Genomic DNA, 72,089 nt, shown 5'->3' on the forward strand with positions numbered 1-72,089 from the left:
GGTGTTCTTATTTCTTTCCTGGGCGAGAAAGCCTGTCTCTCAAGACAATGTGTTGGTCAAGCAAAATTCATAAAACGTGCAATGGACAAAAACTTGAATCCTTGCGATGACTTTTATTCTTTTGTTTGTGATAACTACCCACTGTTTGGTACTTCAATTTTAGAAGAAATAGAAACAAACCAGTTGAAGCGTTTGGTGGATTACCTAGAGATAACTTCTGATTGGGAGGATGATGATAGGCTCGAGCACATTGGGAAAACGTTGTACCAAAATTGTGTAAACGACACGCAGCTCACGTTAGAAGGACTGAGACCTCTTCAGAGAGTGATTGCGAGAATAGGAGGAATACCTTTCCTGGATCCCTTTTGGGACTCGGAAAGATCATTTGAGTTTAACGTAATCGATAATGACTTGAAACACTTTTTCAACGGTTTCAATTCTATTTTCGTCTACAACAGAATAATAAGAATGAGAAAAGATCCCTCTTTGAAGCCAAAGAATGAAACCCAGGCAGAGATAAGACAATCTTTATACCAGACATTTTCAATCCCACCTCATTTTTACACTGCTGAGCCCTATGATCCTAAAAACTACCTGCAATATTGTATAGAGTTCAATGATTTGTATAGTACTAGTCTGTCGATTAATAAAACAATAACAGACGCTGAAAAAAAGGAAATAATCGAAGCTGCAAAATTTAAAATAAAATTGTTGAAGCTGGCTGACTTTAGCAGAAATTGTTCTGAACAACCTTTTAGTTTTGTGGAGTTACCTTATTATAAGACCTTAGGCAAACCAGATCCTAAAAAGGAATCATCGACTGTAAGGTTAAATGCGTACATAACTAGAAAAGCAGAACCTGGTATTACTGAACAAGATTATGGGTTGGTGACACCGAATTTTGAAATCTATATAGATCAACTCAATGAGCTCTTAGACACAGTATCTATCCGAGTTCTTGCCATCTACATGGGAGTAGAGGCTTTAGTTCAAATTACTCCTTTTCTTCCTCCTGAATATAAAGACATTTATGAGAAATATTTGGAAAATGAAAAAGATAAACAAAATATAGTGCTTAGCGACAAGCAACTTCACTGTGCGAAGCTTGTTAAAGACGCCATGACTACTGCAATCACTGCTCAGTACCTTAAAGATAATCCAAAGAATGTCAATGAACTTGGAATATTAAATCAATTAGTTCATCCATTGTTAAGAGAAGTAAGAGGGGTGTTAAAAAAAATTAAATGGGCTAGTCGCGAAGATCATTTGAAAATGGTACGCTTGGCAAACAGAATTAAAATTGTTTCTCCTTTACCACCGCGTGTATATGAAAAGATGATGAACAAAACGGCCTTTGACTTATTTTATCTAATAATGTGTTCCAATGACGAGAGTACCTTGGAGACGTATTTGTCTGTGAAAACTGTAAAATATATTAGAAACGCTCAATTGCTAAATATTAAAAGTGACACTAGTAGTGAGCCTTACGATTATACAATTTTTCACGACGATTACGACATATTTGAAACAGAAATATATTTTCAACGAGATTACAACATGATCGTTGTGCCAATGGCATACTTGTTCTATCCATCCCTCGATAGCTTGTGGCCCAAGTACTTGAGCTATGGAGGTTTAGCGATATGGATTGCTCATAAGGTGATCCAAACAGTGGGCTATAGCAACGTCCTTTATCCAGAAATTAAACCAGAAGCAGCAATTACTCAAAGTTGGTGGAAAGAAGACACAATTTTGGGCTATAAAACTAGAAGGGAATGCGCTTTTCAAGAATACAATGAATATCTCAAACCATTCAATATACAGAGCAATGATCCCAACTGTTTGGACTACACTTTATACACTGCTGCAGCAGTTCAAGCTGCATACTTTGCATACAAAGAAGATACAAGAATGCGGTTTTTTGTTGAACCAAGAATTCCTTACCTAGCGGGATACACAGTGGATCAAATATTCTTTATCAAATTTGCATCCTCGTTCTGTCGGTTTTATGGAGGAAAAAATGTATGGTACACAAAAGAAACTGACAGTTCAAGAGTTTCTCCAAACTTCACTGTTTTATACAGCCTGAGAAACTTTCAACATTTTAGTGAAGCTTTTGAGTGTGAGAAAAAAGAAAAAATGAGGAAAGCGGAGCCATGTGAAATGTGGACACCTGTGATCAAATCAACTGAATAAATTGTTTTGTGACACATTTTTATCCAATTGCATTTTGCAGCTTTTGCAAGATATGTAATTTTTATAATTTTACTATTATAAGTTTTGTATTGTATTTACTTTATTTTATAATTTAAAAAATGTTTACCAGTACTTAATATTTTTGCTGTATACAGTATTTCTTTTTAATTGAAGTATCCTATATGTATATTGGATTTATCATCTTTAAGTGGATTCAATCATAATACTAATTTTCCCCTGTTAAGATTAAATTTGTGTCTTAGAGCTTGAAGTTTTGGCTATCCACATCTAACTTACAGTTTCCCAGTCTAAAAAAAGATACCTATATTAATCTATATATTAATACGCAAGCAGTTTTCTTTTCACAGTCATAACTCAATAACGGCTTGATTGATTTTAAAGTTTGAGGTGTCAAATTAAAGGTACTAGTGTACCTGTTGCTCGAATTCGAGAAATTGCGAAGCATTACAGGTGACTCACAAAGATTATGGAAATACTCACGATCTACACAACAGTTAGATATAATCAAAATCTTCTGTAAATATCTTATCTTTTCTCAAAAAGCTGATCTTGTTTTTTAGTGTTTCTAAAAGTTTTCCCTCTCATAGCCGCATTGGGTTGTCTATAATATAACTATTATAAATGAAAAAAAAATATTTCTTTTCTTCTACTTGGTTGTGTTCTATGACTTTTTCTATGTTTCCATTGTTTGCAAATCGGTTATTTCAATGATTGCTCAAGAAATGTAGCATATTGTTAATTCAGTTTTATTTTTAGCCTATATCAAATTGTCCAGGATTTATCGCTTTTTTCCATTGTAATAATTTCACCAACCCAAGTTTCGTCTACAGATACAATACGCCAAAGAATATCACCTACGTACAATCTCCAAGAAGTGGTAAAAAAGGCAGAAACCAAGCCATACAATAGATATAAGTTAACTCCTTAAGAAATAATTTTAAGAGTTACTGTGATATTAGGATTTTCCACTGATTTGGTAATAGAACATTACAAAACATGACAGAATAAAATCTATTTTAAAATCAGAAAAACCCATTGCAAATACTGTACTTCATTTGGAAAAATTCAATAAATCACAATTTAAATATTAACAGCTGTTTCATTAAATAGTAGTGTAGAATTATGCATATGGTAAACAAATTTGAAGAGGCAACTTTAAAGGCTTCTGGGGCAGAGCCCCAAGGGAATTTACCTCGTTCCTCTTTTGATGGCTCATCTATAGACCAAGACCTTTCTTTAGAGACCCCTACCAAGTTTCTACGCCCAGCCGTTCTCTCAATTTAGCTATGACAAAGAAAAAACAGTTTCAAATTAATATATAGATTTTCTCTATATATTAATACGCAAGCAGTTTTCTTTTCACAGTCATAACTCAATAACGGCTTGATGGATTTTAAAGTTTGCGGTGTCAAATTAAAGGTATTTTCACATAGATGTGCAAATACGTCTCAGAATATTTAGAAAGGGCACCACTTAAGTACACTTAAGGGCTAAAGTTTGGAAGGCGGTGATATCTGTTGACATTTGATCAAACTCATTTCCCTTTGTTTACAAATAACATATGGACGTAGTTTAAAATAGTTTTTAAGGTTAACCACAGACTGCAGACGCCTTGAGACTGCAGGACTTAAAACTTCCAGAGCAAAGCTGGAATTTAAATTTTGTTTCAATCTGTTAACTAAGTCTGGTTCATAATGAAGAGTTTCCTATCAATACTAGACAACAAAGTGTTTAAGAATAAATATTTAATTCTTTTTGTCTATGATTAAATCACGAATACTAAAAAAATACCGGTATGGATAATAAACAATAACAAATGACGTTGTTGGCCTGAATCCTATACTAAAAGCATTGAACATATATGTTTTGGCAGTTCCATTTAAGCAATGTTAAATAATGTTTATTTTAGGACCAAAAACGTCATTTGTTTATGTTTATGATCCATACCGGTATTTTTCTAGTATTCGTGGGTTAAATTGATTTACCTTACATCGTATTTTACTGATTATCATGTAGATACAGTTCGATGTGATGAAGTGAATGTTTAAAAGTGATTATTCACAGGACAGTTAGCCGTTACATTACCATATTATCATGTAATTTACAATGTGTATCAAAATTCCAATTCCTTTATAGTGTTTTCTGTTGTTTGTTTAACTTTCTTATTTCATTTTAATTTCAAATCAAATGCCGCCAGTACGACGAAGAACTGTGAGTGGCTGGAGGGATCGCGAACATGACCGCTTGCATCAACCTCTCAATTGAACATTTGATGGGTTCATAGTGGTAGTACCACCGTTGGGATAGTCCAATCTCGGACAAATGAACGTTAAATGTTTACATTGTAGTGGCTTACATATTTTTAAGAAAGAAAAGACTGGCCGAGACTGTTCAGTTTGTACTCATAAATGAAAGGTTCGTTTACCTCATTTGTGCAATTCACCACAATAAACTTCGGGTTCTTATTGGAAACTCACAATCTGAAAATAGGACTGTGAGACTTATATCCAGAAATTATTTGGATTAAGTTCGTCAATTCAGTTCTGCCTTTACCATGGTCAGCTCCAAAGCTCATTAAGATGAGAAAGTTCCACAGGGGATCTACAATTTTAAGATCCGTGACACGTTTTACCACCGAGTGGGTCCTCTAATTCCTCAAGAATGTGATGATCCTGAATACGCACAGATATATATATATAAGTAAGTAAGACAATGTTACTATAACCCAAAGGACCAGGCACAATTGTGTGTAAGCACAATTAAAAAAAATTCAATGAAAAAATATACGGGAAATAGGGTCACAATACCAACCCATTTGCAAATCTTTGAAGACTGTGGCAGACATTATGTAGGGACGAGAGCTCCGAGGAGTCAAGTGAGATTCTTATGTACATAATAAGAGACAGAAGAAGTGTCTTCCCTCGCTACAATGGTGCTACCTGTGTAGATTTCGCAGCAATTTTTAAAGCTGAAAACAAAGCACCACCTGGTCAAATAAATCGTACTAGGTGAACCTGTGCGAATTCGCACGAATAATAAATAAGGAAGGATGTTATAGCAACGTCGTTAGAAGTTGCGTCGTTGTATCGACGTTGGTTTTGAGCTCGATCGTTGACTATATGCATTCTAAGTTCTTTTTGCTGTTCAGTAGGGGTATTTTGCAGGACGAAGCTCATCATGTAGAAAACTTGCGCGTATGGATTAATATCAAGTTGAGTCAGTGCTGCAAGAGCCATTAGCTTTGTTTAGCATTCTTTCTTGAACAGTGGTTTCGACGTCCGTAGGTATAAATTTGGGCATATGTGGGATGCTCCCCTTCTGACGGTTGAAAGGTGACAATTGGGTGATAAACTGTGTCTTGCACCTTATACATGAAAGGCCCTCCACCGTTATGTTCTTCAATTTTAGCTCGAGTGCTGACCATTGCGAGCGCAGAGTTGTACGATCTAATGTTCTCTTTGTAGTTTCTGCTCAAATGATTTGCTCCATTAAGTAGGCTCTTAATATAATAGATTTCTTGGTATGGTGGTAGATTCACTTTTCCTTTATGGCAGCAGGATGAAAATCCTTCGCCTCGTCCTCTTTGTTCTTCTTTAAAATGTAGCGCACCACATTTCTGACATTTTAATGCCATCTCGCCAAGTGAATGCTGCTGAATTCTTGTTCTTGTCAGTGTAATTTTGTAAATACACGATTCCACTAACTGTTCCAGCTCTTCGTCTGGGCTCCTACGTTTTGCATTGCTTGCCGTATGTTGACTCGCCGTGTCCGACCGGCAATATTTCTTTGTCGTCGGGTCCTTGGCATGTTTAAACAAAAATATAATGTAAAACTTTTCTCCCGTCGTGTCCTATAGGTAACATTTCTTTGCCGGGTTTCTAATTATTTTTAAAAACATGCAAACTGTTTACATTTCAAAACCAAACAAAACAGCTGGGATTTAACTTATTTTAAAATATTGTATTGACATCTGTTTCAGAATATAATAACATTCAAATCAATCACAATGTTATCCTTATGGAAGGAACTTTAAGGGCAGCTCACGCCCTTAAAAATATATGTTACGAAAATCTAAAGCCAGTTTGCACATCTACACACCTAGGCGAACATTTTGGTATATAATATGTGGGGTTAAATCTTAAAATAAAAAAGCCTTATTGTTCACAAAGTTTCATGTCGCGTATTAAATATATAGATAGTTTTTTTCCAACACTAATAATGTTAAACGCGTATCCATTATAGATCTGTCGTTAGATCCACTTGCTTACCCTCTTATGTTCCCAACCGGAGACTTGGGTTGGGGCCCCTAATTTAAACACGCCTAAAACAGAACACATCAAAGAAATCATTTAACAATGCTGGAATTAAGAGTAGCGATGGTCGGCGTCAAGAGAGGAATTGAGCTACATTAGGTCAAAAGCTCACTTTACCGGTACAGTGTGTGGTTGACATCTACGTGCTCATAGAGTGTACCCGCGTACTATACATAAGAGATAACCAAAGCAATATGAGAGTGAATGTAAATTTCAATATTGTAGATTGCTTTTATATTTTTTTTAAAAGTTGTAAAAAGCCTTAAAATATTATTCTTGGCAGCCTAAACACTGGGTTTATCTTTACAAAACATTAAAACAAACTTAGGCCAATTTGTCGCTACATTTTCAAAACCTTACAAATTATAGTGAATTTTAAATCTAGTTTTTCTCAGGGGGGCCCATGCTGGACAACCCTTCAGATGTCATATAGTTAACATTTACTAAGACAATGACAGAAAGCTACAGCTACAGCTGACATGAACCATAGCTGTAGCTTACTTGTGGGGGATGACATTTGTATATGTGTCATTGTCATAGCAAGGCTAACCACTGTCCCACTATACAGACACCTTTAGTCCGCTAGGCTATGGTTTGTGTTATCTAGAATGACTTTCCAAATAAAAATTATAAATCATGGATTTATAACTAGTATTTGCTTATGAATTAAAAAAGTATTAAGTATTAATTATACTATGAATATTATTATGTGAGTTGTTTTAATATGTTGAAAAGTTATTCTATAGATTTAGTTATTAATAACTTTTGTATATATTTGTTTTTTGCAATTTATTTAAAGAAACAACATGGTTACTTCTTTTACTAATACGGAGAGACATAGGAAGGGGACGGGGGGGGGACGATCTTAGTCACAATAACCAAATTTTACACCAGGGATTTTTTTTAAATTTTAAGACTCACAAGAAAAAACATTTAAATTATTACAAATTATTTATTTTTAAATTTATTTACGTACGGATAAAAAAATAATCTATTTTATTATCATTTTATATATTATATTTTTATTTTTTTATACCCTTGCATGGACTTAAATGTATTTTTCCTGTACTTGAAAAAATAATACAACTAAAAAAAAACTATATTTTATGTGTGTTTTAGTGCCTTAAAACATCAAACAAGCTAACACTTTAATTCTTGACTAGTTGCTCTACCCGTGCTTCGCTACGGGGTGAGAATACAGAAAAGAATAATTCGGTTTTACTTTGAGATACTATAATATACTATAAGAAACAGTTACAACACACTTACCAGGAAACATATAGACAAAGGCTCAATCCTGCTTATTGATTATTCAAATGAAGATCTCTCAATGTATTACAATACTATCATTTTATATAGTGTATAGCATTTAAAATATATATGCTAAAGTATAATTCATTAACCACATGGCACCAAGAAACAATTCCCCTTGTAAACAAAATTAAATTAAATAACAGAACAGCATTTCTGACAACAGCTGGAGTTTCATAACAATGTTTGTTTCCAATGTTAATCTTATGGAGAAATATGAAACTTTATAAAGGGCCCCAGGGCCTAATTCTTTAATTATTTCCCTAAAAGAAAGTTTCCTGCACAACTTCATGTTACGCTCTTTCCAAAGACACCAAAATCATGTCAATCGGTTCAGTAGTTTCGGAGGAGTAATTGTCACAAAAAACTTGCTTGCGTATTAAATAAGTATAGATTTTGTCAGGAAGAAAAATATAAAAAAAACACTATACACTCTTAGCTAGACATGTTAGTTTGTTAAACATGAGATTGCAAAGATTATTAAAAGACTAATCTGACACATACGTTCTCTCATTAGCTTGTCAACAACCCTTATTTCATGGGTAAAATCACAAAAGCTATAATAACTCTTGAACCATACTTTTTACAGCGAGGGGGGTTGTACAGTTTTGTTTTGAGTTGAAAGGACTATAAAATTTAAAAAAATATATCAACATTTTTACGGCCTATTTGAGAACATTTGACTTAGATTGTAATAGGTTTTATTAGAAAATCACCTTAAAAATGTTAAAAAAAAAAACTCTTGGAGATGCCATGGATTTGTACTAATTTGCAAAATTTAATAAAAATGCTCTGTACACATAGACAAACACAGACATAACTTCAAAAACCAATTTTTTGGGGTTCAGGGGGACCCAAAATGAATACATCCACCCACAACTCAAATTCCAAAAATTTGACGAAAACAATACTTTCTCCATAAGGGCCTCCTATGTATAGGAGGAGAAAGTAATAGACTAGTAAGTAATAATGAAACAAAATATGTACTATTTTTAGGTAGACATGTATGTACCTGATCCGTGCTTCCCTGATACCCAAGTGACTTCATGCGTTATTCTCCGGGCATTTCTTTACTGAGTTTTTCCGCGTACATTGAGCGTTATTCCCCTGAACTAAATGCACGAGGTGAAAAGACAGCTTATGTTTATTCCATACGTATATTTATCTCAATTTAGATTCTTTGACTTAATTTGAAATCATGTATTATACTTTCAGTACTTTTTATCAAGCTGAATCTTAAAGAGTCGTTCTCAGAGCAACAGACAAGCATAAAATACTAGGTATGTGTGCATGATTGATACAGCTTGGCTTTTGTTTGAATAAGTAGGCCAATAAAAATATCTAGTACAATTTTTTTCCCATCTAGCTCTAGGGCGCCTATATTTTAGAGTTTGGAAAAGTGTCTAATGCAAAGCTTTGCCAACGTTGAGGATATTTATGTTATGATGCCAACATGGATTTGTTGTTGCAGTTTTAAACACTTAGGTCTGTAATACTTCAACCTTTTGTAATTACAACAATCTATATCTATATCTATATCTATATCTATACTATTATATAAAAATCTAATGGTGTCTGTCTGTATGTGTGTTACTAATAGGTGCAAAAACTACTGAACAAACTGGGCTAAAATTTTACAAAAATATAGTTACCATACCAAGGACCATTATAGGACTATTCACGTTTCGATACTGACCGTAGGCTTTGTCCCTTTGGCTTTAAAGGTCGTGAGGTGAAGATTTTAAAAGTAAATATTGATTGGTCTCCATGGCTGCGATAAGATCACTAACAACGTTTGTTTACATTTGCTTTGACATTTAAATGTAAACAAGAAGAACTGCTAAACTGCAAATTTCACTATTTCAGACAGCTGATACAAAGAAATTAAATATAATATTTTCCATAACTTTGAGGTAGGTTTATTTTAATCTAACCTTTTATCATGGATTATTTATTCTAAAACTATGTCAATGATTATATAATAAATATTATATAATGATGATTATATAATGATTCTATAACCGTTGCTGTATTAACTCCGGCTCTGTTTTGGATTTTTTTTAACGTCTAAGTTATGAAAATAATGTTATTAATAATATGATTTCATGGAAACAGTATGAAAACTACAATGTATAGATATTTTATATGAATTTGGAGGCTACTTTAAATAAATTCTAACTCCTTAACATGTGTTAGATTAACTTAACATAACTTGCACATCACATTGTTTTTTATATGTATATTTAGGTAAATTAAGTTATTGTGTTTTGCTAAACCTATGCATGAATTAAACTAAAGAATATCATCAATAACTAAATTGTACTGTACGTCGTTGATTTTTGTTTATTTTTTTATCTGTTGTATATGTGTAACCATAATTAATTATCAAATGGTAATACAAAATACTCTTATTTTATCTTAACATAGCTTTCAGTTCACATTTACTTTATTTGATTTTGATTATTTGTGTTTTGCCACACCACTGATTAAATTAAACCAAGGAAAATATCACAAAACTAAGCAGTACACAGTGTTCTTTTGTTTCTAAAATCAATGAAATATCTGTTACTAGACTTTATGGTAAGTGTGAAAATGTAAAGCCAATGGACGATGGAACTGATTAAAAGAACTGGTTTGTATATTAGGTTGTTTGTTGATATTTTTGTAGAGTAGAATCAGAGATGCAATGAAACATATACTGTATTTGCTGTTAAATTGTTTAGTCCTTGATGATTTGATAATCATATTAGTTTCGTCTGCTGTCTTAATGCTAAATTATTTGTTTGAAATTTTTTATAGTACCTATAGATATAGTTTCTTTAATATTTCAAAAGACTATATTTTGAAAAGGCATAGCAATATTTCTAAAGTTTATAACAGCTGACTTAGTTTTGCTAATGATTTATTGTGAGTGAAGAAACTGAAGATGGAAGGATTTGTGATTTAATATGTATAAAGAAGAGTGAAATAAAAAAAATGTTCATTTAAATTTAATAATTAGTAGTAACTTCAAAATTGAAATTTAAAATGTCAATAATAAATAAAAAGATATGTTATTAAGGGAGATGAAATGGTGGTATCCACTACTTACCAGATTTAAAAGTCATAACTTAAACGTTTCTATTAAGGCCATAAAAGTTGAATTTTGTTTCTAAAAGCGTTGGGGGATGTGTAACTACTATATGCAACAGATGTAAAAATTAAAATGTTTCTATTTCGTGTCCTCTTCCCGTTGCAAAGCACGGGTACAACAGCTAGTACAGTTTAAATTTAGTAAACATTTCTGCTTTTTATTCTGAACATTCAGTGATACTAACGTAGACTTCCAGTTAAATTGAAAAAAGCATTCGTTACACCTTTATATAAAAAGAATGATAGATATAATCCAAGTAATTATAGACCAATAGCCCTCTTACCAATTTTCTCAAAAATACTCAAAAAATAGTAAAAGTTAGGTTGGTAATTTTTTTTACTAAGCATCAATTCTTTAGAAAAAAGCAATTTGGATTCCAAAGCAAATTAAACACTTGTTCTGATCTTATTGAGTATATGTCGGATATTTACACAAATGTTAATAATGGTAAAGTCTGTGGAGGTATATTCGTAGACCTGATGAAGGCATTCGATATGGTAGACCATGGAATCCTGTTGGAAAGGATGTATCATCAATTATCAATTATCAATTATCAATTATCAATTATTTAAGATGGGGACGCCACTATGTGCGTATTTTAACCCAAATATGAGTGAAGGATGAGTGTAGGATGAGTGGCGCGATCTTGTTATTATTACTATTTTACCATGCTATAGTATATAGGTAGTCTTAGAATAGAATAGAAAAAATCTTTATTGCTCAATGTACAATTCCTATCTCATGCTGGAATAAGGGGAGTTGCTCTAAAATGGTTCCGTTCCTACCTGTCAGGACGAAGCCAAACCACAAGGGCAAATAATTGTGTTAGTGAGGAAGGTCGGGTAAAACTTGGCATACCACAGGGCTCAGTATTATCCGGTCCCTTGTTTCTGATATTTATCAATGACCTTTGTAACGGCAAATTTAAAGGTAATTTAGTTGCTTTCGCTGACGATACAGCTCTATCATATGAAGCAAACTCATTATGTGAGTTAAATACTAAAATGCAACATGACGTAAATGCTCTGAGGTGGTACATCAAATTTAATGGTCATGAGCCCAAAAACCAAATATATCATATTCAACCTAACAAAACATACTTCGCAAAATACCTGAAATATCACAACGTAACATGCCCTGCAAGTTTTAACATTTGTAACTGTCAAGACCTTGAGCAAGTAGGAAGCATAAAGTATTTAGGCTTATACGTGGACAGCCAACTTAATTGGAAAGAACATATTTCATACTTAAAACTAAAATTAGTAAAATACATCCGTATATTCTACATGCTCAGAAGCGTATGTTATATACAGCTTCTTAGATTAATTTATTCCGCATTCATAAATTCAAAAATTGAATATGGAATAGAAATCTGGGGTGGGGCATATTTTACCACATTAAAACCAATAATCACCCTACAAAAAGCCTTCGTCAGAATAATACTAAACGAAACAAAAACCAAACCTTCTCTACCTCTTTTTCAAAGTTTAAATATTTTGCCCTTTAGAAACTTATACTTTTTTAAGGTTTTAAGAATTTTTTTAATAGATGTGATACAAACAGAATGAACCAGGGCAATATCACATTAAGGAACGTGGGTAAAATGTATGTTTCGCGACCCAATTTATCCCATTTCAAAAAATATTTTTTGTACTTAGCACCAAAGTTTTATAATCTACTTCCAAACTATATTAAAGAGTGTAAAAACAAGAACAAATTCAATAAAATGATACGTAACTACTTACTTAACCATAATGACATTAATCAATTTTTTACTACTCTAATATATAGGCCATAGGGGTTTCCTTTGATAGTTATAGTCTTAGTTATAGTTTGTTAAACAATGCCTAGTACTTTAATGAGGCGTAAGAATTAAGGAAGTTAATATTGTTTCATGTGAAGAAGCCACGTTTATGTTATTTTTAAATATTGTGTAGTATAACTGTGGTACTGATCCGGCCAGGCACTCTCTACCCTACTATACTGAGTTTGTGTAAGATTCAAATATTAGATCCCGCACAGGTTTATAACCTCAGGGCTTTATTGCTCTATGATCCTCTTTATTATATTTCCATGTTTTATAAACAGTTAAGGTTTAAACAAATGTGTAAGTTCATAGGCATATTTGTATAAATACTACAACCAGAATTGTGTTCAATACTATTGTGATTGTTTACAACAACTGTATATTATGTACATTGAGCAATAATAGTATATTACGTTACTAGTCCTGAAAATAAGTGTTTACCGGACGAGTGTGGTCGTTCCCGTGCGAGACGAAGTCGAGTACGGGATTACCATACGAGTCCGGTACACACATTTTGGACGAGTTACGTACGATAGTTTACGCCATACTACTTAATCCGTACAAATCCTTATATATTTCCACCAACTAAAGGACTAAAAATCACTAGTCATGAGAGGTTATGTTTTTGTTTATAACCACTAATTTCCACGAAAATACAGTATAATCAGCTGATTGGTGTCCGGTAAAACTCATTGCAGAACAGTATTACGCAATGAAACCCCATTTGAATAAGCTGGCGGCAAACAGCTGTTTTCTGGACTAAATCCTTGCGTGGAAAGTTCATCAAAATAATGTAGTGTGGCGTAATAGTATATTACGTTACTAGTCCTGAAAATAAGTGTTTACCGGACGAGTGTGGTCGTTCCCGTGCGAGACGAAGTCGAGTATGGGATTACCATACGAGTCCGGTACACACATTTTGGACGAGTTACGTACGATAGTTTACGCCATACTAATAAATCTGTACAAATCTTTATATATTTCCACCAACTAAAGGACTAAGAATCACTAGTCATAACCTCTCTTAGAGGTTATGTTTTTGTTTATAACCATTCATTGCCACCTAAATACAGTATAATCAGCTGATTGGTGTCCGGTAAAACTCATTACAGTACAGTAGTACGCAATGAACCCCCATTTGAATAAGCTGGCGGCAAACAGCTGTTTTCTGGACTAAATCGTTGCGTGGGAAGTTCGTCAAAATAGTGTAGTGTGGCGTAAAGATTTTTTCTATTCTATTCTAAGACTACCTATATACTATAGCATGGTAAAATAGTAATAATAAGCAAGGTGCTGCAGACGGACCTGACCTAGGTTTGCTGCGAAGTGGGGAGGGGGCGTGAACCGAAGCACGGGCCGTGTAGTCGATCATGGTGGCAGTGGTACGCGAGATTCCGTTGCCGCTCGACGATCAAGACAGCTGTGAATTTGAGGTTATGATTGTTGTGATTTGTGTTTACATTCGCTTCGGATAGCTGTGTGACAACAAAAGTGTCATTTGTTAATTTATTTTGTGTATTATAACTTTACTTTACTGTGTAACTTATTTATTCTTAGTTGACAATTTTCCGATGTGAATTTTAATTATTATGTTTTTGCATTTTACGGTGAATTTACCGCTTTTTTCGCTTCCGGGTTTTATAAAAGTGTGCTAGTAGGCCTAAACATAACAATCTATTTCTTCCCTTTAAAAAAAAAACGCCTTATAATAAATCCGATAACTGCAAAAAAGTGTAAACTTGTTTTTATTGACGATGACGGTTTTAGTTTGCATTTAGCATTATATCTGATTACCTATCTAGTGATCTTGGATATTAGTGTTAGTGCAGTGTTAGTGTTAGTGGCTGTACGGAAATGCTCGGAGGTCGCCTCAGATGGAATACCACTGCCTTGGACCAGTTTAAGGTTAGTGCCACTCCACTTATGCTACTGAACTTTGTGGTGAAAGTAAATCCCACCTTGAACAACATATCTGTTTGTTGCTCTAAATAAGATCCAAATTGTGTTGTCGATTGCATCGAACTGAAATTTTGTTCATTGCAAAACAGATCCCTGTTTGTTCCTTTGAATTTCATTCAATTGCGCTTTTGTGAGCAACGAACCGAGATTTTGTACCTGAATAATATCCATATCCACTGTTCTGTTTGATTTCCTCGATCAATTCCAATTGCATTGTTGATTAGTTAGATTTCATTAAGTTTAGTAGGTAGTGGTCTTCCCAACACGAGCTGAGATTTGGTACATTGAACAACATAAATCACTACATAATATTTTGTTCGTTGCTCTATAAGTTGTTTATTGATTTGCAGTGATTGCATTCAGTAAATTACTGTATCTTAATTTTAGCTGAGACACCCGGTTCTGTTCCTGCAATAGAGGTTCTAAACGAGTAAGTTAACGCAGGATGCATTGCATACCGAGAGTAACTTTGAACAAATATTAACATTTTTCTACACCATTGTATCGTTAAATATGAAGACTGTAAAAGTAGACTCTGTAAAATATAATTGTTTTGGCGTGTGTTTAGCCAGCTTGAAGAATTCTGGTACTGGTACTGCCGCTTTTAGTGCGTTGTATATGTGAATTTTACTAGTGTGTTCAATCCTTTAAAGTTATAGACCTAATACCGGAGGACAAGCTGTAACTTATAAATTCTAAACATAGTTTTATTTGCCGTAAAACATGAACGTTGGGTGGGAATGTTTATGATGAGCAAAGCTTGGCCGCCAATAGTAATCACGTGTAACGCCATACTAAATGTCCCCGTAAGAATCTTTGATTAAGTAGCCAACAGTCGTATTCTGTGTTGGTATATATGTAGTGTTTATGGTAAATACATAGTAGTTATCTCGGCTACAGGAAGCAAGATCGAGTTGTTGTGGTTGTCAACTCGTCAGCCACAAAGGTTAGGCTCAGAGCTCAGGTCAGTCGATTTCTAGGAAGATTGTTCTCTAATGTCGAGTCAATAGCCCGAGATAACTACGGAGGACCTGAGGTAACAAAGGCACGGTCACAGCTGGCCCTACTACCACCTACCACAGGTGCCTATAGACCTGGGTGCTGGCTGTGTTCACGCCGAGCCAATTATGGGTAAAACATATTATCTTCTTTAGGATGGAACCGCTAAGGATTCAGTAGCAGGTCTAAGGCAACAGAAATGTCAAACTTCCTCCCATATCACAGAAAAAAGAGAAGCCAGACAAGAGCCATGAAGTGTAGCTAGCGTACCTACTTACTTTTTATATTCTGTGTCTGCAAGGAACAGTTTTTCCGGTATCTGATCTAACCATATAAAGATTGTAATTTATTATCAGGGATTAGCAACTAACCCAAGTAAAAAATTAACGTTTTCCATTACTGTAGTTGTGGCAGTCATTGATAATCATAAATTTAAAATCAGCCTAACTTAATATTTTCGTAAAATTTGAAATGTTTTTATGCAGAAGATAATTTAGCGATGCTTATGTCCGGTAGCGTTAATGTCCTTATGAAAAGTTTTTACATAACTCACCTAGGTGTTAAGCCAGGGTTGGAGGGGGGAAAGAGGGGGGTAAAGGCACGCATTTTGGGGTTTTTGATTATATCTCGAAAACTATATCAACTTTTTGTATACTATACTAAATTATAAAATTGAAGAAGATTAACTAGGCCTACCTACAAGAAAAGTAAATACCTACCTAATGTGTTTATTTTGGTTAAACAAATTACGAGTTATTACTTATTTAATTAATATCTTATTAAAATACTCCTTCCATAAGAAATACATGTAAATTAGTACAGTATGCGAAATGGGGCGAATCCTATCCACCCCAATTTAGGGAATGATTTTATCTAAAACTATTACAAACCAATAGAAGATATACCTAGCCTATTTAAAAAAAAATGTTTGGTCCTTAATTATCCGCTCGGGCGTAACAGTACCATTATTAATTTAGGCGAATATGAGTACAGTATAAGGATGCCAACAATATTACCGAATACAGTTAGGTAAATATTATTGTTAGATTTAGTTTTATCGACCGTTAAACATAATTCCCAATCTACAGGATTAGAAGTGAACGAAATAAAAGAAAATTATACACTACCTATACCACTATACACTAAAAAACTCAAAACACAAAACTATACACGCCTAAAAGAATCAGAATAGTAAAGAAGATCATAAATAATAAACACTTGGCCGATAATTACAGAGAGATTTGATCCTTTGCATAATTCAACATCGAAATCATAGGCTTGTTAAATGCTTAATGATAGACTCAATAAACACTCGAATTGTGATCAAGAGAGGTTTTAATAACCAGGAATAACCAAATAAAAATTAGATAAGCTACACCTTTTTTGCAGCATGAGTAAAGAAGTTGGGTAGGGCCTACTCATAATTGAAATCTTATTTTCATCAAGAAAATCAAAACGCAATAGTGAAACGTCAACAATTGTATTATTATAATGTAGGCTATAGGCCTACGAGCAAAAAGTGCAATACAAAAGGCAGGCATTCCAAAAAGGATTCAATAAAACAAGAAAAACACTCGCCTACAAAAACTGGAAACATGGAGAAAGGGCAAACAAAACAAGGGCAAAGCCCTTGCACAAATCGACAAGTTCTGAATTTGATAGATGATGGCCCTGTCCTGTTATTGATTAAGATCGACCGTTTCTTTAGATATAATTATTTATCAAACACTGTCTACGTTCTTAGTAACTTATTGAGTACCTAACCCTTTTGATGACAAATTTTAGCCCATTTGCATTGTAAATTGAATTATCTCGTCCTTTGCTACTCAAATAGGAAAGTAGGTACGAGGTAATTCCATATACAATACAAGGGCAAACATTTTTCATCAAAAAGGTTCAAAAGTTAGGCTACATATATTTTAATTAATGTTTCTTATAGCCTACCTTATAATTTCTGTATCAACATAATTTGGAAGTAAGGTAATTATACCTTACTTCTCTGTGGTGAGATAAACTACTGTTTCTGCCAAATACGCCAACATTTTAGCATGTTTTATGACTCACCGACTATCACAGTAACGTAAACTTGCAGTAGACTTTTTGACTAGCACCATTGAATATATTTCGTTATATATTCAATGCTAGCACGAGCACACTCCACAAGATATGCCTTTCAACTAGTAATACTCAATCTTAAAAAAAGTGCAGCTGGTCCATGCATATGGATGACTCCAGTCACGGAGCTAAATAAATACAACAACTGGTGGTAGCTCTGAACATGGACTAAGGAGAATGAAAAGCTTTTATTCTCCTTAGTCTTATGCTCTGACACGGCAACTATGCTACAAAATCGAGACGATGTAATTTTATTAGGCTGGTACCAACCAGGGGAATCAGCTCATTGGCTTATACTTCGTTACTTATTTTAAATGCTCGATTTTTTTCATTCTTGACCAACAAAACCTCGATGTATTGCATTATAATACATTAATACTTTAAGACCATGGCTTCATGTATGTACAATCCCATAATCCCCTAATTCCAATGTACAATTTATCTTTTAGTACAAATGGCAGCCAATGTCTCGTAATTCTCTCATTCAGTGCTACTTTCAATTGTATCTCTAGCTTAATACTTTAATTCTTTTCATTAGCTCAGTGACTTCAGTATGGTATCCAAACGTTAATAGGTAAACTTGATGGCAAGACACAACAATGAAACTATATTATAAACAACTTTATTCTAGAAGAGTTTAAAATCAGCACAGAGAGACCAAATAACTTCATGAAATAAACTCGAAGACTAATGTGTTTTAAGAGATTTGGTAGTGAGTTTTGTCTGATAATGAACTGGTCTTCACTCTTCAGTCGTACAACTGAAGGTCGTCAACCCGGTAAACATGGGATTTGTAAACACTATTGTCAGCTGTTCAACGCCTGAGTGACACCTCCACAGTTCCTAGAGCCGACTATTAGCGATGAAGCTATGTCGAAATAATAGCTAACATCAATTGACTACGCGATGTTCAAAGTCCTGTGTGTGACCTTAAAAAATTTTACTATGAAAGTTGTAAGTGGTTATGTGTAAACAACTTATTTCCGTCATATTAAATCTGCAGAATCATAGTTTACAAAAGAAAAACAACAAACTGAACATTGTTGTATGCATAGGTCGACTAAATGCTTCTATCATATTTTAAGTAAAATATACTTTCCTTATCGTAATAATACCATAGGAGAGGAAGTCGTTCACAAATTGATAATTTTGTCCTAACAATAAATTTAAAGTCAATAGAATAACTTAGGCATGAAGCGAAACATAAACACATATCTAAACATTAAATTGCAGACATTTTTGGACACTTGATACTTACTTAAACGGCCAAAACATTTCCTAAAATAGCTTTAAACCGATTCAAAAAGTTCATAAATCTTTAAAAGAGTATATTTTGTCCAATCACAGAGAAAAGAACCTGCGTAACCTGTTTATTTATTTTCTCCATTGCTTGATTTATGATCGAATTCAACATTTGTGGGAACAGTTTGAAGTCACTGATCCTGCTGTCATCTTGGAATGTCAGCATTCCTGCCAACTATGTAAATGCAATTCCCCGCCTACTTAACGGGACCCATCGTCGTGGACAGACTTGCAATTTCTAATCCCCAACAACAGAATTGCTCTATCTGTATAAGATCGCCCTTCCTACAATGTAAAATAGTAAATCCGTTTAAAATAGCTACGCATTTGGCGGATAATCCTTAAGAGGGTTCCCTACCCCCGCCGAAAAACGTCAGAAAACCGCTTCGAGCGGTATCATATAGCGATTCTAGTTTTAACATTTAAATTGTGAACCAAACACCATTTTGTTCATAAAGAGTGGTTCTACTAAGTTTGCTTTTTAAAAAATGTCTATGCTTACGCAATCAAGGGCAACGACTTGTCAAAGTTAGTGAACTTTAACTGTAAAGTTTACTAACTTTGACAAGTCGTTGCCCTTGATTGCGTAAGCATAGACATTTTTTAAAAAGCAAACTTAGTAGAACCACTCTTTATGAACAAAATGGTGTTTGGTTCACAATTTAAATGTTAAAACTAGAATCGCTATATGATACCGCGCGAAGCGGTTTTCTGACGTTTTTCAGTGGGGGTAGGGAACCCTCTTAAAATACTTATGTTTCGATTCGATGTAAAATAATCTGCGTTTTTGCATTGTTGAGATTTTAGCAAAGAAATATAATAAAGTACCTATGTTCCAACAGTATTTGATGTATTTACACGGTTGCTGTATACAATATGGTAAACATATACATAAAATGGACGATTTATTATATATAATGTAGATAATGTAATACATACAGGTAGCTGAGCTCCGAATAGGAGCAGAAGCAGTGAGTGGTGCTAGTTGCCACAGTCATAGACTTGCGTGGACTTGGAATCGCAATTTGAAATATCAAATAGTTTGTTGTGCCTAATTAATTGCTTACAGTGTCCCTCCTTAACGTAGTTCGGGCATGCAATAATCTTATGCAGTGTATCTATACTAAAATTAAATTAAATTTTGGACTTAGGAATTCAATACAGTCCCAATCAAAAATAGACCTTGCAGATCAAATAGTACAGTATTAGTCAGTAGACCGTTGCACCATTCTAAGTTTAGGTCTATAATAGTCTGACTTAAGAATAGAATAGAAATTACCGTAAGGTTTAGGTGTCTTTCACCTCTGAAGTCTTATAATTGATAATGTATTTGTCATCTAATGAATCGATGAGCCAAAACAAGTAGACACGTGGTACGGTTGAATGTATGTAGAGCGCATTTTGATGTTAACTATGCAGATTAATTTCTTCAGGAAAATTAGTTAAACATAGAAAACAATTCATAAACTTTGCTTGTCCTCGGGAATTATTCCCCAAAGAAAAAAGCGCAATCTGTGAAACTATTATAAAATATAAAACCCTTCTAGTTAACATCAGATTTAAAAAAGTGTAAAAAACCAGACATGAAAACAGACTAACAAAACCTTCAGATTTTCAATGTGATGAGAAGTCTTGCCGTCTCCAAAGTTGATGATCGGTATTAATTATTCGGGTATGTTACGAATGTACAAAAACTGTATTCATTCGTGGGATTAATAATACCCAATCCGTGATATTTTTGAACCGGTGGGATAAAATTTTCACAATTGAATACTGAATAAGTTGAATCAGAATTGCACTGTTTCTGTTCGCTCTTATAGTCTTGAACCTGGATTGACTATATGAGGATTGAATTGTTCAATTTCGCTAAAACTTACATTTTTAAAACTCTCTCGTGAAATAGAGTTGTAAAATGGACTCGATTAGTCAGTATTATTATCGATTTGTTTGTAATCGGTGTGTATCGTTATTTAAAACATACGAGTTATTTAGTTATGAGCACTTTATTACAGTTGTTAGCACAATAACTACTCAATAAGTGAGAAAGGGGTCTATTAAAATTATCGAGTACGCCCAATACAAGAAATTTGATTCCCTTTTTACTAAAAGGCCCAGAGAAATAAGAGTAACCGATAGTAAGCAATAGAGTAGTAACTATATTGTCTGTGCTACAGGTGGTTTTCAGGTGAAATTAATGTTACCGTGCAAAGGTGGGAAGTTTTACATGTGTGGGATTTGAAGGTCTACAATTTTACTTAGGTGAAGGGGAATGACCGCATTTTACTGTATTACATTTGCTGTCATTGACCAAAAGAAATTCAATCAAAACTAAACTCCACAACCACCAAATTATCGGTCTCCATAATCCACATCACGTGATTGGGTGTCAAGGTTTTTGTTTCAAAACAACCTGAAAAGTTTTTCATCTGGTAGAAACTCGATAGATTACATGTATTTAACTGGATGCAGTTGGCTAACTTGTTCGAGTGTATTGAGCCTTTCTCTAACTTGCTATTAAAAACCGGTTGGTTTGGCTGAAAATCATGCTGGCCAGGTCGGATTGTGCAAGCGTCACCTGCAGGCCCGGTTAGTAACAGGCCTATGGCCAATACTCCAGACACTGACACACTGGATACACGGGTACTGTGATATCAAGATTACAATTTAGTCACCCAACCTACGACGTTCAATATGATAATTTCTCTGATTTTTATATTAGAGAATTTCCTATATAGGAAATAAGCTATGCATCTCACGGTAAGACCTAGACCTGGGAACAATTTACCTTTTCGTTTAGATGTTCCCATAGGCAAAAAATCCATCCTTTCAAATTCATATATTATATCAATTGATTTTCTCATTTCAGACCCTCAAAATCTGCAGACTTCTCTACAAATATTTTGTTGAGCTTAAAAAATCATTTAGAATCTTGAAATGCTTTTGTAGGGTTCAAAAAAATGAAAATGAAAATTCCCACGTTATTCTTATGGAGAATACGTGAACGTTTGTAGTTTGCTTATTTATGGATATATTTTGAACTAACTTAAATTTATAAATTTTATACTAAACTATTAAGATTTAATAAAAAAACACACTTTGTTACCCGTCCCTGTAGCAGCAAACCTAAGTACTCGTTAAAGATAATGTTTAAGTGAAAATCCAATCAGACAAATGGAAATTCGCTCATTCAGCAGATTTGCTGCTGCGGGGTTGTTTTCATTTGTGTTTTTCAGCGTCATGGGATGTTTAGGTTGTTTTTTGCAAGGTAACGGTCCACACCCTGGTCTTGTCAAGGATTCCGTCTCCCGACCGCCGCGTCTCTCCAGCGCCGAGCAGGCTATCTGGCATAATCTGACAGTTTTCACAGCCGAATTGGAATTAACAAAAGCAACGAAGTGCGGTTAAGTCGTGTGCCCAATTGAGCATTGTAGACGATCAGAACTGGAATGAAGTTAATTTTACATACATTTCATTGCAGAAATGATACGTCTTGCATTCTAAATCAACAGTTAATTAATATTTTGTAATTCATTACCGACTATCGTACTTTTGATATGCACGCACTTAATATTGAATGATTAACCTAACATAACTTTACCTAACCTAACTTAACCTAGCCTAACCTAACCTTTACTGCTTCACAGATTAAACGTTTCGTCACTTCTTCATCACTGAGCAGAACCTTCTTTGGTAATTTTTGGCCTCGGCGCTGGAGAGACTCGGCGCTCGGGAGACTCGGCGCTCGGGAGACGCTACGTTGTTGAATTATCTTACGCCTACCTTTTGTGAGATAACATTTGATACCTAATCACATATGGATTCAGAAATCAACCCCATTCTATCGTTATTTTCACGGAGGCCTTAAATCCCTTGTTGCAATGCAAGTTCCCTGTTCCTTCGGAGAAGATTCCTTACTCCTTAGGGAATTGGGACAGCACGGTGAAGTACAGTAGTATAAGCGAAAAACTTCAATCATAATGTGGCGAATTTTCATAAAAACCAATATGGAAATCCCCAAATAAATAACGAGTGTTTATAAACTAGGCAAATCTCTATCCCGGATACCGTACTAATACTTCTCACAAAGCATTTCCGTATAGAGATTTTCCTTCCTGAATCAGCAAAACTGCTTAATCACTATGGCTATTAAATCGTATATTTACACAAACAGTATTACACTAATACGCTTTGTACAATTTAATACTATTATTTATAGTTTAGCTTATGGCAAAACTGCCAAAACAGCCGCAGTTCCGTCTGTATTTTTGTGTGGTCGTTAAGCATTCATTATGGATCAAATTTACGTTTAGTCATCGTGTTATTCAATCTTCCTTGGAAATATCTGTTATTTGTTTTTATTAATTGATTTTCCTATATGATACTTGATTACTGAAATCCGTTGTCAGGTTTTTGAATCTGTGTAACTAAAATTCAACCTTCTCTTAATTTCTCTGGAAACTGAAGTGATTTTGAGTTATGATTGATTCCAATGGAGAATAAATAATAAGAAAATAATAACACTATTTCAATAATTAAGTTTGTTCGGACAATTAAAAATGCTATGTTACAACTCTATGCATGTACTTGTTCAATAAATCTATATCTATAAAAGAAGAAGTATGTATGTAATGTACCCTTTGGACTCCGAAACCACTCGACAGATTGCAATTAAACTTTCAGGCATTATTAAGCTTTAATCAAGGATGAATTGTGTGAAGTTTGGTGCATATCCGTCAAAAGGGCTCCGCCCCAGTGACTCTGAAGTTTCCCATGTTAACCTTATGATTACTCATATTTAAATTGAATTAAAGAATCTTAAAAAGTGTTTCAACTAAATAATTTGATTCTGTGATGTTCAATAGCATTAAAAAAGTTAAGTTAAGTTAAACATTTAAAAGTTATAAGGTTTACCAACAGGGCGCAGCCCTATTAATTGTTTAAATTGATGACGGCAGCTAATTTGAACCAAGAAGCAACAAAAAGCTGTGATACAAAAGGAGAACTGTCAAAGAAGAATTTTTGTCAGAGTTATGTTTATGTTTTTAATTTAATAAATAATTTTTTATATTGTAGGAATAAGGAGTTGAACTTTTAAGTGCATAGTTCATTAACATATTGACTTTATTTTTTCCTATTTGTTAACAAAAATCTTTTGTGTTTGTATTTTTTATTTCCCCAAAAATAATGTTTGGGAAACGGAGTAGCCAGTTAATACTTTTAGTGGATCACTAATAGTTTATCTACATACAGCATATCTATGGAACATAATTATTTTCTTTAGCGTTCTCTTCCCGTTGCAAAGCACGGGTATGACTGCTAGTACATTATAATGATTGTTCATCAAAACCTCCTTACAAGATGTTGTTTTTCCAATGTCCTCTCTGTTGCAACGAGGCCTTGTAGTTTTGTTTTTGCCTGACGCCTGAGGATTCACGGACCTTGCCGCTGGCAGCTCGTTGTTTTAACTAGGCCTACAATGTTCACGCGCAGAATGTTTGCGCGGTTTTAAAATAAATATAATTAATTGTTTTGATACTTATACTGGTATCTTTACCCATGTTTCACAATATGATGAGAATGCAAAAGATAATAGCCTAGTGTAGTTATTTAGGAAAACAACCATCAATTATTGAATTGAATTGTTCATTATACCAAATTATATTTTTGCATGATTTTCATGAGCTGTCAGAAATAGGCCACTTACAAATACAGTATATTGTAATAGTAGCCAGAATTCTAGTTGTTATTTTATTAGCCATGAAGATCAATCGGTATTTCCCCTATTCCCCCTAAGCATCACCTCAAAATTTGGAAAGGTCTTGAGAAAAAATATTATCTGCGATGATATATTAAATCCATCCCATATTATTATCGATACTCCATAAAGTGGCTATTTTGGTATGAATTTCCTCCAAAATTGATAGAGGATTGATAACTCATTTTTATAGCAGTTATAAAATTTTAGATTTAGGGCTACCCGCAAAAAACAGGGCGTGACAACGGTAAGTAAAGGTTAATATTTTGTTGAAGCTATTTAAAAACAGTTAAAATACCACTGATAAGGGTCTATAAAACAACACAGTTTCTCTAATCAATAGGGTCGCCAAACGAAAAATGGCTGCACAATTTGAACTTATAGATTCGTATGTAACATAAATATGGATTTTGTAGGTATAAATAATAGACCAACCACAGATGGAATTGCCGGTGTATTCGATGCAATCGAAAGCAACCTTCCAGCAAATTGACCAATTTATTTTAAGAAAGGATAGTAGAAACTTAATTTTCATTGTGGTCCAATGCTATTCGCTTTGTGGTATATCCTGATTACTGACATATAGATAATTTCTTTATTGGTTCTTTTGGTGTAGGCTAACTACATTACGACAGCAAAATTAGTTTTTTTTGAGGGGTTTTGGAGGATTTGCCCTTACAAGCCACTAGTTAATATTTACTTTGCAATTCATACCTCGGAAATTGAGAAGCCATGTTAGGCAGAGCTTTAGGTTTATTTAGAAATGTAAAAACCCCCATGTGATCATAGGTGCTACTTCATAGACGAACTTTGCGGAAAATATCAGCTAATTTGGTTTAGAAGTTTTCGCGTGATGAAATTCCAGACAAACAAGCATTACATTTTTATATAATAGTTTATATTTTAGTACAAGGTCGTATATTGGTTATACCGCGAAATATGATCACTTTCCTGTTTCACATTTCAGGAAAGCGTAATTTAGTAAGCAACTAGTAAAAGTAGATCGTTGTAATAACAGTCTTCAGCTTCGAACCTCTTTGCTGCTCGTTATAATTGAGGACAAATAGTAGTTTTCATACAGATTATTTTATTTAGGTTAATACATTTAAATTTTCTATCAAATCACTAGTTTGAGAAACGACTTAAGTTAAAAATACAACTTTCAGAATGGATGTAAAAAACAGCACAAATCTTTGGTTTGTACACAAAATGCAAGTACAAATTAAAATGTAATATGTATTGATGCTATGTGATTTATATCGGTTGAAAATGGCGTACGTCTCTTGGAACGAGTCTAAAAGCATTATAGGGGTCAATAGTATCGAGGAAGAGTTTGGCAGTGCTGTGTAAGTAGACTGGAAGTGTTTTAAATAATACTCTAGGTAGCACTGAAGTTAACACGCATTAGAAAATATATTGATGCAATTTAGTCACAAAATGACTCACGGTGTCTACCAAATAGCCTACTCAAAATAAATTTAGTATCCACTAGAAGCAAATAAAATATTCCAACTCTACCTATCGATGGTATATAGGCATACCTAAAAAAAATTTTCTCCGGATGATAAAAAACACAGTAAATTCCTGTAAGGAAAAGTACTAAATTTTGTCCCGAAACGGAAATAATTCCTCTACAAATGTTATTTTTCCGATTTTTCCATAGCAACCCCTCACTTAACTGTCATTTGATTGAGCTAGTCATTTAGAATATACTAGAGAAAATAACAAACATTTAAGTTTTTTTTAGCAAAATTTCCCCTGGTAAGAATCGTTTTTACCGAATTCTATTAAAGCTTGAATGAGAAGCAGTTAACTCTAGTTAACCAGTTGTTCAGTGAACAGTAGCACTCGCGTGGTAGCGTGGACCCGCCCCAGCCAAAGTACTATTTACGTACACGAGAAAGTGGTGATCTAGAAAGCCATGAGGCGACCTAGGGGACGGTAATAATACTTAACTATAGGAATACAAGTCAAGTTGGACTCTATTGCGTATGTGGTAGTTGTATGGTAATTAAATTAATTCAACAGACACCACGGAAACGTAATGATTTTTTCACCACACTATGATTTTTTTGGCTATATTACATACGTTAATTGGTGGCTGAAAGTTACGTTTTGCTGGCCATGCCAGCTGTAAAAACCTGCTCGGTCCCCAAATGACGATTTTGGGGACCGAGCAGGTTTTTACAGCCCTAGGGCCGCAAAATCAGCTGTCCGCTTAACTTTCTTAAAACATTAATGCTTGTTAAATACACAATCAGTATCCATAGCATTGCAATAGAATTGGTTTACTGTCACCGTTGCCTAGCAACTATTTATTATTAGTTTTGCTGATTCCTCATTATTATTCACATAACCTTAAAGTTGTAGTTGTGTTGACTATCAGTGTGCATTATTATTGTGGTGAATAGCTTCATATATATAATAGGTCATGCCATGGCTAGTATTGTAATAAGTGATGTTGTAAACAATTTAATGTAAAAAAATGGGAAAATAAATATCTTATTTCTTAAAAAAAAAAAATAAAATAGTGATAGGTTATAGTGTGGTGAAATAGTATATTTCGTACCTAGGGCCGAAAATTAGGTTTTGCCGGCTCGAGATAGTTTTTAAGTTCGAGACGAAGTCGAGAACTTAAATCGATCGAGAGCTGCAAAACCATTTCGGTCCGTGGTACGAACGCTATTTTTCACCACACTATACTCTCTATTACCACTATTCACCACCATAATAATGCACACTGATAGTCAACACAACTACATATTTAAGGTTATGTGAAGAAATAATTTGAGGAATCAGCAAAAATAAAAATAAATAGTTGCTAGGCAACGGTGACAATAACACAATTATATTGCAATGCTATGGATTTTGATTGTGTATTTAAAATGCATTCATGTTTTAATGTACTTAAAACGGACAGCTGATTTTGCGGCCCTGGCCTGTAAAAACCTGCTCGGTCCCCAAATTACGATGACAGCTGGCATGGCCAACAAAACGTAACTTTCAGCCACCAATTAACGTATGTAATACAGCCAAAAACATCATAGTGTGGTGAAAAATAGCGTTCGTACCACGGACCGAAATGGGTTTGCAGTTCTCGATCATTTTAAGCTATCTCGAGCCGGCAAAACCTCATTTTCGGCCCTAGGTACGAAATATACTATTTCGTCTGTGCTAAATAACGAGTTTAGATATACCTTGAGAGAACACTTGCTTAGAGTAATCAAATCCATAGAAAAAACAACCAACATTTAAGCATACCTATCTTATGGATAAGTTTTATGAAGTTATCTTTAGAATTTTGAAAAAAAAATTCATAACTAAGTAAAACAATTGAGATTCATCTCCACCCAACATTCTGTGACGGAACCTTTGGAAATTTGGCTGAAAACAGTTTTCATAAACGATTCTCAAACGAACCTTGCTAGCTATTTGGTCTGTCAGGCAATACATAGCAGAGTGTATAAAAGGAGGGGTTTCCTAGCTGACGAATGCAGCTGCTTTCTCGGCAGAGACTCTTCATACAAGGGCCAGGTACAGTTTTCCCAGCTTCCTTATTTGGCAGAAACTGTGTGGACCCAAAACACGCGCTCGCCATTCATAAGCCTGCAGCCGTAAGAAAACCAGCCTTTTTAAGGGTATTATAGCACACAGCAAAGCATGAATGGGCCGCTGTAAACTATGCTGCATGGCGTTTTTCACAGACTATAAATTATGTTTGCATAATAACTTTTCCATATCTGTACATTTTAATTACTAATTGATTAATTAATTAATTACTACATTTTAAGAAACGTGTGTAGGAAATTCTATCACATAAAGTTTATTATTCATAAGACTGTGAAGTCCTTAGACGCTACTAGTAATAAATGAGTGGGCTCTTCACATCAATCTATAATTGCAATCTGTATGAATTCTTACTGTTTGATATAGAGCAAGGAAAAATCATCGTGTGTGGTATACTGCAAATAGCGGAAAAGGAAGAACGAATAGGAAGAGAGTATTACCCTGAGTTAACCATGTACTAGCTTTTAATATGGCGAGTAATCATTATAGATGAAAAGTGCTAGGCTACTTATTCTGATAGGTTAATTACTAATTATTTCCCCAACATAAACATTATACACTGAAAATAACAACCAAATCTAAGGGAAATAAAGGTAATTTAATCTCGCTTCGATGTAAAAACCGGTGGTTTAGCTATTCGAGCCTTGAACATGATATTTTGTTCGTTTTATGTTCATTGCAACAAGATCCTGCCAATTGCAGAACTGGTCGACTTGTGGTGAAACCAGCGCCAAGGATTCTCTACCCATGCTCTATATAGTGCTTGGCATTTACTGGTATAAGTTATTTATTGATTCACATAATTGTAGTCAAATCATCTTTATTTACTTTCCGTAAATTCATCTTATTATCCAAGCTTAGTTAATCTATAGTGTGTGAACGTGAAAATTCCAATTGTTGATTTAACTAATTTAACTGATAAAAGTTTACATTTCCAAGAGAAAACAGAAAGTAGGTTTCAATCAATCATAATCTGTAAGTAAAAAAAAAAACAAAAAACAATTCAACAAGTAAACATAATCCACCTATCATAAACCATTATGTTTCCTAATCGTCTGAACATGCAGTTATAAAATACAGCAATCGTAATATAAGTTCTAAAAAAAAACTCTAATTTCTTAAACTTTCAGTATCCAACACATTTCATTTTAGGTAAGTCTGATCATTACTAGCAATGGAATTTAAATGGTTGAAATGGAATAAATGCATATACCCAACGCATTGGTCAATTATGATTTATGCCATAACTGTTGACATCTCCAAAGGCAATAACGAGAATTCTTCGGTGTAATATGTAATTTCCAGATTATGTTAGTTATTTATCTAGATCAGAAAGTTGAATTGTTCAAAATGGCTCTAACAGGAACTCCAAACACTGTGCATATACTACGAATATGATACATGTATCAAATATCACACTTCACACAATTCAACTTTTGAGTTTCGTTCAAATTTCGTTTGAACTAACTAATTTCATGTCCAAAGCCGCACGTACTTTCCGTTCCTGTCAGCAGAGGTGACAAGTGGAAGGCGGAGAAGGAAAAGAAAGTGACGACCTACAAACTGGACCTTGAGGGCGTGTACTGAGAGACACGTCACTTGGCTACTGGACCTGGAGAGGAAGTAGAGAGGAAGAGATCAACTGGACCTCGAGGGGAAGAGATCAACTGGACCTCGAGGGGAAGTAGAGGTGAAGAGATCAACTGGACCTCGAGAGGAAGTAGAGGTGAAGAGATCATTTGGACCTCGAGATGAAGTAGACAGGAAGAGATGAACTGGACCTCGAGAGGAAGTAGAAAGGAAGAGATCAACTGGACCTCGAGGGGAAATGGAGAGGAAGAGATCAACTGGACCTCGAGAGGAAGTAGAGAAGAGGATATATACTGGATTAGAAAGATGGATTAGAAATAGAGTGATGTACTGAAGAAAGAACATCTTGGACCTCGAGGAAAAAGTAGGGAGGTTAGAGATGAAATGATCAATTGGACCTAAAGAATTTGTACGGAGAAAACTGTATTTGCCTAGGTGTGGAATCACAGAGGAAAGAAGTAACTGGAAGTATAGTGAGGTATTGAAATAATCGCTACTCTACTTTGAGGATTTGTACACAGGAAAAGATTAACCTTAATTGGTAGTATAAAGGAATGAGTAACTGGAATTAAAGGGGTAATACAGAAGAAAGCAGCAGCTGGTTGTGTATGGGAAGTCCAAAACTTTCGAAACTGGGCGGGAAGAGGAAATACAGAGCAAAATAACAACTGACCTAGAGGGTATGGATTTGCGGATGCGTGACGTAAATTTAACACCTTGCAAATTGTTGAGACATGCTTGTCGGTGTACTGAATCATACCTGGGTAGTACTATACCAAACATAGCTGGATCGAAATAAGAGTAGTTAGGATATAATTAGTCGATAGGTCTAGTTAATCTTGGATCAAGGTCTAGTAATATTACACAAGTGGTAAAAGACAAATTCTCATAACACAGTGTATGAACAAAATCAAAGTAGCATTGCATTACTCTCACGTGCAGAAACAGAAATATCGGTCCTATCATTACTATGTTTCTTTGTCTTGGATATCACCTGGATTGTGGTTGTAAATAATAATAGTTCATTATATTGATCAATGGCTGAGTTTCACCTCAGTCACATGTCCGCATTTGGATTTTTCCGGAATTTCATCTACCCACTTCACTACAGAGGAATTGCTTGATACCTGCAGCTCTTTTTGGATCAGAGCTTAAGGACTTTTTCTGCTGATGAACCAATCTCGCGACTTTGCCAAGGTCATATTAATTTTCTCTGATGGTGGTCAGTTTTACAAAGGTGAATGCCGGGATTCATGTGGATTTCAATGTCTGGCGAAACGTCTGCAAGGTGCGCAAATCTATGACACACTGTAGAAGACTTCAGTGTCTTCAGTGTATTGCCTCTGTACGCATCTCAGGGGAAGACGGAAATATATGACTAAATAATGGGATTCAGGGAAGAAGAAAATCCATTGGTGCCATGTACTCTTTTCATTACCCTGTTGCAGTACCAAAGTACATCTTCACTCTTAAGTTGGCTCTGGTTAGCCAATTGTTTTAGTAACTTGCCAAGAACATCAAAGACAAATCTGTTTCAAGTTTGTTTCAAAAGTTAAATATGATAAAATACATTCCAAGATCTGCGAGAATAGACAGAATCTAGAACTGTCTAACAATTGTGACAATGTTCTACAGTTCTACAGATCGCATTTGATACTATTGTGAAAACAGATGTTCGCTTTGTAAACAGTTGCTGTAAACGGAGTGAGGTTTAATTTTCCATTATAACTTTAACGATTAGCTACCTGACGTGGTTAAATATAGAAAAGCACATGATAGAGATTGCATAATTTGTATTATATTTTAGTTAACTTTTAGTGTATAATTTTACGTGTCTGTATTTTTAATGTAAAATTCACAACAACCTGATTTTGGGAATGTACAAATAAATGTATCTCGACTGTATCTTAGTTATGTCATTAGTTTTACCAAAGATTACATGTAGCATATGTAATCTTTGGTTTTACATTTTACGTTAGTTTCACCGCAAGTTTTAAAGTTTAATCGTTAGCTAACTCAAATTGCACAGTTTGAAGTGCAAATAATTATTATAACACATAAGTTTACGCAAACATAAGTCCATCTCCGTACTATATAAGCAGATTTTGGAAGTGTAGCTGGATGAAGCTATTTTTATAAATTCTACGGCAATTATTTTAGAAATCTTAACACTCTGATCACGTTTTGGCTTAAATTAAACCTAAGTTAGTCAATGGTTATAATAAAGTAATGTACCATAATTAAATCAGTGGTTAATTTTATGACTATGATAGAAGAGAAATTTACTTTACAGACTTTCTATTACACACTTTATAATGATTACAGAGCAATTATCCTTTGATTTTCTCAAGTTTACAAATATGCAATTTTATCCGTGTTTCTTCCCTGAGAACAAATTCATCTCAAAAGTTTCGAATTTCAGGGTTCGGAAATAACTCTAAATATGGACAGCCACAATATCAAACCTCCTTTCACGCTCACGAAGCACCAGATGTGACTGCCTCTGACATTGATTAGATGATTATGTAATTGGTTATTAGATGGACTAATGGATAATAAGAGTCATATGGCGAGGGAATTATGTAGAATTTCAACCGTCCACTGACCCATTTGCCTAATGAAATCGGAATACAATTCAAATACCAAATACTAATTCAGTGTTGCAATACTTAAAGGGATTTTTAGAGGACATTTGTCATCTCAATATTGTGGACTTAATTTTCTTAAATTTCATTGACAAGTATTTAGGTCAAACTTGTTTATGATTAAGGAATTAGTACTGTGGACATGATCTATCACAAATTAAAACGATTTTTCAAAACAAAAATTAACCTTGGATTAATTTTTAGTTGTAATCTTCTGGCACAAAAAAGTAATTATAACGGTTCTTAGTTTTCAGAGTGGAGTACATTCTTCATAGAAGTAATTCCTAAATCATTAAACAATAACTTTACTTAACTCTGGTGGTAGTGTGATTAGAGTCCTTTTCTCGTGGTTTCAAATTTTCTTTCAGTGAAAAGATAAGTAACCGGATGGTTTCTAAAGATGGCCGGCACCATAAAACTCACCCAAAGCAAGTGAGGTTAGGTCAGGTCAGGTTAGGTTGTGTTACCATGGTAACGCCGGGTTCCATCACCTTCATCTGCACACGGAAAATGTTAATAGTGGCGTCCTTCTTTTTAAAAAGACCCAAGTAAACTATATACTTGAAGTACAAACCTTGTAAAAGCTTCCTTTGACATTAAGGTCAGTCTTGTGGTCGAGGGGACGAGCTCCTTATGTGTCGAGTGTCCCAGATGTCCAACAATGGACTGCTGTCAGCTGTTTATCAGCTGTTCTAAGTGCTGCAAACCTAACCCAATCTCCTCTCTAGGCTAGACAGGATCTTCCAATCGGATTAGAACAAATCAGATGTTCTGATTTTCTATACTTCCGATACGAATTTCATCTACATCCCGTTTACCAAGGGGGTCATATAGCCTACGCTCTAAAACTATCGGCTGGTGTAAACAAACAAAAAACTCGATGTTTACATTTTGTTTTTTTTTTCATTTCTTTAATGATAGGTATCTTAAACACTTTTAAACGTATAATTAAAATAATATTCCCGCTGCAACAAACCTGCCGATTAAGCGAATTTCCATTAGTCTGAATTGATTTTCAATTAAATCTAGATGTAATAGAATCTATCCTATTTCAATAACATTAGGTACAGTATAACGAGTACCTAGGTTTGCTGCTACAAGGAAACTAATAAAATTTGGTTTTTAGTAGAAGAGCTTAGTATAAAATAAAAAAGGGTACTCTTTCAGTGGTTCTTAAAACAAAGTCCATTTAGACAACTTTAACTTGGGGATTGAATAATAAGTTTGTCAATAGTCAATGGATGTTGTTGAGAGATAATTAAGGACAAAATACTTTATATTTGGTCAATATTTAAAAACCAGTATATTCGATGTTATACACGCACAAGACACCAGGAACTCTCTAATATCCACGCTACAATGAGTTCCATCATTGATTATGTAGTATATAGTCAATGATTTATGATTTAGTTAGTCCATCCGGCTAGCGTAACAGGTGTTGTTCCTGATTGTTAAACAGACCACTGTATACCTTACAAAATATTCAGGTCATGTTAACAAGTATAGAATTGCACGTTTCGAGTTTTTTAGTAGTTAGAAAGTAAAAAAATGAATAATTGGTTTATACGAGATAAACATCTATTTTGAGATAAACTCTAATGAAATATTGAAAATTTTCTCAAGTTCTTCTTGTTTGCAGCCGGCAGTTCCCTTTGTCCGGTTCCACTGAGGTGCGTTTACGCTACCGGAATTTGGACAAACCACTGTGTGCAGGAGAATGTAGGCCCAGACTCAAACACAATAAAGTATAAACTCACACTGGCACGATGTATTTATTTACAACAATACTTCAACTCATCAAATCTAATCAGAACTACCGGATTACGATTCTAACTGATAGCATCAATACCATTTTACCAACAATACCAGTTCTTATGTTTGGTGACAAACAGATACATCTAGTCGAGTAAATCCGTACGAGAACCCTAAAAAAATTGCTTTAAATTGTTTTATTGGTTTTTTTGACTTAGAATTATGTGTATTTTCCAGGGAAAAAAGTCTAATGAAATCGGAGTCTCGGAAGTCCAAAATTCAAGATGGCGTCCAAGATTTTGGTCAAATGTGTCCGTTAGCACAATAACTCAAGCAAAAATGATCCGAATTCGATGAAACTTGGTACAAACATGTAAACCTACATTTATTTGAACGAGTTCACGAACCAGCATTATCGGACCATGGGAACAGGGGTTTATGGGGGGTTTTATGGGGTAGAAATTGATTTTCCCCATTTTTGACCCTAAAAACGTAAAATTTTGCAATTTATTTCGAAACCATTTTAGGGCTCAGAAAAAAAAACAATTTAGTACGTTGAAGCGTTGTCATGGGCCTAATACCTAGTTATGGAGAAAATTCCAAAAAAATTTAAATTTAAAATTCCTATGTTATTCTTACGGAGAATAAGAAAACTGGTTGTAGTTAGCCTGTATATTAATATATTTTTACCAAATTTGGAAAGTGCATTTGTTTTATACTAAACTATTAAACATTTTACTAAAAACGCTTTTTTACCCTCCCTGTCACAGCAAACCGAAGTACTAATTAAAGTAGTGCTATTTAAATAGGGAAAAATGTGATTTTTTTAATGTGATATTTTAGTGTAGATTCAGGGAAATTGAAATCCGCTTAGGGTGCAGGTTTGCTGCGGCGGGGGTATTTTTTTTTTTATGACTATTTTTTGCTTGTAAAATCCAATAATAGGTCTTAAAATAAAGATCACAAGCTTGCTAAAATTCAACATACATATTTATTTACTTAAATAAATATCTATAAATTTTTAGCCCGAAAGGATTTTTTTGATAAGAATAGGTTTGTATTAATCGGGAATCTGAGCTATCATAAAGCCACATTTCAGCCCAATCCGACCAGTAGATAATGCGTGATTGAACTTCAAACAAACAAACTGTCACATTTATAATATTAGTAATAGTATAATATAGTCACACTTTCATGTGGTTAGTAGTAGAGCATTATACAAATAATAATTCATAATTTTCATCAAGTTGTACACTGTTATGATCACTTTACGAACTGTCACATTGTTCTCCAAGCTGGTAAAGTCCACAAGCTGTAGTACAAGGTAACCCATACTTTGTTGCAGGAGCATTGCAAATTCTTGCAGCCAGTAGAGTAGTTGCAGGGAACAAATCTTAAAAGAATCTCTGGAGTGGCACTTTGGGTCATCGAGTCGTTTTTATTGTTTATTTTTTCCAGCAGAGCATCTCAACATTATTTTTTTTACAATAATTGAAAAAAACTCTTCAAATGAATAATAGTTCTTTTCTTTTTTTGCAGTTGATTCACTAGATTTATGAAATAATTTTGGTTTATTTTACTTTTTAATTTGGTAGGAAAATGATTCAAAAATTTTTATCCCATGAAGGTTTCATTTTTTTAGATTTTTCATAGAAGCTAAAATTGATAAATTTATATAAATTTTATTTCTAGTTTCATTTGAATGGACATTTGTTCTAATTTCCAAATTTTGTTTTAAAATTCAGGGACAAATTCATAGATATATTTCTGACTTACTACCGCGAAATGGGGAGTTGCCTTCATAATAATTAATAATCATTTTAACCTTTACATACATGTTGTTCTCAAAATGGAAACTATAACAGAATTCGTAAGATTACAAAACAAATCTTAAATTTTAAACTAGAAAAGATGTGCAATGTTTGGCAGTATGATTTCAGCTCTGATTCGTCGTTCTCCGGGCTCAGGCCAAACCGTGTGCACGTTTTCATTTGTTATGTTGTGTTATTGATTTAATCATTATTTTACAATTGTATTTTATTGACCCATTAGAAGCAACTAATATACGACTCCAACGGAAGGAAGACCAAGATATAAAAAAAGAAACACTGTTAATTTTAAGTAACATAAGATTGATAATTTTAAAAACATATTTCGAATATTTGTCTTTTTATATATGGTTTTTTATTGTAGTCTAAATTAGGGGCTATGGCCCTTACAGGCCACTAGTTATAGTACATATTTATTGATCAGACAGTCAAAATGTGTAGTTTTGAAAATTGATCTTTTACAGTTATCGTTTGTCTAAGTATAGCATGATTCTTATCGCATTTTTAGAGTTTCAGAACTGTATCAAAATTTTTTGGGCGTTCCTCCATAGATTGCCAGACCATAAGACAAAATATTTTTATTGTAGAATGTCCAGGTTACATTAGTGACACTGTCCTAAAAACATATAACCCTGAAGTATTGTGATTTGTGTATATATAAGATTTGTCTAGGTTAAACCCAAAAATTGAGTATGCTTAAGATCTCCTATTTTTTACAGGGTAAAAGTGGGATTTTCCCATTTTTCACTGTAAAAAGTTGCAATTTATTTCCAAACTATTTTGAAGAGATCTTAAAAACAAATAATTTAGTATACAGAAGTGTTGTCGTATGCCTAACGGTTACGGAGAAAATAAAAAAGTGTACATTTAAAATGACCATGTTATTCTTATGGAGAATAAATAAAGTGTTAAAGCCTATAGGTTTGTTATGCGTGTCTATGGAAATATTTTAGTGAAATTTGGAAATTTTGGCCATATTGAAAAAAACCCCATCTCCGAGATTCAGATTTTATTAGACTTTTAGTATATTATTTCACATACTTATTGGAAATGTAAAGCATCAAAAATCTTTTAAAGCAATTTTTTAAGGTTCAGGGGTTTTATTTCATATCTTGACTAGACTAAATTTGATCTAAATAACTGTAAACATGAACAACAATACGATTGGAATCATATGAAGTCAAAAAACATCTGATAAACAGCAGTATTGCCAAAATAAACCTGTAAACATTATACATGTAATTATTTTTGTAATTAACAATTTGCGTTTTATTACTAAACTACAATTGAACGAGCGGAAGTGAATCCTGTGGAGTTTAAAAACAGCTGATTAACAACAGTATTACAAAAATATACCTGTTAACATTATACATTTAATTCTTTTTATAAACTACTTGTGAACTATTACAAAATAAAAGAATTGAATGATTGTTAAAAAAGTATTGAAACAAATTCTATTACTTGACTCAACACAGAATTCGCTTATGACAAATATGTGTGTGTTTGTATTTGTGGAGACGATACAGGCCACAATGAATTGTTATCCAAGCGTACCAATTAACAATTAAGATTTGGTAATTTTCAGAATTCCCATAAGAATTACATAGTTTTTTTTATAATTATCTCACCACCACTTAAGATAATTTAATGATTAAAAATACTATATTGCATATATTTTTTAAGGATTTACAACATGGGTATAGCACAGACTAGGGATAAAAAGTTTTGTTCCCTATTGTGACCAATATTGAAATAAGTTATTTACTACTAACAACTTAAGACCGATTTTTACCTATTTTCAACCCCATACAACACGTTTACTGTATATTATTTATCTTAAATCATGAATAGTTTATAGATAATACAGTTTCAAAGGTTTGTACCAAATTCGGTCTAAATTGGAGGTTCAGAAGAAAATTTACAGGGAAAATAGTAAGGTTTATTATTTTTTTCAAATTTTTGGACGCCAAAATTGGAAAAATCCAATTCCCGAGACTCCGATTTTATAAGACTTTTAGTATGTAATTTAACATACTTTTTGGAAATGAAAACCATCAAAAAACCTTTTAGAGCAATTTTTTTAAGGTTAAGGGGTTTTTTTCCATATCTTGACTAGACAAATCCCCAAGACTGGTGTTTGTTGACAGACGGTGAGACGGCAGACTAACAGATTAATTTCCGATCAGCTGTTGGCTGTTGGCTAGTATTTTAATTCGCCACAAGGAGCGTGGTAGACCGGGGGAAAAGTTTGTTTACGTTTATTCGTTTATCGACTACGAACGGCTCAACTTCACGTCTACGATTTACGCATCTAGTACGATCCACACGCCGTTCATCTATATAAATAAAATTAGAGTTTTGTCTGTACATTGCTTAGAATAATGAACTTTTTGGTTATTTTTACATTTCATAGGTCAGAGAAACCGAATCAAACCTTATCTCAATTTCTGTCTGTCTGTCTGTCTGTCTGTCTGTCTGTCTATCTGTCATTCTCTTGGTAACGCTAAAATACGCACTTTATTACAACTACTCCTCAATAACTATAGCACTGTCCCGCCTGAAACTTATTTTCCAAATACTATACATATATGAGATGGTTTTAGACGTATTTCATCGAATATGAGACAGTTAGATATTTAACAGTAAACCCTTGAAAATCAAGTTTTTGTCGATTTTTGACGTGGAATTTCTGGAAGCCCATGTTAACCTTATGAGAAATGAAATTATTGAATCTTAACAGCTGTTTCAATTAAACAAGTTGGTTCTGTTCTGTGATGTTCAATAGCATTAAAGTTACAAGGATTACCAACAGGGTGCAGCACTAGCACTATTATTTCTTTTACATTTATGACAACAGCTAATTTGCAACCTGGAGGCGAGTGAGCGTAGCGAACGAGCTAACCTGAAGGCAAGTGAGCGTAGCGAACGAGCTAACCTGAAGGAAAGTGAGCGCAGCGAACGAGCTCCAACATACAGGTGAGTGAGCGTAGCGAACGAACTTCAACCAGGACGTGATTGAGCCATGCAAACGAGATCAGATAGTAAAAATAAAAGTAAGCCTACCGTTATAGGATCGACCGGCAGACACAGAGGTAATTTAACCTTTTATTGATTGTCATACCGATCCGGAACAACAAAAAACAACATAAAATGAAGCTATGTATAATAGTTTGGCCAGCATATCTTAAAATATGCAAACCAACTGCTGTTCGTTATATAAGAAGGTTTCAACTGAATATTATAAGATCCCCGTGCGTAGAACGGGTACACAGCTAGTCGATAATACATTTCGAAGGTTAGGCTAGCTATATTTTGTTAATCCTATTTTCATGTTTAAGGTCCATCTTCGTTTGAAATGATTCTGACTAACGAAACAGCTGATCATAGTCAGTAACAAAGCTACACAGATCATCACACTGCATTCTACACTCATGCTCCATTTTTGGGTTAAAATACACACGTAGGTGGCGTCCCCGTCTCAATGATTGATAATTGATTAATCAACACACGCATCTTGGTGGAAAAACACCAATTGTTGTTGTTTTTTCTCTGATTCAAACTATCTAAATTATTATATAACGTAAATCTCGCCAACCGAGTTCTATACCCGCGAGTTCCTACCTGCCATTGACTGGCGTGACTGTAGTTTAGTTTGGTTTAAATTAGTTTGTTCGAATTATAACTGATACGTTTACCTAGAAAATCCGTACGTCCGTCACCTTGAATTTTTCTTGTCATTTAATCGTTTTAATACCCAGAGACTTGTCATCAGAGTTCTAAACCCCGTTGTTGCGGTTGATAGATAAAGTCTTGGGAGCATCCCGATTGGAACAACTACGAAAAATAGTGGCCTGAATTTATTTCAACCGTATCACGATAAATTCTTCGTTTGGAGATACCAATCAGGCCCCGAAGACTCTGTAGAAATTGTTTTATTGTGTTTTGGTCAGTAAATTATCCCACTTTTACCAGAACTCCTCGCTGGATTATTTAGAGTGTAAGACAAGTAGTTTTGATCAAATTGGTCAAGTAGAATACTTGTCAGCCGTACAGAGTCGTTCTAAAAGTTTGGCAAAATAAAAAAAACACTTTAACGAAGGCAAGGATGATATAGCTCAGAGATTAAAATAAAAATAATTAATGAGTGAAAACAGTGGAACTGCCTCCGTAGCGACCCCTGGATTTGATAGGCTCCTTCTGAGCACTCCGGGGAAGAAATTTGACTAGTTCCAGGTGGTTCTAGGCCGTTTTGTGAATTCAGATGTATTCCCACCCTCAGAACTGACGCCACCCATTCGACCGTGTAAAAGTCAGTTACGTTTACGTATTCTTATAAAATCAATCGTTACTGTAGTCTTTGAAGATGAAATGCTTTTACGCAATACATTGAAAATCGATTAAAACGTCAACGATAAGTGTTTGAAAATCAATGTAGCTTTCAGCATTGAAGCAAGCTGAAATACACCGCTTTGAAACTGATGACACAAGCGTTTTATCGAACGACAACGACCTTTACCTAATTTATATTATGGTACCCAATATGCAAACTAGCTTGATTGCTTGATAGATGGTCCTTCACACAAAACATTTCAACACCTGAGGAGGTGAAGGTCGGCCATGACAGATTGACAAGATGTGTCAAGTGCTGAGGGCACTGATCGGGCGACAGAGTCAAAAGTGACGCAACAAGTCAAGAAGACTCGGTTACCACACTGAAAAACCTGGTTTGAAAACGAACCAAGGTTAGGTTGGGTAACGTGTTGATCCCTGGGCCGAAACACCACGGGCAGCTACAAATACAACATGGGGTGGTGTGAAGTGTATTGTGGGTTGTATTCATTCAGGGTCACTGGTGTATTGGTGCTAGATAGATTGTGCTAGATAGATGGTGCTAGATGGAGATGATTTAAAATAAACCTGCTCACGAATGTTTGAACAGAGACTGTATGGATCATAAATATTTAAACAAATTACGTCACTGGCCCGAATCTTATACTAACAGCTGGTTTGGAAGTTTTGTTGACACTTAAATTTACAAAACTGCTGGCTTTAGAGCCAGTCACGTAATTTGTTTATGTTTATGATCCATACAGTTTTCTGTTCTAATATCCGTTGATCTTCTGTTGGAAAAGTTTATCTAGGAAACATAAGATAAGGTGAATCGTACACTAAGTTAGAGAATAAATAGTGTGTTTTTATGCTGTTTGGCTTCACCGCCAATCCCTCTCTACTCTGTTTTGTCTTCTGTTGCTTGAAGAGTAGTGTTTAGTCCAACGACATGTCCTTTTATCTCACCCTTAGTCTACATAGTGTCTTCTCTCTCTTAGAGTGTCCCAAATGAAATGAGACACTTTTTATCGTGCTTGCAATGTTAATCTTTGTGGAAAGTTGGATAGAAACAATAAATTAGGAGTCTTAGCAATATATATGGATAGGTTTACCAACTGAAAAATTACGTTATCTTAAAAAAAAAAAAAAAAAAACAGTTTGGCACTTACACACATGCAACATTCAGCTTCCGTTTAAGGAGTGGTACATTTTAAACAGATTTCACGCCGATATAGGTGGGCGGAAAAGTCAAATAGACACAGACATACATATAATACATTGGTCGTGTGACTGTGGGACTATGGGCCATGTAGTGAACGATTTTCCTTTACGTTCTCTCCCTGGTGGTTTGGCTTGGCTTCATAACCCATGTATTAAGCATACGGTACAAGTTAAGGTATTAGAGTGATTGACAGAACCAATGTCTCTAAAAATGTTTCAGCAGGTTTTAGTTATTTTTTCCTCGGATATTTTAAGTTTATGGTTGATTACTGAAACAATACGCCTTAATAGGTAACATGATATGGAAATTTACACCCATGTTGGATTTGCTCATTTTCCTATGATTAGCGAGACTTATCTTGTACTATTGTGAAATCTTACACAGCGATAGAGGTTGACTGATATGCTTAGGATTATCTTATCGAACACGAACTGGCATTTTAGGTATGTTAGTTTTGAAATAGTGGTCCTATTATTACATTCATACAATAGTCAGTGTTAAACCACATTCTGGTCGAAATACTGTGTATCAAATCACTTTGCATATGATGGTCAAGGTGTATGGGTAGATGTACTCTAGTCAAACAATAATATTTAGATAGGATATCAGGGCAGTGGGTCAGCATTGCTGAATGTGCTGACCAACAGCTGTAGCGCTGAGGCCGACTTCAGCACGCGTTGTGCGAAATCGTCATTGGCGTGGTTGGTTATATGATATCTTAGAGGAGTAGATATAATATATGCCTTGTTTACAAAAAGGGAACAAAGAAAATCGAGGTAACAACCATACGACAATCAGCTGTTATAGTAGTTTACCCAATGATCGCCCCCATAAACCCTTGTTCCCATGGTCCGATCATGCTGGTTCGCAAACTCGTTCGAATAAATGTAGGTTTACACGTTTATAACAAATTTAATCGAAATCGGATAATTTTTTTCGAGTTATCGCTAACGTACATAATACAGGGTGATTTGTACTCAGTGTGACAAAATTTTTTTGATGTAAGTACAAAGTAAATGAAGTGTGATGATGCATATCAAATGTTCCAAGTCTCAAGATTAGTGTCCCAAAAAATTATTTTATGTTTTTAAAAAATAACCATGCTTTTAAACTTAATACAGCGATTTCTCAATTACCTGTATATGGATTTGAGTAGATAATGTCATTTTCGTGTTCTACATTAAATTTTGAACAAGAATAATGGAAAATGACGGAGGATCAGTTGTAAAAACTCCATTGTAAATAGATTCAAAGATAAAAATTAAGATATTTGATAAAAGTTTTAAAAACAATGGTCTATTGCATTTTTCACACCCTGTATACGAGAAAGTGTCGGAATATGTTAAAAACTGCGCCATTTTATAAGCTTTCCAACCATATGCTACACTATTGAGGTTTAGATATTTTTTTGTTTGTTTTAGTTGTTTGAATACCAGAAAACAGGGAACATTTTTACTGTTTTTACTGTTCAAGCTGAATCAATAATACAACTTTTGCTTAATACATGCCGACTTCCTATGTTTTAAATGTTAAAGACACCATGCTTTGTAGTCTTCAAACCATTAAAGCATACATAAGCAGACATAAACCTCAATAGTGTAGCATATCGTTGGAAAGCTTATAAAATGGCGCAGTTTTTAACATATTCCGACACTTTCTTGTATACAGGGTGTGAAAAATGCAATAGACCATTGTTTTTAAAATTTTTATCAAACATTTTAATTTTGATCTTTGAATCTAATTAAAATGGAGTTTTTACAACTGATCCTCCGTCATTTTCTATTATTCTTGTTCAAAATTTAATGTAGAACACAAAAATTACATTATCTACTCAAATCCATTTACAGGTAAGTAAGAAATCGCTGTATTAAGTTTAAAAACATGGTTATTTTTGAAAAACATAAAATAATTTTTTGGAAAGCTAATTTTTAGACTTGGAACATTTGATATGCATCATCACACTTCATTTACTTTGTACTTACACCAAAAAAATTTGGTCACACTGAGTACAAATCACCCTGTATATAAAATGTATTTGAACGGATGGTGTTTTTGGCCTCTGGGGACCTCTAAACGCAAAAGTAAATCGGTCCCGGGTCCAGGTCTTACCATGAGACCTACGTTAATAGCTAAAAAGAAGACACGAAAATTTAAAACTGAAGTACGTTTGCGAGTGGCACATTTAACTGTGTTTCTTTTTTAATAAAAAAGGAAGGCTTCAGCAGGTCCATATAGATGGGATGTCTATTTCTGAATACACAAATGGTGGGATTTACCTACTCTGTAGTCTACAATCTATATATGTTATTTTTTAAGGTGGTTTCTATATAAGTGTCGAGTGATTGTCAAAACTACTGAACAGACTTGACGAAAGTGTCATACAGAGATGTATTGGAACTCGGTCCATCTTAAAAATACCCTCGGGCCTTTAAAAATCCAAGGCTCTGTGGTGTAGCTTTCGGGGTCTCCTTGAAAACAACAACAATGTTTAAATTGCTCTAGGTATTTACACTTACTTTGTTTACGTTTTGATGAAGATTTTTCCACCCCTAGATAAAAGAATTAAGCAACAGTGGAAACAGTACAGCTAATTTTTTTCTCTACCAATTTAGTGTCTTCCACAGGAGATTTTAATAGCCACATTATTATCCTTTTCACCACACTAGGATGGTTTTAGCTGTTTTTCATACGTTAAATGGTGGCTGAAAGTTACTTTTTACTGGCCATGCCACCTGTCATCGTCATTTTGGGGACCGAGCAGGTTTTTACATCCCTAGGTACGCAAAATCAGCTGTCCCCTTACTTTCTTTAAAAATGAAGGCATATTAAATACACAATCAGTATCCATAGCATTGCAATAGAATTGTTTTATTGTCACCACTACCTAGCAACTATTTATTATTATTTTTGCTGCTTCTTAAAATTATTTCTTCACATAACCTTAAAGTTGTAGTTGTGTTGACTATCAGTGAGCATTATTATTGTGGTGAATAGTGGCAAAAGGGTATAGTGTGGTGAAAAATAGCGTTCGTACCACGGACCGAAATGGCTTTGCAGCTCTCGATCAGAAGAACTCGATTAGATCTCAGAATCAGCGTGTGATATGTTTAGTAACACTTCAGTGTGTTTATGTAGCTGTTCTCTCTTATTTTAAACTTACTTTAGCTATAGTAAAAGAGGAAAAAGGGGGTTTTCTGTTGACTATTGGAAATATTTTGGGATAATCATAAATTCCTGTGATTAGTGATTCACCAATCACCTATGATACATATTCATATTCGTTCTTGTAGCTCGTGGAATGTGTTATAGTTTATCGTATAACGGAAGTAGTTAGTCGGAATTATAATATCGCCATTTCTCCGAATCAATTTGGGATTTCCTACCTGTTACTTAACTGTTTTAGGACAATTATAGGTCATTGTAAGTCCAATGGCCTAATCAAGTACTTCAAACAATTTGTTAAAACAGGATTTATATGATAGTATAAATTACGACTCTTGGCTGCAGTATTACAATATAAACATATATTTAGGAAACAAAATAAAATAGGTAACAGATCCACAAGTATTATGGCAGAAATACCAGTACTGTGCATCATTATTTGTAATATAATGAATGATTTCACTCGATCATTGACCAATTGAAATACAAATAAAATGTATAAAGTGGTAGAATAAGGTGTCTCTTGAAAAAAAGAGTGGTTTCCAATAGAATAAAGCACATTAAGTCAAGTATTTCATATTATGTGACATCACAAACACGAGTTGACAACAATTAAGGAATTCGTCCGAAGTCACAGTACCAATAATTATTGGAAATTTACTGATGGAGTTCTAACATTTGAAAATATGTCATTCCTAGAGTTAAATCTATATAGCTCTTCGTTAAAAGAAAGTCCAAAACATTGTATAAAATATATTAAGCCTACAATATATTCATGATTGATTAATCTATCATTTATATCTTATGAATATAATACCTTAGAATGAATTCAACCAGTAATTGTTATTGTTGTTGTTCCAGATGAATCGTGACACAGTTTTGCTTTAACATTGGAGTATCAGACCTATGGAGCACAAACAACGAGGAATTCCGTACCCGAAGAGTGATTGTATCTACAGCGACCAACGCCACTCCGACCTCAACTTCTGACTACAACCTTAGTTATGTTGAATTGCACGGATATAGAGTGTATCCTCCACCACCACCACTACTACCATCACGGTGGACAGTTCCACCACCTGCTACAGGACGACAGAGCTCACCATGAACATCAACCCCACCACTCAGGTATGTTCAACTGTATGTAGCTAGAGTGTATCCTCCACCATCACCACTACTACCATCACGGTGGACAGTTCCACCACCTGCTACAGGACGACAGAGCCCACCATGAACACCAACCCCACCACTCAGGTATGTTCAACCGTATGTAGCTAGAGTGTATCCTCCACCACCACCACTACTACCATCACGGTGGACAGTTCCACCACCTGCTACAGGACGACAGAGCCCACCATGAACATCAACCCCACCACTCAGGTATGTTCAACTGTATGTAGCTAGAGTGTATCCTCCACCACCACCACTACTACCATCACGGTGGACAGTTCCACCACCTGCTACAGGACGACAGAGCCCACCATGAACACCAACCCCACCACTCAGGTATGTTCAACCGTATGTAGCTAGAGTGTATCCTTCACCACCACCACCACTACTACCATCACGGTGGACGGTTCCACCACCTGCTACAGGACGACAGATCCCACCATGAACATCAACCCCACCACTCAGGTATGTTGAACCTTAAGTAGCTAGAATGTATCCTTCACCACCACCACTACTACCAACACGGTGGACAGTTCCACCACCTGCTACAGGACGACAGATCCCACCATGAACATCAACCCCACCACTCAGGTATGTTGAACCTTAAGTAGCTAGAATGTATCCTTCACCACCACCACTACTACCAACACGGTGGACGGTTCCACCACCTGCTACAGGACGACAGATCCCACCATGAACATCAACCCCACCACTCAGGTATGTTGAACCTTAAGTAGCTAGAATGTATCCTTCACCACCACCACTACTACCATCACGGTGGACAGTTCCACCACCTGCTACAGGACGACAGAGCCCACCATGAACATCAACCCCACCACTCAGGTATGTTGAACCTTAAGTAGCTAGAGTGTATCCTCCACCACCACCACTACTACCAACACGGTGGACAGTTCCACCACCTGCTACAGAACGACAGAGCCCACCATGAACATCAACCCCATCACTCAGGTATGTTGAACCTTAAGTAGCTAGAGTGTATCCTCCACCACCACCACTACTACAGGGGTGCCCATCCCCCCCTAGACTCATGACGCACCCCCCCCCCCAATTGAGCAACAGCCCCCCCCCCCATAAACATACATCTGTAAAAAAACCTCATACACAACAAATGAGAAACATTATTCCCCCGCCCAGCACTATTTGTAAAACTATAAAAGAAGTTTTATAATTTTGTTTAGATATTTAAAATTCAAACCCAGTTAATCTATATCAATAAAGTTATAGTTTTGTCTGTACATTGCTCAGAAATATACATATTTTGTGTTATTTATGTTTTATACATTGAAGAAGTTGAAACATGTCTTATCTCAATTTATGTTCGTCTGTCACGGCCCAGAAGGCATTTTATGCAGCCTACTCATGGCCTACTCTAAAGAAAACTAGAGTACCGATTATGATTCTAATGGTTTAATTGTATCCACAGGATTGGCGAGAGAGTCCTTATAGCCATTAAAATATGGCCTCACTATTTTGGAAATAAAATAACGGACGATCAAAAACACAATTTTGTGTGATTTTTCTAGTTTATTTTCTCTATGTTTACTACATACGTTATTAATTTATGAAATACTAATAATCTGTTAAGAGAACACGTCATATATGAAATTACGAACAGCTGTTTTGATAAAGATTCTTTTCCTAGCTGTCACTGATATGTTTACATAAATGTTCTTTAAGAATACTGTGTAGGCCCTAACCATTTCCGATCACGTTTGTAAGCAAATCCAAAACCAAGTGAGATTAATACCGTGTGGCTTTGGCTTACATAACGGGTTTGATTTATCACGAGTACTAATATGTAACTGTAAATTAAATTAAATAACTAGCCATCATCTAGATCCAGGTCGGGAACCGGAGATTCTGTGTGTATCAAGTTGTACTTGAATTTTGATTACAGGGAAAAGACCGTGAATCAGTGTTGTACAGGACTGGAAAACTTATCTTTCTATATAAATAAAATTAGAGTTTTATAAGTCCCCTCAATTTAAGGAACTTTTTATTGCCAGAATATCCATAACGAATTGTCAGTGTCTTTCTCGATATAACGATCCCCTCTCCCTCCCTTTAGAAACATCACAGCTCCTTTGAAAATGAAATGGAAATAACGCTTGCGCCAACAATCGTCTGCTCCGTTATACACTTCTGTCTGCTGTGCGCTATGTTACAACAGATTTGAGATACAACAGCTGGGGAATGATGACGATTAATGCTTAGTACACTGTGATTGAGTGATAACCATGGTAACTTTAGTAAGGCTGTGATTGGCCAATGAGTAGGCCTAAATATGGCGACTTGTTGAATTTGTGTATGAATTGAAGAGAAACCTATTAATTCTGAACAAAGAAAGAGAATAACAAGATTGTTCTCGTTACATTCTTTTTCAAGAGTGTTTGAATTATCTCTAAATATAATTTTACACTTTTTTATTACTTATCTATCAATTCCTATGCTGTGATACAGCACCTATCGGTAGCCTATCTGTCTATCATGAGCAGTACCTTATAACACTTTCTAAAGGTTCCTTTAATATTTACGTTATTTATAGCAATGTAATGTTTGGCTAGTGATTAGTTGAGTTTGAGTTAGCTACAATTTTAAACGTTGCAGTTTGTACAACTGAACCAAGATAAATGATTTGAAATTTACAATAATAATAATTGTGCAATTTCGTTTATAAAAATGTAAATCGTGACTTAATGGCTGTTTACAACGTTTTAATGAGTTTGTCATCTGATTTTATACTATATTGGATTAACCGTATTTTTCATCCCCCCCTTTCCCTATTAACTCAGGTAATCGAGTATCTACACAATAGTGTAAAGTATTGTAGCCTATGCTACTTGCTACTTGATCGTATTTTAACGAGCTTTATGTCAACAAAGCGTTCTGCTGTGCTAAGTCGCGGTGTAGCTGGACGTGTCTGTACCACGCGTTATCCTTTATCTATCACAGCAGTTGAGCCATCCCGTGCGCTCCCTCTTAAGATCCCCACGTCTTACTAATCTTAAATAATAACTTTCTACACACGAATCCTAAACTATCCTAAAATCCTATTATAACTAATTTAATTCAATAATATAACTAACTATTGTAATTAATTATCCACTTTCTATCTGGCGATTTCGTAATGTATTTTGGATTGTCGTCACATTGAACACTGTTGCAATTAACTTAAGCCCCCCCCCATTTGAATTTTTGAGCCCCCCCAAGAATTTCAATGACGCAGTCTGCGTCACGGCCCCCCCTTGTGGGCACCCCTGACTACTACCACCACGGTGGACAGTTCCACCACCTGCTACAGGACGACAGAGCCCACCATGAACATCAACCCCACCACTCAGGTATGTTGAACCTTAAGTAGCTAGAGTGTATCCTCCACCACCACCACTACTACCATCACGGTGGACAGTTTCACCACCTGCTACAGGACGACAGAGCCCACCATGAACATCAACCCCACCACTCAGGTATGTTGAACCTTCAGTAGCTAGAGTGTATCCTCCACCACCACCACTACTACCACCACACGGTGGACAGTTCCACCACCTGCTACAGGACGACATAGCCCACCATGAACATCAACCCCACCACTCAGGTATGTTGAACTGTATGTAGCTAGAGTGTATCCTCCACCACCACCACTACTACCATCACGGTGGACAGTTCCACCAACTGCTACAGGACGACAGAGCCCACCATGAACATCAACCCCACCACTCAGGTATGTTCAACTGTATGTAGCTAGAGTGTATCCTCCACCACCACCACTACTACCATCACGGTGGACAGTTCCACCACCTGCTACAGGACGACAGAGCCCACCATGAACATCAACCCCACCACTCAGGTATGTTCAACTGTTTTATAGCTAGAGTGTATCCTCCACCACCACCACTACTACCATCACGGTGGACAGTTCCACCACCTGCTACAGGACGACAGAGCTCACCATGAACATCAACCCCACCACTCAGGTATGTTCAACTGTATGTAGCTAGAGTGTATCCTCCACCACCACCACTACTACCATCACGGTGGACAGTTCCACCACCTGCTACAGGACGACAGAGCCCACCATGAACACCAACCCCACCACTCAGGTATGTTCAACCGTATGTAGCTAGAGTGTATCCTCTATGTATGGAAATTTGACACGGTCTCATCAAGCTCAGCAGTTTTTGGTGGTGCCCTGGGTGGTTACAGCCTATACACTATCAGTCGTTTTTCCCCAGTCCAGCCTTCTTTAATGCAATGGTCAATCGCATTGTCGGGATCGCATGCAGTTCAAAGTACAGCAATGGTCCAAAAAAAGATACTCACTTTTCCCTCAAAGGGTGTGTGAAAGTAAAGCATCAGGCTTTAGTACTGAGCTCTTTCCCCTCAGTAGATTGTCCTCGTCGTGGGGAATTCGCATGAGATTAAAGTGGTGGGGGAACGTGCTGAGGAAAGAATAATAGGCAGGAGTACTGAGAGAAAAGAACTGAGGTAATTTCCTAGGGGATTGAAATGTACTCAACTCAATTATTTGAAAGCACATGTCTATATTTCATTCAATTACTTCTTTGCAAATTATATTCCTAGAGGACTACAGTATATAGGAATGTTATATCGCCCGATGTAACTCTAGTATGACGAGGACTGACTTGCTGGGCGGGGTTGGAGAGAGCGGTGAAACCCACAGAGCTCGCTCCACATGTTGCGGCTTTGGCAAAGGTCAGGTGGTTCTTATACAACTGGATATTGTTCGTATTTGCTTCCGATTAAGTACTTCCACGGAGAATAATATCAGGGCCAACACGTCTGAACCAGCCATCAGAATGATGGCTCTTTATTTATTTGCTTAAACCATAATACAGACAGTACCTTGTGTCTGTAGGTAAGTAAAATAGTTATCAAAATTGTTCTAAAATATTGATAAATATTTTGCTGAGAAGGATTAAGGATCGTTATGGTTATTTCTGTCTACGTCAAGAGATTGGGTACTGCATTGCCTTTTATGTAATCTTGCCTAAGATTAGACGCGGTACAGTAATACAGTATACTATTAATATCTTCCTTAGATGAGATAGTACTGTACTTTATTCTGCCTTATTTCAGTAGTACATGAAATTATGTTCAGTAGTCTCTACAACGTAATTCCTCCCAAATATGATATCAGGTTAGTATCCTTATCTACGTAATTTCTTCCTAAGATAAGGTAGAGTATTATTTTCGGCGTAATTTCTACCTAAGATGAGATGGTTTACAACATTCTCTTCATTGTAATGTATCCCTAACGTAAGGTGAGGTACAGTTTTGTCTTAACTTTATTTCTCCCCAAGATGAGATGGAGTGCAGTATTGTCTTCTACGGCATTTCTCCCCAAGATGAGATGGAGTGCAGTATTGTCTTTAACGTCATTTCTCCCCAAGATGAGATGGAGTGCAGTATTGTTCTGAACGTCATTTCTCCCCAAGATGAGATGGAGTGCAGTATTGTTCTTAATGTCATTTCTCCCCAAGATGAGATGGAGTGCAGTATTGTCTTCAACGTCATTTCTCCCCCAGATGAGATGGAGTGCAGTATTGTCTTCAACGTCATTTCTCCCCAAGATGAGATGGAGTGCAGTATTGTTCTCAATGTCATTTCTCCCCAAGATGAGATGGAGTGTAGTATTGTTCTCAACGTAATTTCTCCCCAAGATGAGATGGAGTGCAGTATTTTATTCTACGTAATTTCCCCCCAAGATGAGATGAGGTATAGTATTGTCTTCAAAGTAGTTCCTCCCTAAGAAGAGATGGCGTATAACACCATCTTTAGCGTAGATTATTTCTATGTTCAGATTAGGTGGAATATGCTCTTTATCTCATTGCTTTCCAAGATGAGACGAGGTACAGGGTACACATCAATGTTATCTCATTTTAGGATGAGATGGAGTACAGTTTCCTCAACAATGGTATTTATTTCTTAGACGACATGGGGTAGAGTGTGCAATGTAATTTCTTCTTAAGAAACAAGGAACACTATCCTTTTCAGCGTAATTTGCATGTGAAATATAATAAGAATCCGTTAAAAAGCATCGGCATATTTTGACCGCGTTTTCTTCCCAACGTTAGGTAACAAAGTTATAAAAACTTTGACTTGTAAGTGATTCAGCCTCATCAACGATGATTCAAGCTCGCTTACATTCTGTTGAATAGTTCATCAGTGGAGAAAGGATGATATTTTGATCCTCATTCGCCAACGCTGAATAGCATATCTCGGAACTGCACAACTCCTTTCACTGAAGAGACTATTAAGTGCTTGCCGTTAGAACCAGACTGTCTGTGCTTTGAGTGCTTAAGACAGAGGATAAAATGATTGCTGGAACTAAAACGAAACTCTACAACTGAGTGAGACGCATTAGCAATGATTCTGCGTACCTCTTAAGCTTATGGCATGGAGATGGGATACGTAAGAATTAATCCCTCTCCAAACCGTTTTTAAATTTCTATTAAAATGTTTAAGAAATACAGAACTTTATTTTTAATCTCACGGTGTATTTAATTTGGTAGCATTCTTCCTCCTTTCTAGGCACGTTTGGTAAGTTTGTACAACACAAGTAAAGCTTTGATCCATTTTTGTATGAATTAATATTTCAATGTTCAGTTTCTTCCGAAAAATTAAAAAAATTATGCTGCTAGTTAAAAACTGTTAAGATCTCAAGCAGAGAATACTGCCATTAAATCCATTAATGGACAAAGACATTTCGTAAACTTAAGATGGGGTTCAACATGAGCAAATACATGTTTTGCTTTCCCATGCTTTTTTATTACTCCGGGGAGTTATGGCACTGTTGTATAGTGGTGCATTGGATATCAATAGTCAGTTAATCTGAAAAATAAATCCATCATCGTTTCCAATCAAATATTACTTCGCTTTCACTATAATTTTTCCACCTTAATTTGTTGACGTCGTATAAAATCAAAGTCATTCTGTTTTTTTTTACCAATTTACAAACGTGTTAAACACGTCAACGGGAATTCACACTATGATTTGTTTTGACAAAGTGACACCTTCCTCTACATTTATCGGGTATCCTGAGATAGAATCACAACTTCAAGAAAAACACATAGAACTTCCCTGTTGATGTTTTGACTTGGAAAGTATTGACATGACTCGACGAGTGATCGCGAGTGGGTGTTTTGTGTTTCGCCCCCCGTGGCCTGAAGTGCGCAACTCCATGTTGTGTAGGACTACGCCACTACGTCACTCTGGGACTACGCCACTACGCCGCACGCCACCCGTGGTCGGAATGCTGAGGAGGCGAGGCAACTTTCGCGAGGCTCAGCCCGCAGACACTTGCTAATGGCTAGGTCGTTATGTCTACAGCATCGTTAGTATGTTTACATTACCCAGCTTTTCCTTGCTCAGGAAAAGTTGACGATATCAATTTTTCAGGTTAGAGTTTATGAAAATCAACTAAGGTATACTGTATAGGCTTATACTTTAAGTTAGGCTAGATTTAAAAGTGTTTTTTACAACGGAAGATGATATGGTTTTTTTGTGTAAACGTGGAATCAAATCTAAAACTGGACCGTATGTTTATACTGTATACACTCTGTTATTGTTTTTTTTTTCAAACAGATTGTCCTATAAAAACTTGTTCTATCGGATAATTCGTATGTTTCTGTATCAGCTAAGCCAGCTAAGCTGTTGCAATGTTTTGTACCTCGGTGGGTGTGTGACAGTAGACGGAGGTACCATGTGCAGTAACCTGTTTGTGACCTGGTCCTGGTTGCTGGTCGCTGGTACTGATCACAGTATGTTACATTCCTCTGTATCAGCTAAGCTGTTGCAATGTTCTGTACCTCGGTGTTTGTGTGACAGTGGACGGTGGTACAGTAACCTGTTTGTGACCTGGTCCTGGTTGCTGGTCGCTGGTTCTGATCACGGTATGTTACATTCCTCTGTATCAGCTAAGCTGTTGCAATGTTCTGTACCTCGGTGTCTGTGTGACAGTGGACGGTGGTACAGTAACCTGTTTGTGACCTGGTCCTGGTTGCTGGTCGCTGGTTCTGATCACGGTATGTTACATTCCACTGTATCAGCTAAGCTGTTGCAATGTTCTGTACCTTGGTGTCTGTATGACAGTGGACGGTGGTACAGTAACCTGTTTGTGACCTGGTCCTGGTTGCTGGTCGCTGGTTCTGATCACAGTATGTTACATTCTACTGTATCGGCTAAGCTGTTGCAATGTTCTGTACCTTGATGTCTGTATGACAGTGGACGGTGGTACAGTAACCTGTTTGTGACCTGGTCCTGGTTGCTGGTCGCTGGTTCTGATCACGGTATGTTACATTCCTCTGTATCAGCTAAGCTGTTGCAATGTTCCGTACCTCGGTGTCTGTATGACAGTGGACGGTGGTACAGTAACCTGTTTGTGACCTGGTCCTGGTTGCTGGTCGCTGGTTCTGATCACAGTATGTTACATTCCACTGTATCGGCTAAGCTGTTGCAATGTTCTGTACCTTGGTGTCTGTGTGACAGTGGACGGTGGTACAGTAACCTGTTTGTGACCTGGTCCTGGTTGCTGGTCGCTGGTTCTGATCACAGTATGTTACATTCCTCTGTATCAGCTAAGCTGTTGCAATGTTCTGTACCTTGGTGTCTGTGTGACAGTGGACGGTGGTACAGTAACCTGTTTGTGACCTGGTCCTGGTTGCTGGTCGCTGGTTCTGATCACAGTATGTTACATTCCACTGTATCGGCTAAGCTGTTGCAATGTTCTGTACCTTGGTGTCTGTGTGACAGTGGACGGTGGTACAGTAACCTGTTTGTGACCTGGTCCTGGTTGCTGGTCGCTGGTTCTGATCACAGTATGTTACATTCCTCTGTATCAGCTAAGCTGTTGCAATGTTCTGTACCTTGGTGTCTGTGTGACAGTGGACGGTGGTACAGTAACCTGTTTGTGACCTGGTCCTGGTTGCTGGTCGCTGGTTCTGATCACAGTATGTTACATTCCTCTGTATCAGCTAAGCTGTTGCAATGTTCCGTACCTCGGTGTCTGTATGACAGTGGACGGTGGTACAGTAACCTGTTTGTGACCTGGTCCTGGTTGCTGGTCGCTGGTTCTGATCACAGTATGTTACATTCCACTGTATCGGCTAAGCTGTTGCAATGTTCTGTACCTTGGTGTCTGTGTGACAGTGGACGGTGGTACAGTAACCTGTTTGTGACCTGGTCCTGGTTGCTGGTCGCTGGTTCTGGCCACAGTATGTTACATTCCTCTGTATCAGCTAAGCTGTTGCAATGTTCTGTACCTTGGTGTCTGTGTGACAGTGGACGGTGGTACAGTAACCTGTTTGTGACCTGGTCCTGGTTGCTGGTCGCTGGTTCTGATCACAGTATGTTACATTCCACTGTATCAGCTAAGCTGTTGCAATGTTCTGTACCTCGGTGTCTGTATGACAGTGGACGGTGGTACAGTAACCTGTTTGTGACCTGGTCCTGGTTGCTGGTCGCTGGTTCTGATCACAGTATGTTACATTCCACTGTATCAGCTAAGCTGTTGCAATGTTCTGTACCTTGGTGTCTGTGTGACAGTGGACGGTGGTACAGTAACCTGTTTGTGACCTGGTCCTGGTTGCTGGTCGCTGGTTCTGATCACAGTATGTTACATTCCTCTGTATCAGCTAAGCTGTTGCAATGTTCTGTACCTCGGTGTCTGTATGACAGTGGACGGTGGTACAGTAACCTGTTTGTGACCTGGTCCTGGTTGCTGGTCGCTGGTTCTGATCACGGTATGTTACATTCCTCTGTATCAGCTAAGCTGTTGCAATGTTCCGTACCTCGGTGTCTGTATGACAGTGGACGGTGGTACAGTAACCTGTTTGTGACCTGGTCCTGGTTGCTGGTCGCTGGTTCTGATCACAGTATGTTACATTCTACTGTATCAACTAAGCTGTTGCAATGTTCTGTACCTCGGTGTCTGTATGACAGTGGACGGTGGTACAGTAACCTGTTTGTGACCTGGTCCTGGTTGCTGGTCGCTGGTTCTGATCACGGTATGTTACATTCCTCTGTATCAGCTAAGCTGTTGCAATGTTCCGTACCTCGGTGTCTGTATGACAGTGGACGGTGGTACAGTAACCTGTTTATGACCTGGTCCTGGTTGTTGGTCGCTGGTTCTGATCTCGGTATGTTACATTCCTCTGTATCAGCTAAGCTGTTGCAATGTTCTGTACGTCGGTGTCTGTGTGACAGTGGACGGTGGTACAGTAACCTGTTTGTGACCTGGTCCTGGTTGCTGGTCGGTGGTTCTGATCACAGTATGTTACATTCTACTGTATCAGCTAAGCTGTTGCAAAGTTCTGTACCTTGGTGTCTGTGTGACAGTGGACGGTGGTACAGTAACCTGTTTGTGACCTGGTCCTGGTTGCTGGTCGCTGGTTCTGTTACCAGTTTTGCAACTCTGGTACGAGCTCTGCTCAGTCGTTGCCTCCAAGCAGTCTCTAGATTCTTGGTAATATCGTACACCATTTCTCCACGACTTCCTTTACAACTGGTATTGGGTTGTGTCGACTTAAAACATGTAAAGCTATATTTTTTAACTACCCAAGGGTAATTTGATATTCTTTAACTATTTCTTTCAATGAACCAATCTTTGGAAATTGAATTTAATTCATGTGTAAAACTTGGGTTAATTTACCTCTTACTGACTGTGGATGCAAGAAAACTTGCTATCCTAACTGAAGCATGTTTGTATGATGAGCAACTAAGTATCAACTAAGCTGCTGCAATGTTCTGTACCTCGGTACACTACCGACAATCAACTATCAACTATCAACTATCTTAATTATCAACCATCTTATCTTACTATCAATTATTAACTATCTTAATTGGGTTGAGTCCCGAGACATCAAAATTTTTGTTTTGTCTACTTAAGATTTTCTTCTTATTTTAAAGCAAATTATAAATCGTTCTATTCTAGATTAAAACAAAAACTATTGGACAATTTATGTTGTGTACTTATTCTATTTGATTGTGGAGTAATTTTAAGAGACGTAAATCAACAAAATATAAATATAAAATACATTAAGTTTTTCCTGGCATATTCATACCATAAATTTCCCTTATTTAGCTGATGCTATTGATTCATAAGAATGACAACCCTTAACCATCACCTGAATAATTAAGTAACAATTTCACATTCTTAAAACCTGTAAAACAGCATCATTATCAGTTCTACATCTGCTTCTGTTATGAAGAGACAAACGTATTTTTTATCATTGATGTTTGTCCTGTATTCCCAGGCTACATATAGAAAGAGGAAGTGATCGAATCTATACATAATTGTGTAATCGAGGGAACAATACCATGATCGAATAGGAAGCACGATGAAAACACCTTCGTTCAAGGTTGAACCATGTTGAACACAGATGAACTAATGCTACAACGTGACTAAACCAGAAGTTCTTGTTCCGTATGAGTAACAGTTGTTTTATCAGTGTAATTCCCGTGTAACAGTGATAAATTTGTGATAAAACCAGCAGTCTGCGAGACTTGAACAATTGACCTTGGATTTTGTAGTATATATCCCAGTTGTATGGACCAGTTGTAGCCAGTTTGTTTACTTAAAAATATCATACACTAGTTAACGGTGCTTTCATAGAGTGTGGTGGGGGCGGGGGCACCAGTTGATAGATAAGATAATACCATGGGCATAGGCGTAACTAGGATCACCCTAAGGGGGGGGGGGTTACACCGGGGGGACTGGGGGAGAAAAAAATTAAAAAATAACGTTTTAAGGTCTAGGGGGAAGGGGGGTTAATCTCCTAAAGCCCACACCCCCTCTTCATACGCCACTGACCATGGGAGAGAATTAGGGCAAATAAAACAGTTGAAAGGGTAAAATCTCGCATAGCCAGTAGGTCGACTTTTCAGATTATCTTTCAATTGAGTATTATCTCATCTGGCTATCGGTAAGCAAATCCTATTTAATCTGTTTCCATTTACTTATATCTGTAGGAAAGTTGATTGGGCGTAAAATATGACATAGTTTACTGTAACTTACCCTTTTTGGTTGTCCCAATTTAAAATATGTTAAAAAAATATTGGTACTTTTAGAAGCACCTTTTTCATCTTTGTCGATGGCTCATTGAACTTAAGTATTTTTATTGAAAACTGGCCACAATACAGAGTGTTCCAAAAAGAACTGACACATTTTAACATACACTTTTATTTAAAAAGATTTAACTACCTATATGGTAACATTTAGTATTTACACATGTACAGATAAAAAACCTTAAAAATTTTTTTGTGATAGTGAGTTGTCTCAATATGGCCACTGTTTAAGGCTATGCCGGCGTTACCCATGCAATGCTAATTCCATCCCCTAGAAATGCAGCAAAGGTGTGTGATGTGCTTAATGATTTAACGCCGGCATAACCTTAATTGGTGGCCATATTGAGATTCATTAAATATCACCAAAAGCTTTTTGAGTTTTTCTATCTGTACATATCTAAATGTTACCATGTAGTTAGAATTTTGTAAATAAAACTTTATGTTAAAATGTGTAAGTTCTTAATGGACTACCCTATATTTACGTGGGAATGGAGTGCCGACTACACAAGTAGTGTAGTGACTAAAGCTAATTCGTATTATTTTGGGTATTAAAAAAAAATTAATTGATTGGGATAGTGTTCCAATTGACATCAGGGTAATTATTAAGAAATAAAAATACTAAGATGTGTTAATTAAATGCAACATTTATATTTCATATAAAAAAAGCTTTTTATAACATCGTCTGTTTCCTTGCGTTGTGTTCGGCTAGGCCCGTTGGCTAGCACATTAGGGAACAAAAACAAATTTATCTTAGTAATGGAAAAACTATCTTAATCTAAACGTTAACTTGTCTCTTAATGACGTTAGTAGTGTTCATGAGTCTTTGTTATGAATCGATCAAAACAACTTCTCCGTCGTAGTATTATGACGGTGGTTTTATCTTCAACGGACTCCAGGCTTAGGGATGTTGCAACTACTGTATTCATAACTGTTATCCCAAAGAACGGTACATACGACGAAGCGTTCATAAGTCTTTGTTAGGAATCGATCAAAACAACTTCTCCGTCGTAGTATTATGACGGTGGTTTTATCTTCAACGGACTCCGGGCTTTGGGATGTTGCAACTACTGTATTCATAACTGTTAACCCCAGGAACGGTACCTACGTCGAAGCGTTTATAAGTCTTTGTTATGAATCGATCAAAACAACTTCTCCGTCGTAGTATTATGACGGTGGTTTTATCTTCAACGGACTCCGGGCTTTGGGATGTTGCAACTACTGTATTCATAACTGTTAACCCCAGGAACGGTACCTACGTCGAAGCGTTTATAAGTCTTTGTTATGAATCGATCAAAACAACTTCTCCGTCGTAGTATTATGACGGTGGTTTTATCTTCAACGGACTCCGGGCTTTGGGATGTTGCAACTACTGTATTCATAACTGTTATACCAAGGAACGGTACCTACGACGAAGCGTTTATAAGTCTTTGTTATGAATCGATCAAAACAACTTCTCCGTCGTAGTATTATGACGGTGGTTTTATCTTCAACGGACTCCGGGCTTTGACATGTTGCAACTACTGTATTCATAACTGTTATACCAAGGAACGGTACATACGACAAAGCGTTCATAAGTCTTTGTTATGAATCGATCAAAACAACTTCTCCGTCGTAGTATTATGACGGTGGTTTTATCTTCAACGGACTCCGGGCTTTGGGATGTTGCAACTACTGTATTCATAACTGTTAACCCCAGGAACGGTACCTACGTCGAAGCGTTTATAAGTCTTTGTTATGAATCGATCAAAACAACTTCTCCGTCGTAGTATTATGACGGTGGTTTTATCTTCAACGGACTCCGGGCTTTGGGATGTTGCAACTACTGTATTCATAACTGTTATACCAAGGAACGGTACCTACGACGAAGCGTTTATAAGTCTTTGTTATGAATCGATCAAAACAACTTCTCCGTCGTAGTATTATGACGGTGGTTTTATCTTCAACGGACTCCGGGCTTTGGGATGTTGCAACTACTGTATTCATAACTGTTAACCCCAGGAACGGTACCTACGTCGAAGCGTTTATAAGTCTTTGTTATGAATCGATCAAAACAACTTCTCCGTCGTAGTATTATGACGGTGGTTTTATCTTCAACGGACTCCGGGCTTTGGGATGTTGCAACTACTGTATTCATAACTGTTAACCCCAGGAACGGTACCTACGTCGAAGCGTTTATAAGTCTTTGTTATGAATCGATCAAAACAACTTCTCCGTCGTAGTATTATGACGGTGGTTTTATCTTCAACGGACTCCGGGCTTTGGGATGTTGCAACTACTGTATTCATAACTGTTATACCAAGGAACGGTACCTACGTCGAAGCGTTTATAAGTCTTTGTTATGAATCGATCAAAACAACTTCTCCGTCGTAGTATTATGACGGTGGTTTTATCTTCAACGGACTCCGGGCTTTGGGATGTTGCAACTACTGTATTCATAACTGTTAACCCCAGGAACGGTACCTACGTCGAAGCGTTTATAAGTCTTTGTTATGAATCGATCAAAACAACTTCTCCGTCGTAGTATTATGACGGTGGTTTTATCTTCAACGGACTCCGGGCTTTGGGATGTTGCAACTACTGTATTCATAACTGTTATACCAAGGAACGGTACCTACGACGAAGCGTTTATAAGTCTTTGTTATGAATCGATCAAAACAACTTCTCCGTCGTAGTATTATGACGGTGGTTTTATCTTCAACGGACTCCGGGCTTTGGGATGTTGCAACTACTGTATTCATAACTGTTAACCCCAGGAACGGTACCTACGTCGAAGCGTTTATAAGTCTTTGTTATGAATCGATCAAAACAACTTCTCCGTCGTAGTATTATGACGGTGGTTTTATCTTCAACGGACTCCGGGCTTTGGGATGTTGCAACTACTGTATTCAAAACCAACTATTATACCAAGGAACGGTTAGTTTTAAACTTACGATGAAGGTTTTTATTGAATTTTACGATAATATTGAGTCACTTTTGGTAATCTAAAACTTCTGTTTAAAAACTACTTCTGTTTTAAAAGAGTGTTTTGGATAAAAATTATATTTTATCAAACTTATGGATCAATTATTTTACTCCAGCAATGGATATGCATCCAGATTGCTTATATATTCAGAGAATATTTGTTAACTAATGTAAAAGAAATTTGTTCGCGAATTATACTTATATACTTATATTATTATTATATTACCATATTATATAATTATATTTACTCCTGTTGGTTTAGTCCTCTTATAGTATAATAAAGTGCGAGTATATGTAAATGGGCCTTTATTGCGTTTTTTTATATTGTCAATAATTGTTCAGATGTTTTGCATGTTGAACTATACTTTCTTAACTGTTAACTTCTTAACTGTTTTATTAAATAAATTTTATTCTGTATACCAATTCAACTTTTTAACTCTGATATGTAAGGGCAATTCTATTAAAATATTCCAACTTTATAACAGTTTGAATAATTCTAACTCTTAAGACGAAAATAATGATTTTAATTCTGTCATGAAGTTATTATAATATGAAGTTAATATTCTGTTGGACCATTAAAAAACACGCATAAAAGTGATTCAGGTGGTCCCCCAAACTAATATTACCGGCAGTTGTTAAACGGCGAAGTCTTGGGCAATGGTTAATAATTCAATTCATCAATAATTAGGGCATACATACGTTTTCCCCCTTTTAGTTAGTTTCTGCTTGACCCTCCAACGATTTGGTTTAACAGTTCTGGTAAGGTCGATTAGTTGTTTACAGCCAATCCAACGGTAATTGTAATTTGGTAATCTTTTGTGTAGTGGTCAATATTTTTCAATTTATAAGTACTTGTTCCTGCCAATTAGTTTTATTAGATTCAGCTTCATGTATTAACCTTTAGAACTCTCACATTTCACGTAAAATCTGACAAATGGGCTCCTGCTCAAACTAATATAAATAGTCAATGGCAATTTTTTGAATCCGAACTTTGACTTACTTGGTACAGTAATGCCAATCTACACACAGCTGTACGAGGGCGATCAGGTGGTCACAAACTAATGGTAAATGGCCACTTGGACACATCCGGTGACGAATGGATCAATGGCGGTCCCATTACTGACTCATTGACTCGGTTAACCTCGCCGACTGTCATCCTACCATGTTTTCCAAGTATTTGCCTTAACAGTTCAACAGTTACGTTTCAATATTACAGTACAAAAAGTATACTAGGAGATAACCTATAAAATATGCCAAGTACACAAAAAATGTAAAAGGCGTGGAAAGTTTTGTTACAGAGCAAATAGTAGGATGTTATATTTTTATATGGGACAGACTCGAGACGAAAAGTGAACCATTTTCTTATTTATTTTAACCATGTGGGACATTATGTTGCTTAAATTTAAAAGCAAATGGTAAAATTTCTGACTTGAGTTTTTTTTTATTTACACTACTTTATAGGCTCAACTATTTTTTTAGTTTTGTATATAAAGCCTGAAGCCTTTAATACGCATTTAGTTGGAAAACGCTACAAAACCTTTTACTATCATAAAATACATGAGACGCACTTTCAAGAGAAAAATTACTCGTACTGACACACGCATGCATTGACAGAAATGCTTTACATGACAACAAATTCTCTTATATTCAGTAGAAAATTGATACACAACCACGCAAGACACATTTCATATTGAAATTTTTGTAGGCTTTGTGCTGCTGTAAAATATCTTTCTCTTTCCTAAACCGATATTTGAATCACCAAGTAGATTATTGTAACTATATCATTCAAGGGATCTTTTTCAGAAGAGGGCTGCCACTTTTAAACTTTGGAAAAACTACAGTTTAGGTTAGGTGATTTTTAACATTTTTTGTGATTATTTCTGCTCAGTAAAAAAAAAAAAAAAACTCGTAAGTAAAGCTATAAACTAACATAACCCAACCTAAACTGTGGGTTTTACACAGTTTAAATAGTGGCAGCCCTCTTCTGAAAATGACCCCATTTAAAAGTCCCCAACAAACATCACTAATAAAAATAAATATAACTTTTGTAGTAGCACACGCTATTTCAACGACGTATGCTTTGATTGAGATAAACAAATATGTAAAATACATGAACCACACTGCATTTCAATTTACACTCCACTGACGTCACAAAAAAACGCCTATGTCCCTTGCCGTAAAGATATTCTACGCCCAGTACATGAACTCCCAACATTTGTCATGTCACTTCAGAATCAAAAGTCAATACCTTAACCCACTGGTTAATGGTGATACGTACGACAGCCAATCAAAACACTGCATTTCACTCCACACTCCGGTGACGTCACTAAACACTCCCGTGTCCCTTACCGTAAATATATTCTACAGTGAGTACATGAACTCGGAACATTTGTCACCTGATTGCTCAACTGGCAACAATGAATGAGCAACACCTGGCCCGACTGTCGTTTGTATTCATTAGACAAGTTTTGTCCTCATCCACGGGTCCAATTGGTCAAGGCCAACCAGACGATATCGTTTACGATTTGTTTGTTTGTCAATTACACTAAAATTATTTAGTGATTGTAAATTTCCTCTGTCGGAACAAGGATAAAACCGAATAAAAATTGTGATGAATTTAACAAGCTTGTTTTACGGCTGGTTTTAGAGTTAATGCTTACTTCGTAGTATCCTTCAGTGTGTTTTATGTCGATGTTAGTTAGTCGCTTTCCTGTAAAGGTTTACTTACAGAATTACCCTACTAATTAATATAAAATATTTTACAGGTAAAAGTAGATATATTTAAAACATATTCACAAATAAAATTAAACTTAATGTGACCCGTACTTTACGTTGACAACCATCCCAAGTAAGAAAAAAATACAGCTTTTTTGTTCTTGCATAAACTTCTGAATTAGAATTTAGGTTTGAAACTAGAGAGGCAAATTATTAATTTGACAGTAAAATTTGCTTAATGTTTACGCAGTAGAATTAAGTTATTTTAAGTTAAAAAGACGAATTCGCTACTACAACCTTAAAATAGTAATGATAACCAATATATGAAAACCCTTATTTTGAAGTAGTTTTCTTGAAATTTTAACTAATAATGTTTTTTAAAAAAATAATTATTTATGGTAGTTTTCCAAAGATTTAATAAGGGTTAGCACACGGTTTATGATAATTGTGCCGAAACCCAGTTCTGAGTGATTTTAAGCGAATTACTCTACTAGTTTTAAAGTTTTTCAATCTCAATGTCATATCCTGTCCTTGTTTATGATATTTTGGTCGTATCTCCAAGCAGCCTTTAGCATTCAACTCCAGGCGGTTCCCTCACTCTTCATTCCCTCGCTGCCCTCAGTCTCCTGTCCTGACCTCCACCTCTGACCTCTGACCCCGGACCCCGGTGTTTCCGGTCGGGCGAGTTACAGGATTCACCTCGGTGTTACACTTCCGTCAATAATCAGGAAGTCGTTGTGCTTTTGTTGAGGCTAAGAAATGTACTTCGTGAGAGTTGGAATTAATGAAAACTGTTCTCGATGTTCTGTCAATTAATGTTAGATGTTAACTCAAAGTATTTCACTTTGGGCAGTAGCCAACTATCGTGAGCCTAGCTCAAGAGTTTCATACCTCAAGAATTGAAGCCTCAAGATCTTTTATATAAGATCTGCCTGATTCGATCTTCAGTTGGCTGTTTAAAATGTTATCCAACAAATGACAGGGAGTTTTTAATGTATTCACACAGTGCGTTAACATTTTTACGTTTATTTTACTTATTTTTAAAATAATTTTTTCCTACGAAGTTTTAGAATCAATTTTAGAAATTACTTAAAGTGCACTTTTCCTTTACCCTTATGCTCTAAATTATTTTAGATAGTTTGCTAACCTCGTATGTTTTTCTGTTATAGGTACGAACGAGCGTTTAGAAGATTTTAAAGACATGTAAGTTTTAGTAATAGTTTGGCATATTTTAAGTGCAATAATCCTTTTTTCGTATGAAAATGTATGTAAGAATATACAGTTGATATAAAGGTTTACAGTTCATATTGTACTTAGCAAATGAGGTTCCATAGAATAGTGTTTTTGCGTATAGTTTTGACCACTAGCTTTCCCATTCCGTCAAACTAATATCTAAACGTATTGAAAAGTTTATGAGTATAATATCTGAAGTTCGAAAACAGGTATTACAGTTAAAAAAGATTATATTTGATTCAAGTTGATTGACGAATATGACTGTCAGTGGATACTCCGCGTTGAAGAACTTACAAATATGATTGTTCGTGGGCAATCCTGGTATCCTTACTATGGTATCCTTACTATGGTAGAAGTATTCTGTAGTAGTTGAGGTGCAAGTCGCAGGGTTGCAGCAACAATATTGCAGCATGATGACGTCACGGGCGCGACTGTTGCTGCGTTTGTGGCTGAGGATGTTGGGCTGTGAACTGCGCTTTTGACAGGCTGCGAAATTCCAACCTCAATATCATATCCTATCCTATATTATCGAATTTCCCTATAGGAGAAGAAGCTATTACCGGAAGTGGCACGGTAAGACCTAGGCCCGACACCGATTAACTTTTTCATTTTGATGTCACCAGAAGCCAAAAACACCATTGTATGTATATATATATATATACGTCCGTAAACAAGATAACATGAGTAATTTTTTTCAAATTTTGATGAAATTTGGTTTAAATGTGTAAGGAGGGATAAACTTGAATGAGTTCGCGAACCAGCATGATCGGATCATGGGTACGGGGTTTTACTGGGTGGTTTATGGTGTAAAAAATGGGTTTTCTAATTTTTGACCCTCAAAACACAAATTTCCCAATTTCTCTCCAGACCTTTGTAAATAGCATAAAAACAAATAATTTAGTATATCACAGTGTTTATGTACGGTTATTGGTAACGGAGAAAATTCAACAAATTGTAAATTTAAAACTCCTATGTTATTCTTGTAGAGAATATTTGTAAAATGTCGCAGTTTGCTTGTTTATGGATATATTTTGATCAAACTTGGCAAATTTATTTATTTGATACTAAGCTATTAATATTTTACTAAAACACACACTTTATTAGTTTCCTTGTAGCAGCAAACCTAGGGTGGGGGTATTTATTTATATACTCTTATATGAGTAATGTTTGCTTGTATGTATGCTTGCACAAAGATCTCGACGGCTTCAAAAATTTCCTTTAAATGTTGTAAATAATTTATATCTTGCCTAAAAAACGTTTTTACTGCAGTCAAAGCTGTCAACAAAAATCTAATTACCTAAAACAATAAAATTGAAATTCAAAATTTTCAATTTGCCTTGTGGGCTGCCAAGTATGATGTTTGAATAAAATAACAAAGAAGTTAACAAAAAACTTGTGACATGTGTTTGTAACAAGTCATCTACAGTATACTAGCAAATTACCTAGAAAATACAGTACAAAGGGGAAAACTAGCAGTTGTTACTATTGAGCAAAGATTACACTGAAGATTCCTCGATATAGGGGTACAATAGAAATAAAATATACTGATACATGCTCGGTCCCCAGGTACTTAGCTTTATAGAAGTTTAGAAATGGGCCAAGCGCACGTTTATCTGAATTCTAGAATTCACATTTCAGACCGCTATGGGTTTTTGTATAGATGTACGTCATCAACATTTGAATAATTACATACATATGTATTATTCTTATTTTTTTAACATATTTCACTGCATTAGTACATATGTCGCTATTAGAGTTATTGTAGATAAATGTATCTAATTTTATTTGTGTAATATAATACAGTTAATATGTTTTATGTATTCAGACACTTAATTACTGTGAGAGAGCGCAGAACTAGACAGGACTTGTCGCTTGACATACCAAGGGTTGTTCTTGATGCTGGTAGAAGGGGGTTTTCTTACTTCGGGCCGGCTCAGTACAATGCACTTCCTTGTACACTAACAGCACTGTCTTACAACAATTTTAAGAATCGCTTAAAGAGTTTGTAAATAATCTTATTTTGTTTCGTAGTTATAAGAGGTTTTCTTTCGTTTAAGTTCTGACTTGAGTCAATTTGTAAAACAGTTTTGTAACTGAAATTCGCTCATGAATAAAGACCTCATTTATTTATTAATTCAGATCACTTTAACATTTGATCTTTTCAAAAATTATTTTTACCTCCTGAATTTATATCTGGAATGAAGTGCCACAACATCATTGTACTAAATATGCAACGTATTAAAAATAATCCCCTTTACATCCTTTCGTTACAAAAATTGCGGTATTTCACAAAGACACGAAACCCCGTTAGTTAGTCCGTTAGTCTTTGTAAGCTGATGGCATTAGTCATAGAGCAATGGATAACTCGTTCTCCTTCAATGGTCTCTGGAATTATCCCAAGGGCAGATATAGAGGTCAATCACTTGACTACGGATACCTGTGGGGGGGGGGGTGTGGGGGCGGGAGTAATCACTGACACTCAACCAGTGATTAGTGATCAGCGATCAGTGATTAGAAGAATCGTTCTTCGAAGAAGCTCAGTTCAAGGATTTGGAAAGCTGGAAGCCGATCTGGACCAGGGTCGGGAAATCAGAAGTAATCAAACCAGTGATGCGCACAAGTTGATTGATTTGTAATCGACTACGCTAGGTGAATCGGTAAAAGTAAACATGTTCTTCAAGGGTAAACCTGCAGAAGATTGGGGTGAAAAGGAAATTGGATGGATGAGGTGTAATAGAAATTACTAGAGCTGGCCCGTGGTCGAAAACTCGACCAAAAGTATGTATTGTGCAAACTTCCCTATTTTCACCCCACGCTGTAAATAATCCTTTGACTGGAATTTCTTCAATTTGTTTTGATTTTCTGTTTATATTTTGTTGTTATTTAGTCACCAACATGGCAACCCATAAGGCCAATGTTATTTTGTTTAATTTAAATTAATGTTTTGTGCTTAATTTACAGCCTATTTTAATTTATAAAGGGATTTTGCACATCTATAGACATATATGTTTCTAACAGTATGATTAGATTTTACCTGCGATGCATAGGAGCTGAGAAAAAAGGTTTTCCATAAACATGTTTGTTTATTAATATATAGAAATAGCCCCATGTAAAATTTCCATAAGAAAGGTTGAATTTCCATTTTTGACCCAATTAACATAAATATTCTCAAAATACAAATAAAACCTGCACATATAGGACCGATAACCTATTCTCTTGGTACAACCCGCGTGTCTGTGTAGCTCATTATGTTGTGTGCATTTTAAATTCAAAAATCTTCAAAGCATTGCTTTAAAATCTTCCCACACCTTCAAGCAGGTATATTTTTTTCAATGCTCAATAATTATGTACTAGAGGTCAACCAGTGGTTGAAAACTCGACGAAAAATATCTAATGTACACACTTCTCTATTTTCACCCCACGCTATAAAATAAAACATTTGATTGGAATTTCTTCTATGTTTTTTGATTTTTTGTTTATATTTATTTCGTTGTTATTTCGTTACCAGCATGGCAACCAGTAAGGCCAATGCTAATTAAATTAATTTTATGCTTATTTTTAAAATTATTTAAATGTGTAAAGGGATTATGCACACCTACAGGATAATATATTTCTAACAGGATGTGTAGTTTTTTCCTGTGATGCATGATGCACACGGGATGAGAAACTAGGTTTTTAAGAAACATGCTTGCCTGTTAATATGTAGGATATATAATCATGACCAAACAAGATGAGTTCACACATTCCAAAGGTTTCTGGAAGTAAAAATGTAGATTCAATTGTTATAAGTAATTATTATCTAAGTAAATGTTTAAGCTTGAGTGGTTATAATAGTGATCACCTAAGAATCAGGACTCCTGATTCTTAATTGATCACTATTATAACCAGTCAAGCTTGACGACTCCTTTTCCTGAAAAAAATCAGTACCTTAATGACAGTTCGAAACTTGTAAGTCATCCCTATTATTATACTTATACTATTTTAATTATTATATTGTCGTTATTATCCTTATTATACGTGGTCCTCGCTAAAGAATAAGCAGATCATGTTCAGTGACGAAACTAAACAGGTAATCTCACTCCATTCTGTATTCATTCAACCTTCAAATATACTGTAGGTTAAAATAGAACACAAAGTGCATATCTGTTTAAAAAGTGTATAAAGTAATATAATATTTTTTATTAGGTATTTGTAAACTATTGGAACGCTCTATACTTTGAAACGTACTAAAACTTAACTAAGCTAATTAAGAGTTAAACAATACAACTGTACTAATAACTAAAACTAATAAATGAACAATAATGTAGGTCTATCGGTAGCATCCGATCACAATAACAGGTAATTTTTGTGCGTCCTGGGAATTTTCACCGGAGGCGGCAACTCACTGGTGCTGCTTTCTGTGTTTCCCTGAACAGTCACTGATTCCTGGTCAACAACCACTGTTTGTAAACATAACACATAGCCTTGCCGTGGGGATTGGTTGTGTGAACCCTAAAGAATAAGGTTGACATTTTAATGAAGGTAATACTTTAAACTGCAAGGTACATACAATAATTTTAAGTAAAAAAAGCATTTAAATGAAAGTAGGCCACAGCATTTTCCTGATTCTAACAACGTTTGATACATCATGAAAAATAACCAGTGGGGAAGTCTGTAGACTGGCGAGTTGCAAAATTATTGTAAATACGTAGTAAGTTCGCGTATCTTATATTAAAGATTATCAGTTCAGAAATGTTAATTTACTGTTGTACCGGTTTATCCCATGGCCCTTACTGTGCTTACAGCTCCTCGCCTTCCATAAGCAGACCCGAGCCTCGGTGAAACAAGGTGAAACCATGCATTTGCTTAACACAGAATAGCACCAGGTCAAACGCATACCTTGCATCTGTACACAGCACTAGATGCGTCTTTTTGTGAACAACCAAAACTATCCCTCATTACAAAAATTAAAGTGTTTGCAGGCGTCAAATAGCATAGGAAATCGGAAAATGGGTATTTTCAAGCAATTGTAGGAACTAATAAATAATGTGTTTATTTCAAAAATCATTTAATGATATTGTAGAGTTCCTGCAGATAATAATCAACCCTCTTCTTGTACCTAGGAATGGTCAAATATAACTTACAAGGTAAAGTTGCAGAAAGTCATTTCGATGGCTCCAGAATTCTCTTTTTGGGAAGAGGAAAAAGGGCATAAAGTGCATCTTAAAGAAGAGTCACCTCTTGCGTTGAATTCGTTAAAGCTATGCTGTTTTGTAAGTACTCTATAACCTCTAGAATGTTGTGTACTTATGGAAAGTAGTGACAAAACCTCAATTGACAATAATGGAGGTCTATGATGTGATATTGGTTGATGTGACGAATCTAAGGACAACACTCCAGAGCGACCCTGAGCGCTCATCGTGAGTCTGTCAGTGTACGTGGGTGAAAGACCTTGACCAAGCTCGACTCTTGGACCACGTAATACATATAGACATCGTCCTAGCTAACCAAACCATACATAAACCAATGGGTAGCCATTTCTCATCTGCCTTTAACAGGAGCTCTAGAAAATTGTTAAACTATACGCTCTACCAATATGACAATGGCTGCACTTTGATGACTCTTTGGGTTGGATGTCTTCGTTCTGTGATATCAAAAGCCTAGCCCCTGGATTCAGATTGTTGAAGGTGAAGTTTTTTTTTGTTAGTTTTAATTTAGATAAAATTCATGAAGGCACATAATTTCATAGATAAAACATACTCCCTTTAGTCAATGATAATATTGAAGGTTTTCTCACGCTTGAATTATCTTTGTTGCAAACCAAGTAATTGTTGGGTTTGGGGTGACACCAGCAGGTAGCGTATCATCGGGTTCGTTGTTGCATGCATTTTCAATGCCTAGGAAACGAAATCCATGAATGATTTAGTCTGTGGTTGGGTAGATAACCAACGAAATTATCTACTCCTTGTCGAATGTTAACGCAACTACCGTACCGGATGCTGTGGTCTTCACACTTTCATAGGAATAAAACGAAAGTTTAAGTTTGAGTTTAAGTAAAGATTTAATCTGATAAATCAATCAAAGGCCCAAGTTCCGTCACCACCAAGACCATATTGTTCCTTTCACCAGCTGCAGTAGGGGACACTGGCAAGGTCTGGGTACGGGAACTGTGAAAAGAACTGTCGGCAACTACAGGGACATTCACCGATCAGCAGGGTACAAGTGTACAGTAGCAGAAGAATGCAGTAGACATTGATAGTAGAAAACAGTATTATTAACTTTATACCAGGCCCCTTATAATACAAATTAAAAAAAAATCGAATCCACTTTTAAAAACAATTTTGTAAAACGTGAAAAAATCTGTACGTTTTATTTACAAAATTCATTTGTTGGTCCTTCGTGCCGGATCAAGCAAATAAAGTAATTAAAAAATCAAGCAGTTGGTAAACTAACATGCCAATGTAATATTTATATTTCGGATAGAACAATACTTACCTCAATAATCAGCTTATTCAGAACTCTTCAAATAAATATTTTACCTCAAAAGTTCTACATGCAATAAAAATGCTGCAATTTTTCTTATATTGGCTATTCGAATACATACATTGTTAGAATTTCAATTACATCGTATGACTGAAATCACATTCACTTTTCAAAGTGGCAAGGACAACGCTATGTAATTAATGTTGTTTAAAAATAGAGCTAGGTTGTTTTGTGTAGTTGTCATTTCAATATGAGATCAATTTTTGCCACGCTTGGTAGACCTACCCTGTTTCGCTTTATAGATACAGTAACTGGATCCACAGATTGAGGAGGGTTGCCCACTGTGTTGCGATATCATCACATTGTCAAAAATGGCGAGAAATTTAAACAGGCGTCTATGGTACAGAAGTCCCGCTCTCTGATTGAACTAATTGCA

The sequence above is a fragment of the Macrosteles quadrilineatus genome, unplaced genomic scaffold, assembly GCF_028750875.1.
Source record: "Macrosteles quadrilineatus isolate MER2022 unplaced genomic scaffold, UCM_ALF_1.0 Scaffold_1__1_contigs__length_201487025, whole genome shotgun sequence".
Lineage (NCBI taxonomy): Eukaryota > Metazoa > Arthropoda > Insecta > Hemiptera > Cicadellidae > Macrosteles > Macrosteles quadrilineatus.